Below are 72,089 nucleotides of genomic sequence, written 5' to 3' on the forward strand. Positions count from 1 at the left end.
GCAGTTGAACATCTCTACAAGGTCCCACAATAAATGAAACTTGCCTGGTTGATGCCTATATTTCTTCTAGTCTATAAACTACCTATAGTTTATAAACTAGTTTATAGACTGCTGCTACTGCCAAGTCGCTTCAGTCGTGTCCGACTCTGTGCGACCCCATAGACGGCAGCCCACCAGGCTCCCTCGTCCCTGGGATTCTCCAGGCAAGAACACTGGAGTGGGTTGCCATTTCCTTCTGCAATAGTTTATAGACTAGACAACCATATCTTTTTATCTGCACATCTTCTATACTTACTCCCAAAGTCTAGCGCCCAGTGCTTTTTTTCACTTGTGTTATTTGAGGCTGAGAAAATTCTCAGAAAGCCTGGACAATTACATGGACTCATTTCTTTATTGAAACCAGGTCATATTGCCGTAGTTATGCTGATCTGAGCACGTGCACCGTGAGCGTGCTCAACAATCGGGACACATCTACTGAAAGGTCAAAAATGGAGACTGTCTATTTACTCCAGCAGCAACTATAGCCCACTGATGCTACTACCTTTCACTCTCCTTCACCTCCCTCATGACCTTTGCCCTTCTGTCATTGCTTTCCGTAGTCAATCGTTAGAATCACGCCCTTTCAAACTCCTTCAATTCCACGCCTTCTCTTTGGTTTACTTATTTGCTGCTGCTGCTGCTAAGTCGCTTCAGTCGTGTCTGACTCTGTGCGACCCCAGAGACGGCAGCCCACCAAACTCCCCCGTCCCTGGGATTCTCCAGGCAAGAACACTGGAGTGGGTTGCCATTTCCTTCTCCAATGCCTGAAAGTGAAAAGTGAAAGTGAAGTCTCTCAGTTGTGTCTGACTCCAAGCGACCCCATGGACTGCAGCCTACCAGGCTCCTCCATCCATGGGATTTGCCAGGCAAGAGTACTGGAGTGGGTTGCCATTGCCTTCTCTGTTACTTATTTGATTAAAACACAATCCTGATAAAAATCTATCTCCATGCCATGCCATAGTTAAGTGTAGTTGGAGTAAAACACACCATCAGACAAGTTAATTTATTTTTAAGTTCATAATCACTAAACTCTAGGAGGTCCTTTACACTGTTAGGCCCTCATCTACTTCCTCATGATGTTCGCTTTCCCACTTTCTTGGACAACTATTTCACCTTTTCCTCCCTTTTAAAACTCCAAACAGCTCTGCTTGATCCTCACTCACAGCTGAAATTATCAACTTCCTGAGAAAATCAAAGCATTCAGAGGGAACTTCCACAAGCAGCCATACACCTATTCTAAGCCAGCATTTTCCTCCTATTACCACAGAACCACTGTTCACACTCTGTGCTAAAGCCCAGGCTTTGTGCATTCTTTTCACTTATTCAAGACAGTTACTTCCTCAATTCTCTGTTCTCTTTTTTACTCTCTAGGATCATTCTCATCGACGTGCAAACAAGCTTTTATTTTTCCCATCTTAAAAATAATTCTTTCTTTATTCTAATTTCCCCACCAATTGCTTCCCCATTTTTCTGCTCCATTAAAAAAAAAAACCACCAAGAATAATCAGAACAAAATAAACAAACAGAAACCAAAAGAGTCCTTGACATATTAGTGCAAACTTGATGTCTCCAAATTTAATACATTCCCTACAGGTTTTTGCCTCTGTATTCCTCTGAGAATAATCATGTCAAGGTCACAGGTGTCATACACAGTGCTAACTCCAAAGTAAGTTCTTACTCCTCATTTTCTTTGAGCTTTTAACAGCATTTTTCTTGACATATGTTGCTCATTTGGCTTCCAAGACTTTATACTTTCCTGGTTTTTCTGCTATAACACTGGCTGTTCCTTTCATGTTTCCTTTCCCAGCTCTGCTTCATTTCTCGGCTAGTAACATTATTCATTCTCTTACTGATCGCATCTAACCTCATGGCTTTAAATACTATTTATATGTTGATGACATCTGAATTTATATCTCCAGCCGCTGCCTCAGTTCTCTGACCACCTGACCCCATATTCAATTCCTACTGACCTCTCAATGTGAAGGTCTAACAAATCACCACAAAAATAACATCCGAATAGAATTTATCTTCCTTCTAACCAAACCTGTTTAACCTGTAGTTGTTTGCTTGTCAGTTAATAGAAACTTTTTTTCTAATTCTTAAGCACATGACACTGGAATCATTCCAACTCTTTCTCTTTTCCAACTCAGCTCTTCTCTCTTCTCCTCTCTTTGTCTCTGCTTCCAATTTGTCAGCAGATCCTGTCAATTATACCTTCAAAACTTACCCAGGATGTGACATTTTTAGCCACCTGCCTAATACCACTCTGGTCATCACAGGATATTGCCTGGGTTACTAAAGTGGCCACCTAATGCATCTCTCTGCTCTCATTCTTGCCCTTCTTCAGTTTTCAACACAGCACTCAAAGTGATCTTTCTAAAATGTCATAGCAATTCTCTATTTAAAATCCTTCTAATGACTGTCTATCTCTCATGGCCCTTACAATGGCTCACAAAGCCTTACACCGTCTGTCCCATTTCTTATGTGATAGACCTCAGATACTTGTAGGTTCAGGTCACTGTGGCTAGACCTGCTTGCTCTTCCCGAAACACTATAGAATTCTATCTCAGGAGAGTTCCTCCTTCTAGAGCTCTCTTCTCCGTGAACCTCTGTGTGACTCACTCTGTCATTCCTTCTGGGTCACCTTGTCAGTGAGGTCTTATTCTCCATCTCTCTTCCTTCTACCTTATTTATCACCTTATAACGTACCATAGTGTATTCCAGCTTCCCTGGTGGCTCAGACGGTAAAGAATCTGCCTGTACTGTGGAAGACTTGGGTTTGATCCCTGGCTCAGGAAGATCCCCTGCAGAAGTAAATAGCAACCCACTTGAGTATTCTTCTCTGAGAATCCTATGCACAGAGGAGCCTGGTGGGCTACAGTCCATGGGATCGCAAAGAATTGGACACGACTGAGCAACAACTACTACTGATACTAATATACCATATACTTTTCTTATTTATTTTGTTTTTGTCTCTTTCCATATAAGCTCCATAAGGATAAGTGGTTGAAGTCTGTTTTGTTCCTAGGTACTTTGAACAGTTATTGGCTTGCAGCATGTGCTCAGTGAATATTTATTGACTGAAAAATTAAAGGAAAAGATGGCAGGCAACAGTAACAAAAATGAGTAGAAAAGAGACGAATTCTGTGAACACTTAAAAGTAAAAGAAAAAGATGACTAGGGGAAAACTTATGGGAGAGAATTGATTTGAACCAGCAGGAAGTTTAGATAAGTAAAAATTACTTGATTTGTAATTTTGTACCTAAGTGGAAAAGTTTCAGCAAATGGGGTTAATTATAAGGCCAGAGCTATCCTTAAATAGCAGATTCTTACAACTGACATAAAGAAAACAAAGTGAACCATATCCAACTCATATAGTAGATGTGCAATAAGTGTTTGTAGACTGAGCAAAAATTAATGAATGATCAGTGAAAGAGTTTATTTGGTATCATATCCTGGTCTCAGAAAAATATAACGTGTAACTAGTATACATAATCTTTAATATGTTGGTAAACCTCTAGGTACAAGTCTACTTGCATTTTTGTTTTTAAAATTTCTTTTAAAAACAATCAAGACACAATTACAAACAGCAGATTTGGGATGGGTTTTTCCCTCCATGTTATTACCATAGAACTTGATAAAAAAAAGTCTTCCTTTCTTTCAATCAGACCTCAACTTTTAGAGAGGCATCAAATGATGAGAAAAGCAAAAACATTTTTATTTTAACATCCATTATGAGGCTTATAGGACTTCCCAGGCTGGCTAGTGGTAAAGAACCCGCCTGCCAATGCAGGGACACAGTTTCCATTCCTGTGTTGGGAAGATCCCTGGAGAAGGAAATGGCAACACTCCAGTATTCTTGCCTGGAGAATCCTATGGACAGAGGAGCCTGACAGGCTGCAGTCCATGGGGGCCACACAGAGTCTGACACGATTGAAGCAACTTAGCATGCAGCACATAAGGCTTATAAAAGTAAAATTTCAACAAAACTCAAATATTCATTGGAATTATTTTAATTAGATGAATGGAAATATTATCAACGCCTCAATATCTTCTGATTATGTAAAAGCATAATGACTTCACTGCTTATCTTAGTTCAACAACTAATATGTTTGTATTAGTGGAAGATTTTCCCCTGGGTCTCCTCATTAATGAATTAAAATATGCCTGTTAAGCATGATGTATTCATGGAAGTATTATCGTTTTAACAATTTTCATGAGGCCATTGTACAAGTTTTGGTACATGTGAATAAAAAGTGATGTATTCAATATATTGAATATTTGGGGGATTGGGCAGACTTAACTTTACCTGAATGATAAATTTCATTTATAAATGATGATATAAAAAGTTAGCCTAAGGACGATCATGATGGCAATGAGGTTTCCACTTTTAATTGAATTCTATATAACATTTATCCTCATGAGGTCAAACCTTTTAATTCCAGCACCATACTCTGTATATCTAGCAAGAATAATAGAAGTTTTTAGATGTCTTAGCAATAGAAAATTTATTCCTATCAAAGAACTCCAGCTCAATTCAATGCCAAACATTTTATTTATCTTCATTAAGAAATGATTACATACTGAATATGTTGCCAGCAATCTATGGCATAGTGTCAAAATTTGGACATTTATAATCTTGCCTGACCCATGTTGGCAGGCATAAAGGAAAATCAGGATTCTGCCTCAGACCTTGGTGAAGTAGATGGTACCAGACTTTCCTTCCTGCCACAAGAAACTGTAAAACTGGGCAGATACACGAAACAAGTGTTTTCAGGCATTGAACACAGACCACTCAGTACTGTTATCACTGACAAAAGCAAGTAACACAAGATGAGCATGATATTTGGCTCCTGCCTAGGGTGTTTTCCAGAGCACAGCTCAGGGAGGTGGAGCATACACAGAGGCTAGTAGTCTCATTAAATGCAGAGAGCATATGTAAGAGCTTAAAATACAATAGCTACTGGAAGCTCAAGGACAGAGTATGGGAAAGGGCAGGTCTAGGTATTTCAAATCCTGTAAGATGATGCTGTGAAAGTGCTGCACTCTGTATGCCAGCAAATTTGGAAAACTCAGCAGTGGCCACAGGACTGGAAAAGGTCAGTTTCCATTCTGATCCCAAAGAAAGGCAATGCCAAAGAATGCTCAAACTACAGCACAACTGCACTCATCTCACACGTTAGTAAAGTAATGCTCAAAATTCTCCAAGCCAGGCTTCAGCAATATGTGAACCGTGAACTTCCTGATGTTCAAACTGGTTTTAGAAAAGGCAGAGGAACCAGAGATCAAATTGCCAACATCAGTTGGATCATCGAAAAAGCAAGAGAGTTCCAGAAAAACATCTATTTCTGCTTTATTGACTATGCCAAAGCCTTTGACTGTGTGGATCACAATAAACTGTGGAAAATTCTGAGAGAGATGGGAATACCAGACCACCTGACTTTTCTCTTGAGAAACCTATATGCAGGTCAGGAAGCATCAGTTAGAACTGGACATGGAACAACAGACTGGTTCCAAATAGGAAAAGGAGTACGTCAAGGCTGTATATTGTCACCCTGCTTATTTAACTTATATGCAGAGTACATCATGAGAAATGCTGGGCTGGAAGAAGCACAAGCTGGAATCAAGATTGCCGGGAGAAATATCAATAACCTCAGATATGCAGATGACACCACCCTTATGGCAGAAGGTGAAGAGGAACTCAAAAGCCTCTGGATGAAAGTGAAAGAGGAGAGTGAAAAAGTTGGCTTAAAGCTCAACATTCAGAAAATGAACATCATGGCATCTGGTCCCATCACTTCATGGGAAATAGATGGGAGAACAGTGGAAACAGTGTCAGACTTTATTTTTCTGGGCTCCCAAATCACTGCAGATGGTGACTGCAGCCATGAAATTAAAAGACGCTTACTCCTTGGAAGGAAAGTTATGACCAACCTAGATAGCATATTGAAAAGCAGAGACATTACTTTGCCAACAAAGATCTGTCTAGTCAAGGCTATGGTTTTTCCTGTGGTCATGTATGGATGTGAGAGTTGGACTGTGAAGAAAGCTGAGCACCGAAGAATTGATGCTTTTGAACTGTGGTATTGGAGAAGACTCTTAGAGTTCCTTAGACTGCAAGGAGATCCAACCAGTCCATCCTAAAGGAAATCAGTCCTGGATGTTCTTTGGAAGGAATGATACTAAAGATGAAACTCCAGTACTTTGGCCACCTCATGCAAAGAGTTGACTCATTGGAAAAGACTCTGATGCTGGGAGGGATTGGGGGCAGGAGGAAAAGGGGACTACAGAGGATGAGATGGCTGGATGGCATCACTGACTCGATGGACACGAGTCTGAGTGAACTCCGGGAGTTGGTGATGGACAGGGAGGCCTGGTGTGCTGCAATTCATGGGGTCGCAAAGAGTTGGACACGACTGACCGACTGAATTGTGATCCAATGGACAGTAGCCCACCAGGCTCCTCTGCCCATGGAATTTTTCAGACAACCATACTGGAGTAGGGTGTCATTTCCTACTCCAGGGGATCTTCCCAACCCAGAGGTTGAACCCGAGTCTCTTGCTTCTCTGGCATTGGCAAGCAGATTTTACCACTAGTGCCAGAACCAAAGGGAGAAAAAACCTAAATAGATCAGGCATAATGAAAAACAAAACTAAGTCTGGAGGAAACAAAAGGATTTGTCAATAATTTAACCATCCGACATAACAAAATTTAACACTTTTTCAAAGGCAACATAATGACATAATAATCATACAATGTCCAGTAAGAAATAAAAATAATTACTAGATTTGTAAATCAGCAGGGAAATGTGAAGTCAAGTGAATTGAGGTCAACAGAAACAGATCCTGCAAATGAGCCATATATTGGAATTATCAGACAAGAACTTTAAAAGAGCTATAACAGTGTTCAGACATATTACAGAAAAGATGAATGTAAAAAATAAGTATATGAGAAATGTCAGCAGAGAAATTGAAACTCTAAAAAATTCAATTTCTGGAATTTACAAGCAAAATCTCAAATGAAAAATTTGCTGAATTTGCTTAATAAGAAATTGGAGACTGTAAAGAATAGGTCATTGAACTTGAAGACAGATCAATAAAAATTATCCAATTTGAAAATGAGGAGAAAAAAAGACTTGCAATTAAATTAAGAGTCTTAGGAACTTGCGGGACAAGAACACACAATCTAACAAATGTGTAACTGAAGTCCCAGAAGGAAAGGAAAAAGCTAATAGAGTAGAAACGATATATGAAAAAGACCATAAATTTCCAAAACTTGGTGAAAACATTGACTTAAAGATCCAAAAACTTAGGAAGCCTCATGTAGAGTAAACATAAAGCTAACCATATCCTGGCACATCATAATCAAATTGTTGATAAAGAGAAAATATTAAATGTAGTCAGAAAAAAATACACATTACATACAGGTAAACAAAGGTTAAAATGATGGTTGAGAAATCAGAAAAATGCAGGCCGAAGGAAAGTGGAATAATATCTTTAAAAAGCTAAAAGGAAAAAAAGACATTAAAGTTCTATACAGAGTAAAAATGTCCTTCACAATGAGAGTATAATGAAGACATTTTTAGAGGAGTGAAAACAACAAACTTCATCTCAGTGCACCTGCACTGCAAGAAATGCTAAGGCCAGTGGGAAGAGATGAATCAGTAAGAAGGAATGAAATGCACTAAATGGTAAATATCTGGATTAATGTAGTTGTCTCTCAATTTCTTTAAAAGATTACTAACTGCTCAAAATAAAAATAAGATTGATGTGGTCAAGTTCATAAAGTATGAAGAAGGAAGATCGGTTCAGTTCAGTTCAGTCGCTCAGTCGTGCCCGACTCTTTGAGACTCCATGAATTGCAGCACACCAGGCCTCCCTGTCCATCACCATCTCCCGGAGTTCACTCAGACTCACGTCCATCGAGTCGGTGATGCCATCCAGCCGTCTCATCCTCTGTTGTCCCCTTCTCCTCCTGCCCCCAATCCCTCCCAGCATCAGAGTCTTTTCCAATGAGTCAACTCTTTGCATGAGGTGGCTAAAGTATTGGAGTTTTAGCTTTAGCATCATTCCCTCCAAAGAACAGCCAGGGCTGATCTCCTTTATAATGGACTGGTTGGATCTCCTTGCAGTCCAAGGGACTCTCAAGAGTCTTCTCCAACACCACAGTTCAAAAGCATCAATTCTTCGGTGCTCAGCTTTCTTCACAGTCCAACTCTCGCATCCATACATGGCCACTGGAAAAACCATAGCCTTGACTAGACGGACCTTTGTTGTCAAAGTAATGTCTGGTAACAATTTCATAAAGAATTGTGGAATAAATGGAATTATACTCTGATAGGATTCTCATGTAGGAGATCCCGGTTCGATTCCTGGGTCAAGAAGTTCCCCTGGTGAAAGGATAAGCTACCCCCTCCAGCCAGAAGGGGTGGCTCAGATGGTGAAGAATCTGTCTACAATAAAAGGAGACCTGGGTTCTATCCCTGGGTTGGAAAGATCCCCTGGAGGAGGGCATGGCAACCCACTCAAGTATTCTTTGCCTGGAGACTCCCATGGACAGAGGAGCCTGGTGGGCTGCAGTCCACAGTGTCACAAAGAGTCAGACATGACTGCGCAACTAAGCTCAGCACAGGATTCTCATGCATTACATCAAGTGGGACAATATTAACTGTAAGAAAGCTATATTAAGTTGTGAATGTATAATCTCTAGTGAAATAACTAAAAATCAGTAATAAGAGCTTTGTTAATAGTCACATCTGCCTTGAGATTGTCTTGAAGATACACTCTAGCAGACCAAATCAGAAGGCCTTAATGAAGCAATCAGGTTGAACTAGGTGCTGTCATGGTAGTGCTTTATCATGAAATAGGTGATTTGGAGGAGGAAATGGCAACCCACTCTAGTATTCTTGCCAGGAAAATCCCATGGAGAGAGGAGCCTGGCGGGCTACAGTCCCTGGGGTCACAAAGAGTTGGACACGACTGAAGCTCCTGAGCACAGCCAATATGGCTTCCTGGCCTCAGATCGTGTATGACCTCCCATACAAAATGGGTTGTCACTTGCTTATTTGTTTCTGATAATTGTCATTTGTTTTGCTTCCTGAGAGTGAAAATCATGTCCAAAATATTTAGAATGAGAAAGTGTCTCTTTTTTGAAGAAAAAAAGAATTGACCATATCCTTAATCCTTACCTTATGTTCCATGGGAAGACCAAATGTGACCTGGGATGCTGATTGAATAATAGACCTTGTGGTATGTTCTAGGTGACTACATGGATTTAACACCATTGTTAGGTTAAAAAGAATTAGAGGATACATGGATTTAATACCATTGTTAAGGTAAGAAGAATTAGAGGAATGGTAATCCTTTCTCTTTCCACAGTGATGTTTCTAATACCTCGAAATATTTTATACTCTGGTTGCATAAGGGTATTTTATATTCTTTAGCTATTTTTAATAATAGCAAGGTTCACCTTCTGAAGTGCTTTGCTTAGTGACAGAATTCAAACCTGGGGACTTAAACATCAAAAGAAGTTCTGATATATTCCATTTAACTCTAGCCTTTTATGCACGTTCTTTTATGCTTTCATTTCTAGCCGTTCTTTCATTTTCCCAGCCATAATGAGAGAGATGAGTGGTTAGAATAAGTCTGTTGGTCAAACAAATAAGCTGACCCTTCCCTTTGAGAGCAGTTTTAATCTTTCTTTGTGCTGAGGTAAATCAGATGCCTGTCAGGCCATGGAACATTTTACAAATTCATTCATTTTCTCCCCTCATAAAATATGCATGGTTTAGGCATCAAGACCTCACTGTAGAGGACTATCCTTCTGAAGTTCAAGAAATCCTTCAGTGCATTGTCATTCAAGGCATAGCGCATGGCTGCTTCAGAACGGTATTCTTTCAGACTTTCCCACTGATAAAATGGAAGCTTTTTCTCATTTAAAGGGACAAGTGAAGTTGAAAGATTCATGTTCCCCAAAAAAGAATAAGTAAAGTCACTTTTCCCAGACTATGGCATTTGAGGTTAGTCAATATATTGTATAGACCCACACACCAAGCATAGAGGAGCATGTTTATTCTTGTTCGTCCACATGAAGACCGTGCATATTGCCTGGATTCTGAGCTCAGGATCTTACTTCCATTGTAGGAGACACACAGAAGTACAAGTACTTATAATACAATGTTAAAAGGCAATCATTAGTATAGTCCCCTATGTAGTAAAGTATTTACCCTTACTAAAAGGGAGATCTGGGCTTTGCCGGTGGTTGGGCTGCTGGAGGTATTCTCTAAACTCTTGGAAAGACATGCCAGATAGCAGTGTTTTTATTTGCCTGCTGGCCTCGGGCACATAAAAGCAGGACTTCCCTGGTGGCCCAGATGGTAAAGCGTCTGTGTACAATGTGGGAGACCTGGGTTCGATTCCTGGGTCAGGAAGATTCCCTGGAGAAGGAAATGGCAACCCACTCCAGTACTCTTGCCTAGAAAATCCCATGGACGGAGGAGCCTGGTGCAGGCTACTGCCCATGGGGTCGCAAAGAGTCGGACACAACTGAGCAACTTCACTCTTTTCTTTCACTTTGGCCTCGGGCAAGTCAGATAAATAGGAGTGGGATTTAGGTTGCGGGCTTTGGATCACATCATATTAGCTTGATTTTCTGAGAGGCTGGAGCTGGAGATCAGCCACTGGGTCAGTAAACCAACCTTATGTTTTAGAGTCCCCATAAAAACTCTGGACACCAAGGCTTGGGTAAGTGTCCCTGCCTGGCAATGCTCCATGTTATCATCAGACATCAGTTCTCGGAAAGTGAAGCTGGCCATGACTGAATGGGAGGAAACTAGGAGCTCCGAGTTTGGTACTTTCTTGGACTTTGCCCTAGATACTTCTTTGCTTGTTGTTCAGTCACTAAGTTGTGTCCGACTCTTTGCTACCCATGGACTGCAACATGACAGGCTTCCCTGTCCTTCACTATCTCCTGGAGTTTGCTCAAACTCATGTCCATTGATTTGGTGGTCGTAGTGGTTTAGTTGCTCAATTGTGTCCAACTCTTTTGATCCTATGGATTGTAGCCTGCCAGGCTCCTCTGTCCATGGGATTCTCCAGACAGGAGTATGGGAGTGGGTAGACATTTCCTTTTCAAGAGAATCTGCCCAACCCAGAAATTGAAACTGGGTCTTCTGTATTGCAGGAATATTCTTTACGGACTCAGCTATGAGGGAAGACCTTTGAGTCAATGATGCCATTCAACCACCTCATCCTCTGTTACCACCTTCTCCTTCTGCCCTCAATCTTTCCCAGCATCGGGGTCTTTCCCAATGAGTCAGTTCTTCAAATCAGGTGACCAAAACATTGGAGCTTCAGTTTCAGCATCAATCCTTCCAATAAATATTCAGTGTTTATTTACTTTAGGATTGACTAGTTTGATCTTATTTCCCTAGGTTGATTTTAATCTTATCCTTTCCCTGTAATAAACCATTCCTGGGATAACAGCATTTAATAAGTTCTGTGAGTCTTTTCGGGTGAATTTTCAGAACTGATGGTGGTTGGGGAACTCTCTGAACTTACTGTTAGTCTCAGAAGTGAGGGTGGTCTTGGGGTCTGTGCTCTCTGTAACACCACATTCCCTGTTTCCTCCATGTCTTTCGAGATCTTCACCCTGCTTTGACATAAACCTGGCTTTCTTCCAAGAACACTTCTACTTTGGAACCTTTGCAAATAGTGGCTATTTCTCTCCCACTTTAATCTCTGGACCTAGAAGTGGGATAGGTGCTCTCCATTCTCCTTGCTGCCATTCTGGACCATTCTCCTGGCTGCTTCAAGAAAACCTCCACTTTAAATCTCACACTGTAACTTTCTGCCACCTACCCACTGCCCTTCAGTGTTGCAATCATTTACTTTGGTGCTCTCCTCCATACCACAGTGGAACCTTGAACAAAGCCGGGGTTAAGTGCACCAGCCCTCTGTGTAGTCAAAAATCCAGTATAACTAATAGCCTGCCCGCTGTTTACATGGCACGGCTCCTCCATATCCACAGAGCCTCCAGGTCCCCAGTTCCATATCCAAGGATTCAACCATCTATGGATCCTCTAGTATTGAAAAAAAAATTCCAGTATAAATGGACATGTGCAGTTCAAACCTGTGTTGTTCAAGGGTCAACTCTAATTAATCTACCTGTTTGGTGGATGTATGACCATTGTTAGAGAAGTGCCATCCTGAGCAATATCTAGACTCCAGTCTGCACCAGGCCGACCCTGTCCAGTCCAGGTCCTCCCCACCCGGAGTTGATCCTTCCATAGAGCTAAGGCTTATTTTCTCTAATGTGATTCTTATTGAGTTCTTTGAGGTAGTTTGATCACACAACACACCAAAGTTTTGGTTTTATATGACTCTGGATTCTTTTTGACTCCTTAGTCACTTCACAGATAGAGGTATCTGTGCTGTGCTTAGTTGCTTCAGTCATGTCTGACTCTTTGCTAACCCACAGACCACAGCCCTCCAGGCTCCTTTCTCCATGGGATTCTCCAGGCAAGGATAACAGAGGGGGTTGCCATTTCCTTCTCCAGGGGATCTTCCTGACCCAGGGATCGAACTCTCATCTCCTTCAATGCAGGCGGATTCTTTATCACTGAACCACCAGGGAAGCCCTTCATGAGAAATATCAGTAACCAAAGACCATTCCTAAGAACATCTTTACAATCCATCAATTTTTTTTTTTTTTTTGGTTGCACTTCAAATAGTAATTAAACCCTGTTATGTGGCCAGGAATGTGATTTCTTTTTTACTGAGGATTCAAATAGAAAATCAATTATACTTCTCCTTCATATGATTACTGTCCAATTGAGGCAGGGTAGGAACTGAAATATACATTGTAGCAATACAAAAGCTATTGGACTAAAGCTATTAAAGAGTGGAGAAGGGAGTTCTGATAGAATCTGTGGGTGGGGAGGAAATACACACCCTGCTTAGAGTCACTGTGGGAAATCAAGGGAGGATAAGTCCTTCAGCTTTGAGAGAACCGTTAGTCTTACCAACAGGAGCACAGCCAGAGGAGATGAACCTAAAAGGGGGCAGGGAGTTAAATCAAGTTAGTCAAAGAAAATGGAGCCTTAAGCCTGAGAAAGAGAAGAATTGGTGTGGAAATGACAGTTGAGTTTAAATGTGCAAGTGCTGTTTTTCAGGAAGACAGATGTGGTTTTTAGCAGCGCCAGACTGTAAAATTTGGAAATTATCACAAGTATCAGATAGTGGGCTTCCCCGGTGACTCAGATGGTAAAGAATCTGCCTGGAATGTGCGAGACTTCGCTTGGAAAGATCCCCTGGAGAAGGAAACGGCAACCCACTCCAGCATTCTTATCTGGAGAATCCCATGGACAGGGGAACCTGGCAGCCTACAGTCCATGGGGTCGAAAAGAGTCAATGTGGCGATTAACGCTTTCATTCATTAGATGGTTTTCCCAGCAGCTTCTCTTTCTGAGGTTCTACACTTCTGTGCCTTTCCTGGCTCTCGGTCATCTGGCACAACACGGGAAGTAGATGAGGGTGGGGAATATTACTCTTCCAGAGGTACACAGTTTACACAGCCTTTCCTTTCCTCTGTGGCTTTTCTTCCCTAATCTACACAGAGCATATGCAATCAGCAAATTTAAAATGTAGAGTTATTTTAATACGGTGGAAGAAAATGTCAGCGTAAGTAAGATAGAGTAGGTAGGTTTTAAGTTCATAGTCTAACATTATTTAATTAGCATGGCAGGGATTTAAAGAATTAAACAGCCTCTTGCAGACAATTCCATTGCACTTTTTCTTACACTCTTGGCTCCTCTATCTGTATCACCGGGGTTCTGAGTGCTGAATCCTCTCTTACTAATCTAAGGAGAAAATGGACTTATTAAAAATAAAGAAGGCAAGTATTTTATATAAAATATTTTAAAAACTAAAGAAAGGTTATAAAAACTTACCCTCTTCACATAGATGCAATATGCTTGCAGAATTATTCTTACTTTATTAGTTTCCTGGGGCTGTTGTAACAAGTTACTACAATTTGGTGGTTTACAACACAGAAATTTCTCCTCTTACAGTTCTAGAGGTCAGAAGGCTGGAGGTTAGAAGTCCAAAATCAAGATATTCCAGAGCTGTGCTCCCTCTGAAGTCTTTAGGGGAGAATCCCCCCTCACCTCTTCTAGCTTCTGGCAGTTCCTGGTGTTCCTTGGCTTGTGGCAGCACGACTCCAATCTCTGCCTCTGTGATTCACATGGCAGATTCATGGCAGAATTCACATGGCCATCTTGCCTGTGTATCTCTCTGTGTCCTTGCTTGTCTTAAAAAGCACTAATCATTGGATTTAGGACCCATTCATTGGAAAGACTCCTGCTAAACTGAAGCTCCAATACTTTGGCCACCTGATGTGAAGAGCTGATTCATTGGGAAAGACCCTGATGCTGGGAAGATTGAGGGCAGGAGGAGAAGGGGCAGACAGAGGATGAGATGGTTAGATAGCATCACCAACTCAATGGACATGAATGTGAGCAAACTCCGAGAGATAGTGAAGGACAGGGGAGCCTGGTGTGCTACAGTCCATGGGGTCAAAAACAGTTTGACACAACTTAGTGACTGAACATTACCACCAACTAGGTAAGGATGATTTCATCTCAAGATTCTCAACTGATTACATCTGCAGAGACGAGACCCTATTTCCAAATAAGATCACATGCTGAGGTCTTGGGTGGACCTCAGTTTTGGTTAAACACTGTTTAAGCTACTATTCTTGCCATAACTGAAACTGGGCTCTACATGGAGGACCGTGAATTTCTCTCTGATGAGCTTCTCTTCTTCCAAGTCTCCCACTGCCCCCTCCTCGCTATTATTCCACCATTCCTCCATGTTTGTGTGAAAAACATATCCTCCTTTGAGATGTGTATCCTGGATATTTCTTATTCTCTCTTTCCCTAGCTATAAAAGATAGAAATTTCCAGAGCAGATTTAAAACACCAATGGCAAACTTAGCTATGTATTATTTATGAGAGTGTGGTGGTTTTGGACTGTGTCTATTTAGCTGAGCTAAGACTGTACACACCCCACTGTCCTGGGTAGAAAACTGAGGCTTGAGGGGACAGGGAGGCACCCAGCCAGGGTCTATGCACTCCTCTCTGCCCCACCCAGGTTGGAGATGCCACCTGCCCCCAACCAGGTGCAAGTTCTTCAGCCTGATGGAGACCTCTAAGGATTACACACTCAAAGTGGACGAGGAGAGCTTCAAAGGTGGAGGCTGGACTGGGAAGGAGCAGTAAGGGAAGAGACTGTGCTCTTCTCTTTGTGAGATTCTCACCTGAATGCTAGAGTCCAACATCACAAAAGCTGGGGACAGGAAGAAAGATGGATCTGGGTTCAAATCTTCCCTGGTGGCTCAGATGGTAAAGAATCTGCCTGCAAAGTGGGAGACCTGGGTTAGATCCCTGGGTTGGGAAGATCATGTGAAGAAGGGAATGACTACCTACTCCAGTATTCTTGCCTGGAGATTTCTGTGGACAGAAGAGCCTGGTGGGGTACAGTCCATGGGGTCACAAAGAGTCAGACACAACTGAGTGACTAACACTTTCACTTTCAAACCTGTTGCTATAGGTTGTCAAGGTAAAGTGGGAAGAAATGAAGCAGGAGCCATTAATTACTCTCTGAAGGTCCTGGAGGTCAGACGCAGGGAGGGAAGAGGCAACAGCTGTCCCTCCACTGATGCATGAGTTCTTAAGGTCCTACTCTGACTAGTGGATGGGTCTTGTTTCAGGAGTCCTGCTTAGTAACTTTCTCAACTTCCTCCAACTCTCTCCTTCAGAATGCAGTATTCCCAGCTTCCTCCATCACTGTGTAAGGTATTATAGCTATAATAAACCCCTGTGTGTTGTGCTCAGCTGCTTCAGATTTGACTCTTTGTGACCCCATGGAGTAGCCCACCAGGCTCCTCTGTCCATGGGATTCTTCAGGTAAGGATACTGGAGATGGTAGTCATGCCCTCCTCCTCCAGGGGATCCTCCAGGGATCAAACCCACATCTCCTGCATTGCAGGCAGATTCTTTACCTGCTGAGCCACCAGGGGAACTTATAATAAACCTCTTAATCTGTAATATTTATAGATTCTACTTCCTTGATCAAATCCTAGCAGACACAGATGGAAATACAATGTTTCCCATTAGCATGTAGATTACATAAAGCAGCCATTTGGGTTTTTTTTTTTTTCTTGTTGTTGTTCATTGCTGTGACCCTAGAAAATTACCTGGCATAAACTAACTGATCAATGCATTTTAGTAGAATAAATTTATGATAAGTAGATTTGAAAAGAAGGTGGTAACTGGTACAGGTTTGAAAATGTTGAGTTGGATATGCACTTAAACCATCTACATGAAGGTGTCTGAAGAGAGGTAAGAAAAAATTAGGTAGACATTTGGAAAAACTCAGGAAAGACCCAGGAAAGGATACAGACATGTTTTCATTGTATTTAGCAAAAAAACAGTGATGACCCACCTGATGATAGAAAATGAGTTGTTGATTGAGTTGGTCCTGAATGGAAGGAAGAATTAAACTTGAATAAAAAAGGGTCAATGGAAAATGAAATTAGGGAAAGTCCTTGTGCAGTATTGCAGAATGACCTAAAACCATTATTTAGTGAGATGCTGGGCAAAAAAAATCTTTTTATTCTCAGTTTTCTCATGTGTTAAATGGAGAGATTCGTGTACCCACCTCCTACGGTTGTGAGAATTAAGTAAGATTACTCTTGAACCTGGTAATAAAAGAAATTCATGGATGGAGCAGAATGCAATAAGTAGGCTGCAGTCCATCCAGGGGTCTTGCCTAAGAATTTCATGGATGGAGGAGCCTAGTAGGCTGCAGTCCATGGGGTCGCTAAGAGTCTTTCACTTCCTTTCACTTTTCACTTTCATGCATTGGAGAAGGAAATGGCAACCCCCTCCAGTGTTCTTGCCTGGAGAATCCCAGGGACGGGGGAGCCTGGTGGGCTGCCGTCTGTGGGGTCGCACAGAGTCGGACACGACTGAAGCGACTTAGCAGCCGCAGCAGCAGCAGTGGTCCTTGCTGATGCTAAGGAGGAAAAGTAAAGAGAAAGTCTACCACGTAAAACTGACAGGGGACAGCCTGTAAAGGAATTCCCTGAAGAAGCTGAAGGGAAAGAGAGCCAAAGCAAAGCGGAGGATTTGCTTAAGAAAGGGATCATTAGAAGGACTGACGCGCTCCGCTGAAGCTCCAATACTTTGGGCTCCTGATTCGAAGAGCCCACTGACTGGGAAAGACCCTGATGCTGGGAAAGCTTGAGGGCAGGAGGAGACAGGCCATCGAGGACGAGATGGTTGGATGGCATCACTGACTCAATGGACATGAGTTTGAGCAAGCTCTAACAGATAATGAAGGACAGGGAAGCCTGGTGTGCTGCAGTCCGTGGGGTCACAAAGAGTTAAACATAACTTAGCAACTGAGCAACGACAAATGTTTTCCCCCAAGAGGAGAAGGAAGAGAAAGATGAGTTTGGATGTTAATAAGTTTGGGGAGTAGAGTGAATGAACATGTGAAGTGAAGTTGCTCAGTCATGTCCAACTCTTTACAACCCCATGAACTATAGCCTACCAGGTTCCTCTGTCCATGGGATTTTCCAGGAAAGAATACTGGAGTGGGTTGCCATTTCCTTCTCCAGGAAATCTTCCCGACCCAGGGATCAAACCCACGTCTCCCACATTGTAGGCAGACGCTTTACCATCTGAGCCACCAGGGAAGTCAAATGAACATGAGGGAGTTTCGATCTCATGGAAGAACTCTGTTTTTTCTGTAAAATGAAATCAGAGGTCCAGAAAGTGAGAGTTAAGGAAGGACAGGGTGAAGTGGGGTATTAGAAAGGAGTAGCATGATCTGAAGTAGCAGTTGTGGGGAACAGGAAAGGGGACTGTGTAGAGACTGATCAGAAGCTTGTCAGGGAAGGTCACAGGCCCAATTTGAGGTGAAACGTGATTGTCAGTAGTACCGGTCCAGTGCTGTTGAGGAATTTCTCTAGTTGCCACTCAGAGCTTGGGTTTGGAGACGGAGAATGTGGATAGGATTGCAGAGGGTGGGGATTTGGCTGGGAAGTTGCAGAAGATGCCCAGCAAAATTCTCACCCTGTGCAATCCTATCCACATTCGCCGGGACATGGAGAGGACCAGCGAGAAAGTGTCTGGAGTAAGGCATCCTGGGTCTGGTCAGAATAGGGAAAGCAGTTACGTTAAGAGGGGCTGACGTTTGGGCGTTCTGACCTGAAGAACATGCAGGGTAGGACAAAGACATCGACCACCTGGAAGCTGGTGCTCGTGTTTAGGGCCCAGATTTTTCTAAAGTTGGTGAGAAATCCTTCCTGCTCTTCCCGGTGCTTCTTTCCCTTGAAGGCTGTGATTTCTCACCCAGATCTAAAGTATCTAGAGACCCTTCTGGACCTCAGTTGTTGGTGCCCATCAGTTACAGCTCAGTCATCCAGGGAGCAGCCTTCACAGTCCATCACCTTGCTCCTCCCATGCTTGTTCCAAGCGCACACTCACAGGGGAGACCGGCGGCCCCAGATCCAAACTCAAGCCTCCACTCTGCAGGATCTGGCCAATGTCTCCAAGGTCTTGTTGTATTCATCGAGCTCTGCCAGGAACAAAGCCTCTCTATCCTTGGAACTCACAGACCTCTCCCTTGCCCTGACCCCATCATGGTGCTGGAGAGCTCCTTTCATTCTGGAGAAATATTTCTTCTCAAACCACATTCTCTCAGTTGGCCTAAGCCCTGCAGAATAAAAGCCAGAAAGCCAGCCACATACCACACCAAGGCAAGAACCTGAGAGTGTGTTGTCTACTGAGCTGAGGAAATAAAGGGATAAAACATTAATTCAAATCTCAAAAAAAAAAAAAAAAAACCCAGAAAACCCACTCACATAATATTTTAAAAGATGTGCTTAGTTTGTTTATTATACTGCTTGGGAAAAAATATATATATATTATATATATATGTATTTATTTGTTTTTCACTCAAGAGTATGAAAAAGTTCATTCATTGGCAGAAATGTTTGAGACATTTATATGCAGCAGAAATTCACCTCTGAAAATGGCAGAAAGGGAAATATCTGTATTAGAACTAGCACTAGTGGTCTTTATATCCTGTTTTTCAATTTGAAAAAAAAAAATCTATAAAACCACAGTTGTAAAATGGAGCATTAGGGACATCCTTACATGTTAGTAGGAGTTAATCAAACGTTGGAGAAGACATTACATCTCAACTCATGTTACAGACTTCTTTCTAGAGATGACCTATTTTTAAAAATTAACTGGAAGTTTGATGGCAGCAGGTTATTGCTGCTTGATACAAACAAGTGATTGGATGAGGCACAGTGATGTTGGTTATCCAGATTTCTGCAATAATATCATATCTCTCCAAGTAAAACAAAAATCTCTTATATACATTTGTCTCAAAAATGTGTCTCAAAAATATCCCTTATATACATTTTTCATTTCTTTTTTTATCATTCTCGTAGAGAACTGCAGTGTCAAAGCCTGCCCTGAGAAACCGAATCAAGGCATTATGTATCAGCAGAAACTAGGAATTACTGACCGTGTGCATAGTGGCAGTGGCCGGAAATTATTCTGTCTTCTGATTTCCCCTCTAGAGACAGAAGGGCTCATCCCATCCACAGCCAGCTCCCCTGCCCACACACACTCAGACACCTGTGTATTCTCTGACAAGATGGAGCAATATTTCATCAGTTCTCCCTAGCCACTCAGCTCTGGTTTTAATATAGCTGGAATATCTTGAGTAGCTTTATCAAGATGTAAGTAAATCTTATCGTAGAGGCTTAGTTCAAAATTTAAGTGGTTCCAGCTGTCAACTGAAATACAACTATATCAAACCCAGAAGTTCTCTGTTGAAGTTCTCAGTGTTAAAATCTCCCCCTGGTGGATTTTAAAAGCATGTGTTCTCATGAAGAGAATGGGATAGAATTTTCCAAGAAAATAAATAGATGCTAAAATGTTGCAAATGTGAAAAGCAGATCTATGAATCTCAAGTTTAGAGATGAAAACATAGCAATTAAACTCTTAAACAGAAAAAAAAAATTCCAGTGCTAAAGTAGAATTGTTTTGGTTTACTGTTGTCTCAGGCACAAGTGTGAATATTGAATTTTACTTTTTGTTTCCCCTTCTGTGGCTACCCTGTAGTCAGTTAAGGCATTTTTATGGACTAAAAATTCTGATTTCCCACTTGTTAGTGAAGAGAAGCTTAACGTTTCAGTTAGGAAAGAATGTGCCCATCAGAATGAATCTGGCATCTGTATATTCTCAATTCTATTACAGCTGTCAGTCAAGTCAACCAAAGTCCAAGTGCAAAGCCCCTAGACCACTTGAAATGTGCATGCACTTGCTCTAGGGAAGGAAATTTTATTTATTTTTTAATTGATTTTCTTTCAGCAGCAATCCCACTCCTTGTCCTGGGAATACGTTTTGGCTGTAATTTTGTGGAGTCAGTACAAATTTCAAAGCAGCTCCAAGTCCTTCCCCTCAATCTAGTGACTCTGCTGACCCACTGCTTGGTATACATTTGCCTGAGGCTGGGCAAAAGTAAGGCAGGGCAAGAACACAAGAATAAAGCAGGAAAAACCTGCACAGAAATTCTCAAGCAAAACAAGCGCTAAGCTACCTCTAGTGCTGGCTATGACACATTTAGAACTGAGAAGTGGTGGCCAGCATTTAACAAAAAGTGCATTTTCTTTGGTGCAGACATATCAATGGCTCAATCGTAAATGGCTTGTAATAACGTTTTATTAAGGCTAATTTTTTCAAGACATTATCCTAAATTTCTAATCAAGGGCACATTTGTTATTTTCAAACAATTAGGCAATATAAATAAAGGGGAAAACTGAAGTAATTGTTGGATTCATTGAGGAAAACGGAAGTCACAAAATTACAGGTGTGTTGATTATGTAACTTCTGGATGTCAAAAGCATATTTTCACTGAGTGAGCTCTGTAAGCCCTGTTTTGCTGTTCAGGCACTAAGTAGTTATCTGACTCTGAGACACTATGGACTGTAGCCTGCCAGGCTCCTTTGTCCATGGAATTCTCCAGGCAAGAATACCGGAGTGGGTTGCCATTTCCTTCTCTAGGGGATCTTCCTGACCCAGGAATCCAACCTGTATCTCCTGCTTGAGCAGGTGGATTCTTTACCCCTGACCTACCTGGAAAACCCCTCTGTAAGCCCTAAGACAAGAGAAATGTGGCATGGTGGATAAGAGGATAAGCCCTCGGCTAGATTTCTGAGCAAATCTTAGCTCTGACTATAGCTGTGTGACTTGAGCCTGTTATTCAACCTCTCTGAGCTTTGATTTCATCTGCAAAATGAGGGCAGTGAATAGAAAATTCCTCATAGTGTGGTTGGAAGGGTTAAATACCATAAAACTGGATGGAAAGTCTTAATATGCATGGATCCCATCAATTTTTTATTCACTTTCAGATATCAGCAGTCTCATTTTCAGACATTGTATAAAACAATTCTTTCTAAATTGAAACTTTAATTTCTGGTTCAACTCAAAGCTCCTGTCCCTGTACCAGCTTCAGCCTGTTCCATGGTTGGATTCTATAATAAAGAAGAGGCGAGTGGTTGGATTCTTGATTATTTCTTTCTTAAAGAAATATTTAAATTGCAGTATGCTATGCTATACTATGCTAAGTCACTTCAGTCGTGTCTGACTCTGTTCAACCCCATAGATGGCAGCCTACCAGGTTCCCCCATTCCTGGGATTCTCCAGGCAAGAACACTGGAGTGGGTTGCCATTTCCTTCTCCAATGCATGAAAGTGAAAAGAGAAAGTGAAGTTGCTCAGTCGTGTCCGACTCTTCTCGACCCCATGGACCGCAGCCTACCAGGCTCCTCCATCCATGGGATTTTCCAGGCAAGAGTACTGGAGTGGGGTGCCATTGCCTTCTCCAAAATTGCAGTATAGTTGATGTATAATGTTACTCTATATGTTACAGAGATGCAACATAGTGATTCACAGTTTTAAAAGGTTATACTCCATGTACGATTATTATAAAATATTGGCTATGTTTTCCATGTTGTACAAAATATCCTCACAGCTTCCCAGAGTCTTTATTATTCCTTTACATTACTTTCTCTGACTCCTTTTTTGCCTTTGGTGCCTGTGAAGGAGGGGGAAGAGCCGTAACAGACATGACGGACATGAAAACTCTTCCTTGACTGGCAGTTCTAATCGCCACATGGGTGACCACTGGGAGTGGCTCTTTCTCTTGGGGGATTTCTTGGTGGGTTCTTCAGCATCACCCTCACATCTTTCCGGAGATGTTCCCCATGCCCTTCTCTGGCCTGCCCAGCAATCTTCACCAGCTGGTCATGTGCCCACCCCCGCCAGCCCCTCCTCCTGGTACATACCTTCCTGCTGAGGTCATCTCCCTCCACCAGGTACCCGGAGTCCCTCCTGGTGCTCCCACCTGTCTGTCCATCCCAGGTCACCGGAAACACTGCCTCTACCTCACTTTCAGCTTTCTCCAGTTGTAGTCTTTCCTCGTCACTCTATCATCTGAAGAAGTTCCAGCAGATCTCCTGCTGCTGCTGCTGCTGCTGCTGCTAAGTCACTTCAGTCGTGTCCAACTCTGTGCGACCCCATAGACAGCAGCCCACCAGGCTCCGCCATCCCTGGGATTCTCCAGGCAAGAACACTGGAGTGGGTTGCCAGATCTCCTGCTCACCTCCAAATTTTCCAAATAATAATCAGAAGGAGAAGGGGGTGACAGAGCACGAGATGGTTGGATGGCATCATCAACTCAACCAACATGAGTTTGAGCAAACTCCAGAAGATAGTGAAGGACTGGGAAGCTTGGTGTGCTGCAGTCCGAGGGGTGGCAAAGAGTCACACACAATTGAGTGACTGAACAACAACAACAACAACCAGTCTCTGTGTCTTACCAACCTCAGGGGACACCCGACAAGCTCCCCAAGGGGTTTCTGCCCCTATGCTTTACTGACTGAGGGAGAAGACACTTTCCATCTTGTGTGGGAGGGAAATGCACAACATTCTGACAGAGCTCTCTAAGAGAATAATCTCCCTCGATCTTCCTTTCTACTCTTAGATATAGTCTGGAGGGAGTGATGGTTGAAAGGGCTGGGCCAGCACTTCTCTTCAGAATTTGAAAGCATTTTCTGGGAATTCCCTGATGGTCTAGTGGTTAAGACACCAGCCTTCCACTGCAGGGGTTTGATCCCTGGTTGGGGAACTAGAATCTTACATGCCTTTCAACTCAGCATTTAAAAAAAAAAAAAAGAAAGAAAAGAAAAGAATTTGAAAGCATTTTCCAACTATAGTTATCAGCTTGGGGGCTTGGAGGTCTCTCTGCAAATTGAGACAAAAAGAAAAGTCAAGTCAGACTGTCCCTGCATAATAATTGGGTTGTTTGAAGCAATGAAGGCAGTGGTTAGTTTAAAGCCTTATAATGTGGATGAACTGGCTTCACTGTGGGTATAATGTTGATAGAAGTGACTAACATTTTGGAGTTATTTTAGCTGAATGTGTGACATGCCCTAAAAGCCTGCAAGTGGGACACAGTTCACAGTGCTGAATTATGAGACTGTGTAGGCAGGAGGGAAAAGAAAGAATATGTAACATGCACAGAGTCATTGCTCAGTAAATATTTCAGAATAGGTGCATGCTAGACCTACTGTCGGAGAAGGCAATGGCACCCCACTCCAGTACTCTTGCCTGGAAAATCCCATGGACCGAGGAAAATCCCCCACCGAGGAGCCTGGTGGGCTGCAGTCCATGGGGTCGCTAGAGTTGGACACGACTGAGTGACTTCCCTTTCACTTTTCACTTTCATGCATTGGAGAAGGAAATGGCAACCCACTCCAGTGTTCTTGCCTGGAGAATCCCAGGGACAGGGGAGCCTGGTGGGCTGCTGTCTATGGGGTCGCACAGAGTCAGACATGACTGAAGCGACTTAGCAGCAGCAGCAGCAGAAGCAGACCTACTGTATTAAGTTCTTAGCAAGAGGCAAAAACAAAATTTTTACGTTCTTTTGACTGATTAAAAAATAATGTTGCTTTGTAATTCATACTTAAGACATAATTTTACTAATATACGGGTACCCCCTGCATTTTGAAAGTTTGATTTATGCCACATTACCTTTATGAAAGACCTGTATTTGTACCTATTTTTGTAAGGGAAAGGAATCTGCAAAGGATTTTTTGCTTCTATGAAAAAAGGCAAAAAGCAAAACTATAATTGCTTTCAGTATTTGTTTTGCAACGAATGGTTGTAGAGGCACCATGTACCCAGAGGACTAAGAACAGGGGGAACGACTGTCAAAGTCCTTCCCTGGGAACTACACTCAACATCCCAGCATCAGGCACCCTAGCTTTGAATTGTGTCTGTGAGCACCTGTGTCTTATCTTGATTTATTTTGTGCATCGGTTAGCAAGATGTGTCTTAAGGTAATTGCTTCTTTGCTTTACGCCATTTCGGCTTATGAAAGGTTTCAAAGGAATGCTCTTCTTTCAGATAGCAGGGGAATCCTGTGCTACTAAATACTTAGCTAATGCTTACCACATGCCGGACATGGCTCTAAACATTTTGAACATATTTAGTTCTTTAACAATCATCTCAGGTAGATGCATTATTTTCACTTTACAAAAGAAACTGAGGCACAAACAGGTTAAATAATCTGCACAAGGTTAAATTCATGGAAAATACATGATTTACACTCAGAAGTTTGGCAGTAGACAATTGTACCCTGTTTTCAGAAACATTCTCTTGTGATTTACATGACAATAGCAATTCCAGGAGATGGGTGCAGCAGACTCAGGCACACTTGAGAGACCACGTGGCCATGGGGCTATAGGGGTTTCTGGAAGACAGTATACTACTCCAGTTCCTGTTTCCATTCCTTCTATCACCTTCTACCCGATGCATTTTGTTTGCTATTGAATTTGCATCACAATATGTTAATTTCTAGAGTAAATTTATCAGTGTTTTTCTGAAAGCAAAAATAATTATGGAAGAAATAAATAGGCGAATGCCCCATAAAATAGAGCAGCCACTTTATGGCCTAGAGTCTTTTTTTTTTTAATTAAAAAAAAAAGCTTTTATTACTTTTATCTTATTCAAAAGCAATACACACTCATGGCTGAAAAATTAGAAAATCTCTATGTACAAAAGGGAGATGAGACATCCATAACCAAACTGCTTCATGATAATGACTTTCAATGCCTTAGTAATTGTTCTTTCAGGCCTTTGCAGACATACGCTCAGTTGGGGAGTGTGTGTGTATTTAATGGGCTCATATACTTTTGAAATAGATTTTTTACACAGCAATGTTTTGAATATCTTTCCGTGTCTATAAAAATTCATCAGCAACAATAGCTTTAGTGTTTAATTACTGTTCAATTGTGTTACGTACAGGAAATATATTTAATGCCTCCTTTGCCCCCTCAGGGCTTCAAAGGTGACAGTAGTGGTAAAGAACCTACCTGCCAGTGCAGGAGCCTTAGGGGATGCCGGTTCGATCGCTGGGTTGGGAAGATCTCTTGGAGGAGGGCATGGCAACCCACTGCAGTATTCTTGCCTGGAGAATCCCATGGACAGAGAAGCCTGGCGGGCTACTGTCCACGGGGTTACAAAAGAGTTGGACGTGACTGAAACAACTTAGCATGCATTGCCCCATGAAAGATGTTCACTGTTAAGGCTGTGCCATGCTGTTGATTACTGGCAAACTTGGGGCCCAGATGTCAACCATACTTCCAGGACACCTCACTCCTGATCATTCTTCCAAGGGCCTGAACCTCCTTTTGGGCTGTTACTTCTTTGCGTCAATGGTTATTTATGTAATCTGTTGCTTTTCAACTAGAGTAGGAGCCAAATTCTATTTTGGAATGGGGAAGGGCCACAGGACTGGGCAGAAAAGGATGCGATAGCTGCTGGGGCATCCGCTCTCCATGTTCAGTGGCCTGGGTGGAACATCTGTGTTCAAGGTTTTCCCAGAGACCCAACTGTTTACTGTTTTGTGTGGTTGGCTTATCCTAAGAGTTGTAAGTCCAGCTCAGAATCTATTAATATGTGCTATCATCCTACCTTCCTGATGATCTGGTAAATCAAATGTAGACTCCTGCACACCTCAGGAGCTCTGCCCTGGAACCTGGCCCACCAGCAGCCCAGCCCACTTGAGTTTTCACCCCTGGCTCTGTCTTGTCCAGTGAGTAGACACATCCTGGTCCCCACATCCAAGTTCGTTCCTCATCTGCCTTATCTTCCCTCAGACAATCATCCCTTGGCCTCCCCTCCAGCTTAGAGGTGTGTGTACCTGCCATGCAGTTAGCCACACAGGCCCCAAAAGTGGGCTTGGGACCTCTGGGCAGGGAGTCAGAGGGACTGTGTTCTTTGGAAGTGCAGAGTTGATTAATCATTCATCATCGAATCATTAATTATCAACACCTGAGTCTTTGTTATTTCATGTGTGAATTTTGCACTATCACTGATGAGAGAGACGTGACGACTGAAAACCAGGATTTTGTTTTTACTCTGAATTGTTAGACAGTTGCATATCAAGTGTGATTACAGAGGATAACACCAAGCCCACCTGACCCCCCGTGTTCTAGAAACTGCCCCTCCCCACCCCAGCCTTCTAGCCTGCCTGCCTTCAACCTACCATCTAATATGCTTATCTGCATACACTTCTGGTCTGAAGCAGATCCTCATTCTCATCTGTTTTGAAGTTGCGGGCGTGAGCACACTGGCCCCTTCTCATGGATGAGTGCAGTGGTCGCCATGCTCTTCACCGGCAGATGATCCGGAGCATGCGTGGTTGTGCCTCACCGCTCAGGAAGGAGTTTTTCAAATTCACTGAGAAGAGATGCATCCTTCAAGTTTTCTCACTTCTAGCATTGGCTCTCACACATGTTGAACTCCTGGCCTTTTCCTTCCTTATCTGCTCACAGATGCCCGTGTAATGAGGAGCACAGCTCCAGAGGAGAAAGCTTGCAGGGGCAGTGCTCTACGGAGGCTGTTGTTTCCCTAGCCTACTTTCCTGGAAAATTCAGTGGAAATAGTCACTGGGGTTCACCAGGTTCAAAGAGAAGTCCAGATGAGATCTAAAGGTGTTCTCTAAGTTATTGTCACTTTAGGAAGTCAAAGCAAAACAAAGGAGGGGTGCAGGGGTGTAACTGAAGCGTGCCTGACACGGACGTCAGCCGAACCACTGCCGTTTCACACATGCGGCTGTAACCGAATCGTGTTCCTTCACCTTCTCATCCTCTGGGGCTGTTCTTGTCATCACCTTCCCTGACCTTTTGATCTAACCTAGGTCAAGTACACCCACCTCTCCAGCACTCTCTGGTCCCTCATCCCTACTTATCTTCTTAGAATTTATCACTAAATGCAATTACATCATCCATTTGTCCAGTGTTGACTCTCCTGCCTTGCTAGAAATCCACTGGAAACTAGTTCTGTCTCTGCCACTGTATCTCTAATGCCTAGGACAGTGTCTGCTACTCAGTGCGCACTCAATAAACATTTGTTAAATTAATGAATAAATTACTTAGTTTTGATTAAAAATACAGTATTATTCATACATAATGGAATTCTGATATTAATTTCCAGTTCTTCCTCACTAAGAAATGGGAACCAAGAGTGACCACACACAATGCGTGCATGCTAAGTCACTTCAGTCGTGTCCAACTCTTTGCAACCCCATGAACTGTAGCTCGCCAGACTCCTCTGTCCATGGGATTCTCCAGGCAAGAATACTGGAGCGGGTTGCCATGCCATCCTCCAGGGGATCTTCCCAACCCTGAGACTGAACTGTCTCTTTCGTCTCCTGCCTTGGCAGGCAGATTCTTTACCTCTAGGGTTACCTGGGAAGCCCAGCCCTATACAGTACAATTACATGATTATGTCTGTTTTCTACTATAGTCTAAATATTACTCCTATGATTTAAAAAAAAAAAAAAAGTAAAAAGTATCAGAAACCAGTGCTCTGGCTAGTTGCATGGTGGTGGTGGTTTAGTTGCTAAGTTGTGTCCAACTCTTGTGACCCCATTGACTGTAGCCTGCCAGGCTCCTCTGTCTATGGGATTCTCTAGGCAAGACTACTGGATTGTGTTGCCATTTCCTTCTCCAGAGGATCTTCCCGACCCAGGAATCAAACCTGTGTTTCCTGCATTGTAGGCAGATTCTTTACCAACTATGAGGGAAGCCCATAGCTAATTGCTTAAGTAGTGAAATTTCAGTTCACCCAGACAGCTGTCAAAGAATGGTAACTTCTATTCAGGCCAGGGTTCCTACCTGGACTGTGTATTCTTCTTACCTGTCTCTCCTAGCAGGAAAGGAAGAGTCAGGCAGTCGCACAGACTGCTTCCTCAAGGTCTAGGTAAAGTGCTTTGGCCCCTATCCCCACCCTCACAATTGCCTAGAAAGGGGAGTACAGAGGCAGGGCCTGGTGTGGGGGAGGCTGCAGGTCCTTAGGAGGAGGGAGTGAGCAGGCTTCCCTTCCTGGACCACTCCCACTGGCTCCCACTGGCTCCCACTGGCTCTGAGCTCGCCACTCACGCCTGCTCTTCCTGCCTCCAGCAGAAGGCAAAGATGCATGCACCACGTGTGTGTTTTTGAGAGCACACAAAAAAAGACAAGGCCCTACTGTTTCACAAGAGGCAACAGGAAAATCATCATCCAGCTAAGGCGGGTTTGCTGAGATTGGTGATGATTTGAACCACAGGCCACCGGGGCTGTTGAGAAGTGTTGGGGCTTCGCTGGGAAATTATGCCTGGGATCGCTGCTTAGCCCTCTAGCTACTGTTGCACTCTGGTGACTTTCTTATTAGACTGTCATCATGCTAACTGCTTAATGACAGATGGTCTTTAAGCGACATACACCTCTTCTGTGGGTCATGTTGCTGAGTGGTGCTCACCCCTCATAGCCAGCTTGGGCCCATCTGCCCAGACAGGTGTGTGTAAACACAATTCTGATGATGCCAGTACAGAGTATGCTCCAGGAAGCGTTTGTTCCCTTAATCCTTGGCCCCAGCCAGCCCCTTTACCACTGGCGTGGATTACAGGAGCTCATTTGAGGATCATCGTGGGCTACAATTGAAAAAAAAAAAAAACATATTAGTAACGATTTTGACAGAAGCAGAATTTGAGTTCCTGATAATTACTATTTCACCAAACCAACTGGGACACAGAGCCGCAATTAGAAAGAAACAATCTTCCACATATAATGGCTTTCGCACTGCATGATACTATTAAATAACCATCATTAGCTACTAAAGTACATACTACCCATTTTCCAGAGCCCTTTCTCTGCCAGCAAATTTAAGACCAAGAATGATCAATGAATGAGTCATCAGCATGATCACTGTTGATATAGGACATGCAAATTGAAATTAGAAGATTGAAAAGTATAAGGAATTACTACAGATGGTGATATTATACCGATATTAAAGCTCTTCTTGCAAGAGACCCAAAGTTCATTTCTTTGTGTTTACAGTTCATGGATTAGAAAAAAGAAGGTACTATATCCATGGAATGCTATGGGGAAAAAAAGAACAAGGAGGTACTGGGCAATTTTCCAGGTACTGTGCTGGGTGTTGCAGATATAAAGATAAATAAAACATAGCCACTGTTCTGAACAAGCTTGCAGATTGGGAAGTGGGGACAGACAAGTACATACACACAAAAATCATAGTACAAAGTGATAAACACAGTAATCAAAGTGTACACCTGGTACTTGACAGCACGGTAGAGTGTGCCTTGTAGGTGAGAATTGAGATGGGGGAAGAAAATCAGTCTGCTTAAGAATGTGCAACTTCCTAAATAAGGACTTTCATTCTCCTCTTCTTGAAAGCCATCTTCTTTCTCCTCTCATATGGAGAAACGTTCAGATCACACAGGCATAGGAAAGATAGTAAGCAAATAAGGGAGAAATGAAAGACAGGTGACTCTTTCAGAGAAAACAAGCTTATTCTAAGCTTTTTCAAGCCTTTAGAGATGTAATAAATTAAGGGGGCAGTTTTTAATCAGAACATGAAACATAGGCTGTGTTCTTTACACATTATAGTGATCCAATGACTACAGTAGCATTCTTGTGTCTTTAAGAAACATTTACATTAAATTGAGGTCTGAGAGGAAGGCAGATTCCTAACCAGGCTCCTTCTCTTAATGTAATTTTAAAACAGTTGCAACTCCAAACACATGTTGTTTAGCCCGGAAACATGCTGACTTTTGCTTGGTGTTTTTGTTTGTTCTGGATTAGCTCACAGATACAATGTTAAGAAATAGATGGCTAAAAAGATTTGATAACATGGCATGGCTCCTGTCTATCTCAAACTCTCTTTTTATTTAAGTAAAATTCACATGACATAAAATTCATAATCTTAACCATTTTGAAGTGTACAACTCAATGGTTTTAGTACATCCACAACGTTGTACAAATGCGACCACTATCTAGTTCCAGAAGTTTTCATAACCCCAAAAAGAAACTCAATATCCATGAAGAATTTTGTTTCCCCTCTCTCTCCCCCTTAACCACGGCCAACCTGCAAAACTGCTCTGTCTCTCTGAATTTGCTAGTTCTGGATGTTTCATATAAATGGAATCATGCAGTACGTGACTTGTGCCTGGCTTCTTTTACTCTGCATAATATTTTCAAGGTTTGTCTATGTTGTAGCATGTTTTGAAATTTCAAACCTTTTTAAGCTAAGTGCCTGCTCAATCGTGCCTGCTCTGTGACCCCATGGACTGTATTTCTGCCAGGCTCCTCTGTCCATGGGATTCCCTAGGCAAGAATACTGGAGTGGTTTGCCATTTCCTACTTCACTTTCCTTGTTATGGATGGATCATAAAAGGATATACCACACTTTTTTTTATCCATTCATCAGTTGATGGATATTGGTACTGTTCATCTTTTTGGCTATTATGAATAGTCCTGGTGTGAAGATTCATGTACAAGTTTTTGTTCAAATGTCTATTTTCAATTTGGGGGAGTAAATATCTAGGAGTGGAATTGCTGGGTCATATGATAATTCTAAGTTTAACTTTTTGAGGAAAGGAATCAAGTATTCTAAAGTTGCTGCATCATTCTTTATGCCCACCAGCAACATATAAGGGGTCTAACTTCTCCATATGCTTGTCAACATTTGTTATTTTTCTTTTCCTTAAAAAATTATTATAGCCACCCTAGGGGGCGTAAAGTAACACCTCACTGTCTACCTCTTTTCATGGATTAAAAATTCATCATAGAAACTACTTCACAAAGAAACAAAAAAGCAGGCTCACATCAGGTCTTCTTTTCTTTTGTGTGTGAGGTTACCAGTAAATTGAGAGGAGATTTCCCTAAGATGAACTGCAAAACAAACATATGAGATCCTGAACAGTAGAGCTGTGCTTCACAGGCTCTCATCACCCACTGCCACTGGAGCAGCCATGATCAACACCAAGGGGTCTAGGTGATGATGGTGGAAATGTCAGCCTCCTGAGTAATAGCCAGGTGTCTTTAGTCAGTGATCAGCAAAGAGGCATTTAAATCATTATGAGGTTTGGCTTGTTAAAAGCTCTTCTGGAGAAAAAAATAAAAGCCATTATAAAAAAACAACAAACAACCCAATGAACATTTTTTTTTTTTTATCCATATGTGCTGTATTTTTTAAGGAAAATGAAATAAAAGTAACCACGAATTCCACATGCTACTTAAGATAAAGTAATTTGTTGAGGTAAAGCAATGAGTTAAACAGCTTGGGAAATTTCTTAGGAAATTTTGAATTTCTTCCCAGTACATTTCTCATTAATAATTCAGTGTCCATTGCACACACTCCTGTGAGAGTCTGTCATCTTTTCTTTTATCTCTGATTGCTATAATCAACACACTACAGAAGGTTTTCTTTTCCTTTGAGGAGCACTTAGTTTTGAGAACTAAAACATATATGCAAATGATACCTGTATAAAGCGAGGGGAAAATAGAAATTATACTTTTTTTTTCCCTTTCAATTTCTGCATTCCACATTGGCACAAATATCCTTGATGAGGAGTTTAGTTTCTCTTTACATTTGCCTCTGCTTATTGTAAACGGTACTGATCGAAGGGATGATGAGACTCACAAGACAGTGGGTGCTTCCTGGTTGAGAGGAAGAACTAACAAAAACTGGACACAAAGCTAAATCTTGAAAGAGCCCCCGCAGCACTGGGATGCTGCAGGTCAATTTTCCTAGGAACCCACACGATTCAGACAAGGACTTAAGGGGATCTTGAAAAGAACTGGGGAGTTGGAGTGATACTTTTTTGGACTGAAAGAATTGGAAAGCCCAAGGGAACCCAGATTAGGGATAGTGGGAAGTCCTAACAGATCGTTAAAAGTCATGATAACTGAACTGTTTTTTGTTCGTTTACTAACTGTTCAGTTCCTAAATAAAGTCAGCGAGCTTTAGGCGTGCCTACATCGATTTCTGTCTCTTAAGGGTTTAGGAACGTAAACAGCAGCCGGGGCACACATCCAGGGGGCTCAAAAAAGGCTGAAATTTTAGGTATTTCACGGAAAGTCTTGAACAAGGTCCGTCCTCCTGCTGTTCCTGGAGTTGGTGACAGGTCCGATCACCTGCACGGCCGGACCCCGAATGGCACCCCTGCTCGCCCAGGCCTTCACACTCTCCTCCCCTGGGCCCGCCGACTCTACAGGGTACAAAGTACAGCAGGGACGCGGGCGGAGCCTTTCAGGCGGCGCAGCCGTATCTATCCCCAGCGAACACCTAGATGGATTTTCAATACCGCGCCTGGCACGTTTGGATGGGGGAGGGCGGGAGAGCGGTTAGGCTCCGGCTCCTCCGCTCCCAGCAGCGCGTCCTCCTTTCGGCAGTCGCTGTTGCTCGGCAGACGCAGGGGGCTCTGGGCACTACCAGCTGTATTAAGAGATTCGCAGTGGGTTTTCTCCGGGCCCCGGAACACTCCCGCCCGCCAAGAGCTGCCTGCGGGGTTATAAGGCAGAAGCCCCTAACGCAAGGTTGCGGTCCTTCCTCCTCCTCGTGCTCGCGGCTTAGGGTCAGTTTCCGCGACTCTTCGGAGTCTGAGTGGGCGCCTGTGCTGGGGTCCCGCCCCAAGAAAGGAGAGGGACCGCACGGAGAACGTCACCGCGCTTACCAGACCGAACCGGCACTTTGCACGGGCCAGCTGCGCGTCGGTCTGGAGACAGCGCGCCCTGGGTAAGGAATTCCGCAGCGGGTCTGAGGGGAAGGGCAGGCGGGGGCGGTGCGGGGTGGGAGGCGGTGGCTAGGGCTCCGGACGATTGGATCCGCGTGGAGTTGGGGGTCCCTCAGGGCGGGGCGGCAACTGAGAGAAACTGAGATGAACTCCAGACATCATCTGTGCCTAAGGTCGGCTTCACGCTTTGCTTTGGCTAGGAGCCCGGTGGGATGGGACAGCATCTACAGCTTTGTTCCCCACCCACCCTCCAGGAAAGCGGAGGCACCCCTCAGGTCTCCCTGAAGGATGGGTAAAGGGGAACCCGGAAGGAGCTGCTCTAATCGACTGGAGCTCAAAACTGGGAAGGAAAAATTGGGCGAAGGGTGATAAGACACCTCTATCGCCTACCTTCCTCGCTTTCTCCGCCCCCCGCCCCCCTCCCTTTTCGTAGCTGCTGACGCGCTGGTGGTGGCTATTAATCATTCGCCAGCCCACAGCCGCGGCAGTTAATGGCTGTGCCGCTCCGGGCTCCAGTCTCCCGGCCTCCCCTCTCCACGCTCGCGTGTGCCCAGGCGCCCAGGAGCGGCGAGCGGCTGCGCACCGGCAGTTGCCGGGCGATGCGCTCCGCCGGCCGCGGTGGAGCTGCGCTTCCTGCAGTCGCTGAGCGCTTCCCCCAGGCGCCGGGTGACTGCGAGCTACGGGCGGACCGCCGGGGTGCCGAGTGAGGGCGCCAGCGGCGGGGGTCGCCCGGAGAACGTCCTAGCCCCGGCAGCCCCACCGGCCCCCATCAGCTGAGATGTTCCCCAATGGCACCGCCTCCTCTCCCTCCTCTCCTAGCCCCAGCCCAGGCAGCTGCGGCGAAGGCGGCGGCAGCAGGGGCCCCGGGGCCGGCGCTGCAGACGGGATGGAAGAACCGGGGCGAAACGCGTCCCAGAACGGGACCTTGAGCGAGGGCCAGGGCAGCGCTATCCTCATCTCTTTCATCTACTCCGTGGTGTGCCTGGTGGGGCTCTGTGGGAACTCCATGGTCATCTACGTGATCCTGCGCTACGCCAAGATGAAGACGGCCACCAACATCTACATCCTCAACCTGGCCATCGCCGATGAGCTGCTCATGCTCAGCGTGCCCTTCCTGGTCACCTCCACATTGCTTCGCCACTGGCCCTTCGGCGCGCTACTCTGCCGCCTCGTGCTCAGCGTGGACGCAGTCAACATGTTCACCAGCATCTACTGTCTGACTGTGCTTAGCGTGGACCGCTACGTGGCCGTGGTGCACCCCATCAAGGCCGCACGCTACCGCCGGCCCACCGTGGCCAAGGTGGTGAATCTGGGCGTGTGGGTGCTGTCGCTGCTCGTCATTCTGCCCATCGTGGTCTTCTCGCGCACGGCGGCCAACAGCGACGGCACGGTGGCCTGCAACATGCTCATGCCCGAGCCCGCCCAGCGCTGGCTGGTGGGCTTCGTGTTGTACACTTTCCTCATGGGCTTCCTGCTGCCCGTCGGGGCCATCTGCTTGTGCTACGTGCTCATCATCGCCAAAATGCGCATGGTGGCCCTCAAGGCCGGCTGGCAGCAGCGCAAGCGCTCGGAGCGCAAGATCACCCTGATGGTGATGATGGTGGTGATGGTGTTTGTCATCTGCTGGATGCCTTTCTATGTGGTGCAGCTCGTCAACGTGTTCGCGGAGCAGGACGACGCCACGGTGAGCCAGCTGTCGGTCATCCTCGGTTACGCCAACAGCTGCGCCAACCCCATCCTCTACGGCTTCCTTTCAGACAACTTCAAGCGCTCTTTCCAGCGCATCCTTTGCCTCAGCTGGATGGACAACGCCGCCGAGGAGCCGGTCGACTACTATGCCACGGCCCTCAAGAGCCGCGCTTACAGCGTGGAGGACTTCCAGCCCGAGAACCTGGAGTCCGGCGGCGTCTTCCGTAATGGCACCTGCACGTCCAGGATCACGACCCTCTGAGCCCCGGGTCCGAGCCGGGGGGCCTTGAGCCCAGAGAAGGGGAGGATGAGGAGAATGGGAGGCCAGATGCGAGAGGCGAAAGGACCCCCGGCGTCGGGGTGCGAGAATAAAAGTGGGGCCTTCGGGCCCACTGTGCGCTTCGGGTGGAGACTCGGGAAAGGCGCGAGACAACGTGGACCCGGAGCTTTGTTTATAAGCTGGAAGACTAGCGGGCCCCTCTTCCGCTTCTTCCTCCCCTGCGCTTGCATCTTTGCATCCCTCTATGCTCCCCCCGCCCAAGGCAATTTCGGTCTTTCTTTCCGCCCGGTCCTGCAGGTGCAGGTCGTGAACTTATAAACGTCTCCAACTCGGCCGGACCCTCAGCCCCGTCAGCCGTTGTTTCTGTTTAAGCTGAGCCAAGGTTACCGCCACAGGTTTCCCTCGGGAAAACCCAGCTCGCCCTCAGCCGCGCCCTGAGGCGCCCCTCGCTCGCCAGGTTTCTGCCTGATGCCCCTAGCGGAGCCTGGCGAACCCTCGCTCTCCCTCTCCGCAGCCCTCTTTTCAGGGAACTCGGACTGGAGAAGGATCTAGGCAGCGGGTCTTTCCTCTCACTCTCGAGTGAAGGAAGGTGCGCGCATCCCATCCCCAAACCTACCCCCGACTCCCCATCCACCCAGAGCGGAGCCAGGTGCTTAGTATAATCGGTCCCGCGCCTCGAGCCCCCCAGGCATTCTGCGATCCTATCCAGACCCCCTCTTTGGAGCAAAAAGGAGCTGAGAACAAGTGACTAGGGGTTTTAAAAAAGATTCCGGAGTTTGATAGGGGAGGAAGGCTTTAATGGAAGTCACCCTCCTGGCCTGGTTCACAAAGGGCGCTTTTGGTTTCAAAAACCAAGCGCAGGGGGGCTTCCGGGGCCAGGCGGGACAGGGTGCGCTTGCCCCGGGGGACGCCCGGGAGCGTGGGTGCAGCTCCACTCGGCCTTCTCCCTCACCCTAGCTCCTGGAGGTGCCCATCCAAGAGTCACAGCAGGCACCGGGCGGGGACCTCGGGTGATGCCTTCCCAGTCTCGGCCCATCCCGACCGTGTCACCGCCACCTACAGGCTAGAGGGTGCGGCCTGCCCGACCCCTGAGGGCTGCTGCCTTTCAAGCGGTGCCTAATAAGTTATTCTCTTGCTTAACATTTATTTATTTATTTGTGGTGTTTGAAAAACGTGGTCTCTGCTTTCCTTTTCTCTACTTGCCCTAGCCCAGGGCCTTTTCTTCAGAATATTGGCGGTGGGGCCGGCCCGGAGGTGGCAGGGGACCCCCAAGGTCCCCTCAAAACCTCTCCTTTTTGCTAGGCCCTCTTCTCTGATTCTTTCCTCTAGCCTTTCTGTTTTGGCTTGTCGTCAGTGAAGTTTGCAGAGTTGTTCCTACTTTTCTTATGTAGTCTCTTGTTTTAAATAATGTGGTTTAGCCTCCTCCCATGCAGAGTGGAAAGTCCCAGCTTTCAACATCACCCGACATATGATTTGAATATATATATGTATATATATACATATATTCAAATCAAAATAGACTCACATACTAGATACATTTATCTTGCTCCCTTGTCATAAGTCCATGAAGCAGTTGCCAAACAACAGGTGTGAGACTGGCTAGAATACTTTTAGATATGAGGGTTCAAATAGCCTCCCCTCAAACTTGGAACTCCACAGCCTGATTCAGATAGACTTTAGCAGGCACTGAGGACGTCCTTGCTTGTGTACCTGCTTCTTCTAGGTTTGCAGCATAGGTGATTCTAACATACAATCTAGGTAGTACCGGCACTTCTTTTGAAGACATTGAAAATAAATTAATTTGTGTCTGTGTTTTATCTGACCAATTTCATTGGAAGCCTGAGCAGGGCAAAAACCAATAATTTTACTTCTTTGTATTACCTGGGTTGCTTTAGATTGCTGGCTTATACATAGTAGGCATTAAATACATGTTTGTGACTGTTTCAGTAAACCAGAGTGTATTACAACACTCAGGAGTTCTCAACATCTGGGGTTCTCAGGTTCCTACATCAACATGATACACAATGGTTGAAAATCACTATGGAAAGATGTTTTGTGTATATTTGCTTCGAGAACATTGTGCTTTCCTGAAAGCAGTAACCAGGAGTTACAATGTCCTTTAAAGTTTTATTTAATGAACAAATATGCTTTTGGTCATAAATTTGAAAGTTTAGATCTGTCATTTAAAAATCATGCATATTATTACTCCTTTGGAAAATAGATTTTTAATAGTTAAGGACAGTGAAATTTACAAGTAAAAGTCTTGATCATTATCCTCTTCTGAGGACACAAATCTAGTGCTCTTAACCTGTTTCCATTGTAATATTAACTAAATAAACAAATGTATTATGTTGTTGCAAGTTGTCTGACTTTGCAATTTGAATCTTCCTGTTTCAACAGATTACTTCAAGACACACACATATTGGCTTAGTTGCTCTATGTTTCATTTAGATATTAAAAAGTAAGATTTCTGATTACCTTTGGAATTTTTACCAAGATTGAGGTTATAACTTTACCTATTTTTTTTGAAGTCTGTTAGTTCCGAGAAAGAAAAAAACTGAGTCAGTATGAATAGGAAAAAGTGTACTTCTTCCCCTATGGTTGCACTCTCTGTAGTTTGCTGTGGTTACCAGACGAACTAGATGATATCACAATGTCTCACAGATTAAACTACTGGCTGCCCTCATTTATGACCTCAGACTTTGCTGTGGGAGTAAGTAATTGCTAATTTACATCCCAGGGAAAGGTAGTGGAAAGGGAAAAAGTGATGTCCTAAAGATGTTGCAAAGGGCAATGGATAAAGGAAATACAAAAAATCAGGTCTCAACTTAAAAGAAGAAAGATGTTTTAAAATATTTTTAATTGTGGAAAAGTCACACAATAGAAAACATACTATCTTAACCATATTTAACTGGACCATTCTGATGGCATCATGTTGTTATGCAACTCTCATCATCTCACCTTCCTAAATGGCAATTCTGTCCCCAGGAAACACTAACTCCTCATCCCACCTTCCCACCCACCCCCATCCTCTGGCCCATTGCTTCTACTGATGGACTTCCCGACTCTATGAATTTGACTATTCTAGGTACCTTGTGTAAGTGGAATCAAATAGTATTTGTCTCACCTAATGTATACTGGGGTGCATTTTTAAGGTGACCTCAATACATGTCTTAGAAACAGATTGTACCCCTCCTTCCCCGCCCCCCACCCATGCTATACAGTAGGCCCTCACCAGCCATCTACTTCATTGCAATCCCACTCCTGGGCATATACCTGGAGAAAACCATAATTCCAAAAGATCCATGCACCCCAATGTCCATTGCAGGACTATTTACAATGCCCAGGACATGGAAACAACCTAAATGTCCATCAGCAGAGGAATGGATAAAGAAGATGTGGTACATATACACAATGGACTATTACTCAGCCATAAAAAGGAATGAAATTGTGCCATATGCAGAGATGTGGATGGACCTAGAGATTGTCATACAGAGTGAAGTAAGTAAAAAAGAGAAAACTAGCATATAGTAATGCATCTATGTGGAGTCTAGAAAAATGGTACAGAAAGACATATTTTGTGCTTTTTTCAGTGATGGCCGTTTCCATCCCTGGAAGAATTTAAGAAGGTACTAAAGGAGTGTTTTTTTTTTTTTTTAAACATTTTATTTTCACAGCAAAATAAGGGAAAAGGAGTATTTTCCAAGCAGTGATTCCAGAACCAGGGTGGGGGGATTGTGGGCTTCAAATACCTTCAACTGCCTTGTAACTCTAGGCTTTACAGTTCTACACGTAATCTCAGTATGATTAAAAATAGCTGAACTGTTGCTTTTTCACTATTTTTAAAAGCTATAGCAAGGTAGCAAATTGAATTCATAACTCCGATGTGCAGAGAAAACATTCTGTTCTTTTTGTTTTAATTCATCTGACCATCCAAGCCCTTTCCAGCCGGTTAGCTGGGACGAAAAATTAAATAACTGTTCAAACATCCAGCTGAGCTGATAATTTAGCCATTTTCAGATAATTTCAAAATTTTATTTAAACATGTTTCAATAGTCTCTTCGCTGGGTTCCCGTTCCTCTTTTGTTATCTTAAAAGTGGCTTTAGAGTGAACTGGGAGAGGCTTCGTATCCTAATGGAGGAGGGAATGAGGTGGGGTCCTTGGGAAAGGGGTCCTGTCTGCCCTTTGATCTCTGGGAAGAGGGCATTTGTCCACTGGGATGATCCTGGTTGCAGTTTGTTTCAATCTGCAGCTTCTGGAGCCTGTGATCTGACTTCTCACCTTGGCGAGGGTCATGCTTCAACTCCTTTGGGCTACAGCCCTCTCAGGGTCTTAGGGGTCCTCATATAGCCTCCCAGTCTGGGGTCTCTGCCAAGACTCTGCCTCTGCCAAGCAGTGGCCTGGCCTTGCCACAGCAGGCAGCCTCTTGGTGAGCCTCTTGGCTCAGTGACCAGAGGGAATCCAGTGGCTCTAGACTGGTGACCCTCAGGATCTCCTCGGGCTGGTAAATTTTTCTGTGGCTTTGTCTCAGGTCTTTTGCATTTCTCCTGACAAAGGTCAACCTCACTCATCAAAAACATTCCATACACCCTGCCTCCCTGTTACATTAGACAAAGAGCATAGGACTTGAGTCCTTTAGATTGATTAGCCTTTGACGTGTTGCTAAGACTAAAGGACTCAAGCCCTATGCTTTTCCTCTAGTGTAATAGGGATGCAGTTAGTTTTAGCCTGTGATGGCTTCCCAGGTAAAGAATCTGCCTGCCAATGCAGGAGATGTGGGTTTCATCCCTGGGTTGGGAAAAGCCCCGGAGTAGGAAATGGCAACCCACTTTAGTATTCTTGCCTGGAAAATTCCATGGACAGGGGAGCCTGGCAGCTGCAGTTCATGGGGTCGCAAAGAGTCAGACGTGACTGAGCGACTGAGCATGCACACATTAATATATTGAGGCAGGAGAAAAAGAATTTGGCAAATCTCTGTGCAACCCCCACCCCCACAGCCTCCTTTTATTTCCAAGCCTTTTCGCATGGCCTAGAAGTTGGTGATGAGCCTCACCTCAGGGTGAGACAAGGCAATGAAACATGATTTATGGAGGAACATAAAATGTATCAGTTTAATGTCCACGCTCTCTCTTTCCTGGAGACCTCCGTGTTTTCAGGGTGGAATGTCTGAGGTCATCTTCTCCCACAATACCCCAAGATAGGATCACATTTGAAAATCTTTGATGCCTCATCCAATTTAACAGTGACGATTGAAAAATGCTGAATGTATAGTTTGGGCTTGAGAAATAAAAAAGCAAGGAGTTCTCCTGGAGAACAATATAGAAAATAAATTTTAAAAAATTGTGATATATTCCCAGTTTATTCTAAACAACTAATAGAGATGACATACTCATATCAGTGTTTGAAAAAATGCTTCATTAGAAGGGTTATGTGTTGCCAATCTTATCTTGCTCATCCCTTCTTTATTCCAGTGTGCCACATCAGACAGGTTAGATCCTTAATTGTTATGACTGATAGGCAATCACATAATTGTTACAGTGTTGTGTGCTTTAAAAACAAGGTATCACAAAGCTGCTCTCTCGTTGCACCATACACCTCTGAGCTCATAAGAACCTCTTCCACATATTCAGATGAGTATCTTGCTTTTCACTGAACACTTTTCATTTGTTGGTGTTAAAAGAAGGCAGAGAGGTTCAGGATTGTTACATGGCTTCCAAGAGCGAGGCAAGTGCTGAGATAATGTTGTAAGTGATTATTTACTGCTTTGCTGACTATCTAGAGATGGGGTAAGTGTACTTCTGGAAGCAGAATCCAGCTACTGATTTTACCCATAAGAAAAAGGATAATGTTTCTGCAATGACGATATAGTTGAGAAAGCATGTGAACAGAAGCAACTAGTTCAAACAAAAATATCAAAACACCTGCTTGTCAAACTGTTGGGTGGAGAAAAACATCATTGCAAAGGAAGTTACAGCTTTTAAAAGCCCTTTGGTAAAACATTCACTTTGATGATGAACTTAACTATTGTCAAAACATATATCAAATGCAATCTTCTTGGCCTAAAGCTGGAAATATTATACTTATTTAAGGCTGAGATTACAGGCATGCTTCTAAAATTCTTTGGAATAATAATGAGCTTAAAACTCTAAAAATAAATACCTCTTTAAGCCAGACTGATTCAAGTCTTCTGTTTTGATTGGACAAAAAATATAAAAGAAAATGAGAAATAGGGAATGCCATCAGCTACCACATTATCTCTGCAGTAGAATTTGACTCTATGCCCCTCCTCAGCACCTACCTGCCCAGACCAGACACAGATGATGACCTCCAGTGCTCCCAGCCTTAAAAATTTAAGAAAGACTTACCATGTATCAGAGTCCACTTGGAAGAAGACATACTATGGAGATACTGTAGAATAACATGTACAGAAAAAGTTCTGGCTTTCACAATAATATCTGTATCAAAAGACAACTAATACTTCATTTAAAGAGGGAGAGAAAAAAATTCTAAGACATCATAGGCAAGCAGGAAAATATTTTACAATAACACATGTGACTGGCAAGAGTCTTCTAGGAAAGGTTGTCCAAATATTGATGAACAGTAACTCTCAATAGTGTTCTGTCTCTATAACCCTTGAACAATTCATTAATCTAGCTAATATTATTAGCAGTGGCAAAATGTCTATTCAAAGTCAATAATTAAGTTAAACATCCTCCTTCATGTCCAGTGAGCCACTGTAACTAGCCAATCAAGCAGATGTCTACACATCTTTTGCAATAGACTCTCAGGTCTCCTTCTATATAAACTCTGTGTGGAATCTGAACTTAAACACACACAACCTAATTAATGAAGCCAAAAGAAATTTCTTAGGTAATAATTGGTGAAATAGAGCTTCAAACCTCTGCCCACCACCTCCTTTTCATTTTTAAGTTCCCATTTCTTAATGCTTCTCCCTTCAGCCTACTACTCTTTTTTTAACTTTCCTCACCTCTCCCAATAGAGCTTTTCTCAGAAAAGGATTTCTTTTGATTTGTAGTTTACCTCACTGACAAGGCTTCGGGTGTTATTTTCCAGAAGCAAGGGTTTTTAATAAGGACGTAGTATCAGAAGGTCAGGCAGCCAGCTGTATCCTTGAAATTACATCTGTTTCCAAAGCAAACATTTCTTAACAAGTGGCCCACAGCCCTGCATCAGAATCACCCAAGAACTTATGAAAATGCATATTCTCTAAGCTCTATGTTAGAGACCTTGATTCATTAGGTCTGGGATGAACCTTGGTATTTCTAAAGTACTTAAAAGTGTGAGAACTACCAGTTTAACTGCTAAGAGCATGGAGTTTGCCATCAGCAGCTGTAGCTCTGCTTTCTTCATTGGGTGATGATGGGCAAGGTAATCTCCATACTCAGATTGTGCTCATCTGTAAGATCAGGACGATAATACCTCCTTTACCTGATATCATGAGACAACCCATGTTGAATGCCAAACTGGAATGAAAACCTAACTAGCTCACATAACTGAAAATTCTTAACGAAGAACTCATGGTGTACTTGATCTGTAACTCAGTACAATATATTTTTTTTCAGTTTCCTTTTCTCATCTCTGACTTTCACAATCTTGGCTCTATTCTCAGATTGGCTATTCCTGCGTAATTACAGACAGCTGCAGAAAACTGAAATGATATTTTTCCAGGTTCAAATTTCAGGGGAAAGAGTACAAATGCTTCTCCCTGATTAGACTCAGATCATTTATCTGTTGAGAGGCATGTCTCCATGTGTCCCTCATCCTCCGTGTTCCTTGCTGGGTATGCAAGAATACGAGGCACTGACCAATTTTACCTAGATTATTTCTCAGAGTTTTGTTTTTAGCAAGCGATCTTGAGTAAAGGCAAAGAGAAGGCTCGATTACTGCTTACTACAATTCGATGGTTTCCCCAAGATCAGTGTTCCTCATCTGTGACCCAGGCCCATCACTGCACAGCATCCATTTGGGCTCACACTGCCTCACCCCCATGAGAATCAAGGACAGATGAACTATTGCTAATCATGTTGCTTACCGGCTGTACCCTGAGTTATAATGTTCTCTGTCTCTGACCCAGAAATCTTGTGTCTTCTGCTGGCCTCTATGAAATAGCAACAGAACAACTTACTAACTTGTAAGTAGAATAAACTAAAATTCCAGATCCTGATAGTATCTACCACTGCACCCATTAGCTGGGCCTGAGGATTATGGTTGGCTGGGCCTGGGTGATACACTCTACTTTTGGAGCTGGGAGTGTCCCTCACAGAAGAGGGAGGGACAATGGGACAGATCTCAAGAAGAAAAGTTGTATACAATTACCCCAAGTAGATGATGAAAGATACGTTATGTGGCAAAAATAAAATTAAATAAAAATCGACAGCTGTCTAGCACAGATTTAGGAGCCAGATATGTGTGTGTGCATGTATCAGATAGCATATTAAAAAGCAGAGATAGCACTTTGCCGACAAGCGTCTGTATAGTCAAAGCTATGGTTTTTCCACCTCTGCTTCCCAGGTGGCAGTAGTGGTAAAGAACCCACCTGCCAACGCAGGAGACTGAAGAGATTCGGTCTCAATCCCTGGGTGGGGAAGATCCCCTGGAGGAGAGCATGGCAATCTACTCCAGTATTATTACCTGGAAAATACTATGGAGAGAGGAGCCTGGTGGGCTGCAGTCCATGGGGTGGGCAAGAGTCGGACCCGACTGAAGCTGACTTGGCACACATGCATGGTTTTTCCAGTAGTCATGTACAGACTTGGTGAGAGTTGGACCATAAAGATGGCAGGACACCAAAGAATTGATGCTTTTGAACTGTGGTGCTGGAGAAGACTCTTGAGAGTCCCTTGGATTGCAAGGAGATCCAACCAGTCCATCCTAAAGGAAATTAGTCCTGAATATTTATTGGAAGGACTGGTGCTGAATCTAAAGCTCCAATAGTTTGGCCACCTGATGCAAAGAGTTGACTCATTGAAGGCAGGAGGAGAAGGGGATGACAGAGGATGAGATGGTTGGATGGCATCACTAACTCAATGGACACGAGTTTGAGCAAACTCTGGGAGATGGTGAAGGACAGGTAAGCCTGGTGTGCTGCAGTCTACAGGGTTGCAAAGAGTTGGACACAACTGAGCAACTGAACAACAACATATATATATGGATATCAAATTCTATTATATCTGAAAGAGAAAGTGGAAAATAAGTGATTCAGGTTTTAAAATTCTTCTGTTTGATCTAGTCATATATTTAAGTATTAAATACTTTAAACATACAAAACTTTACTTCATTTCTTTAAATACAAGCACATATGAAAGCTGAGCAAAATTCATTTTTATTTATGTAATGAAATGATAAGGAATACTCATCATATTATTTATTTGGGAAATTCAATGTATTTCACAAGTTATACTCATGGATTCCATATGACCTCAATAAAATTTATCACCCTGTGCATCAGATCCTACATCTTTAGAAGGAGAATAACTGGATAGCAATCCAAATTAGTAACAATTTATTGCCTTCCCATAAGATTAATAACATTATTTAAATATATTTTAAGATCAACTTATAAAGGCATTTCACTGTAATGCAGAGCATACAGTTAAGCATATTGAAGATCGTATTGAGATCAGGAACACATATGAATAACATGGAGTGATATACAAAGGTCTGGAGGCTGGCTCAAGCTATATTCTATAATCAGCAATTGGGAAAATGTTTGCTTTAAATACAGTTTTAGGTAATAGAAATAAGATTGCCCACCACAGCCAGAAATGGGTACCATGATTAGTAAATAATATCCAGATATTTGGATTTCCTTCTGTTTTACTGCAGCTAACAAATATATGTATGCTACATATTTGGGGCCTGAAATACCATCATGACGATAACCAACGCCCATGAATTAAACTGACAGTTTCAGTTCCCCTCAGATTTTATAGCAGTTACATAAAACTGTCAGTGTCCAGAATTTAAAATATAGCAGCAGAGCAGGCAGGAAAGAAAAGAGAAGTAGCATTTTTTTCAGTACCTACTTTGTAAGTGATACATTTTGCCAGATGCTTTGCATGCTATCTCATTTGGTCTTCACCAAGATTCCTATTAACTGGAAGTCTCTATTTCTCTTACAAAACAAATATATATAGAGAGAGAAACACACAAAAAATATCCTTTTAAATGGCAGACAGATTCAATTCCACAAACTACATGGAAATGGGAAAAGTCTGACTATTGCCTCCAGTTTTACAAATCATAGTGTCCAAAATCAAATGTCAAAATGTACCACTCTACTCACAGTCTGTACCTAAGGAGAAAAAGAAATGAAATAAATTATTGGTAAATATTAAAGAACCGAATTCTCCTCACAGAGACCATCAGATTGCATATGAGAAACACCAGTTTCACCTCTAAGTTAAATGCGGCCATGTCAAGAACTGCTCCAAGAGAGAGCTGTGATGAAGTAGGTGGAATTAAAAATCAGAATGTCTACGTTAGAATCCTTGCTTTGAATATTAGTGGTTATGGAACCACGGGCAGGTTATCCACTCATGCCTCATATATCTTAATTTAAAAAATAGGAATAAAAACAATTTCTGTCCCATAATGTTAGCAAAGTGACAGTCTTTTCAGCATTTTTAATACACTTTAATAATCCTCATTTATATAAATATCAGAGATAATGATAGTTCAAGAACAATGAAAACAAGAAACAGTTTTTTTTCACTTATGAAGACACACTAAACATATTCCTATTATTAGGAATTATATAATTAAGTAACATTAAAGCAATTATAAGATGCATGGTAAGTTGCTTCAGCAGTGTATGACTCTTTGCAACCCCACAGACTGTAGCCTGCCAGGCTTCTCTGTCCGTGGGATTCTCCAGTCAAGAATACTGGAGTGGTTTGCCATTTTCTCCTCCAGGGGATCTTCCCCACCCAGGGATTTAACCCAGATCTTTTATGTTTCCTGTGTTGGTAGGTGAGGCCCTACCATTAGCACCACCTGCTAATAGCCCAAATCGCTTTTAGGACATTAGTTAACAGTTGTAATTTTTTCCCTCTCTATTTAAACTGGTAAGCTGCTCCATTGTAACAATAGTGTAAAGTAATTGAAAAGCATTAAACTAAATCTTTTAATCTGGTACTCTGCCAATTTAGAGGTCATGTCATTTATCAGGATACCAATTAAATAAAATACCCTGAATTAGTCAAATGATAGAGTCTAGTTAAGGAAACATGAGAGACTCAGGAAAAAATTCTTCCCAAATATTAAAAAGTGATTTATAAAAAAGAAAACAACTTATTTTCTTATAAATTCTTCTTGTAAATTATCTCATTGAATCCATGAGCAGGAGTAGCATGCAAAACAAAAGAGGCAAATATGCAAAGCACAATTTCAAACAGCTGTGGACACTTTTAAGCTGTGGTCTGCCAAGTTTTTTGTTTTTTTTTTTAAATGAGTGCTCTCTCACCTGCAGCTGCATCTCTCATCTCATTTGCAAACCAAGGCTGGATCTATAAAGAATTAAATTGATGACTGCACCCATTCCAATCCTACTCCTATGGCAATACCTTCTCCAAAATGAGAATCTCTAGAATCATCACAACCAATATCCAGTTACATCCCATTTCAAAAGGAAATAAAACCAACTCCACTTGAATGTATATTCAAGCTTTCCTATCATTTATTTTCTAGCAAAAAGCACCGGGGAAGCCAAGGAGACGCATTTGGTAAGCCAAGTGACGAATTCTTACAAAGATGGTGAGTAGCATGAGGAGAGATAAAGTCAGCCAGGATTTGCTTGGGCAAGACCTAAATCTTGACCTCTCTTCCTAAAGCTCTGATGGCGGGAACCTGATTTCTCAGTTGTATTCCATTAGTCAGTCTGCGGAGAAGGCAATGGCACCCCACTCCAGTACTCTTGCCTGGAAAATCCCGTGGACAGAGGAGCATGGTAGACTGCAGTCCATGGGGTCGAAAAGAGTCGGACATGACTGAGCAACTTCACTTTCACTTTTCACTTCCATGAACTGGAGAAGGAAATGGCAGCCCACTCCATTGTTCTTGCCTGGAGAATCCCAGGGTCGGGGGAGCCTGGTGGGCTGCCGTCTATGGGGTCACACAGAGTCAGACACGACTGAAGTGACTTAGCAGCAGCAGTCTACAGTTCCCTCTGAGCCATTCATCTTGGATTCCTCAGAGCCTAGCCTGCCATCTGAACGGTCACAGGACCCAGCACTAGGAGATGGAGTTGTGAAGCTCATCCACTTAATAGCTCGGGTAAATGACTTCATATCTTCACCTTAGCTGTAGTTTCCTCATCTGTAAAACAGGGGAAATATTAATAAAAGAACATACATCATAGGGTTTTTATGAAGATTAAATAAATGAATATTTGTAGAGTACTCAGAATAAGACTTGGCACATATGAGTTTTCTAAGCGTTCAGCAAAATACCATTACATTAAATTGATGGATATATTAAGACAATGTAAAGTCTTAAAGTCACTGATTTTGGTAATTGGGGCCATTACTTAAATCTTGAGGGTTTCCTTTAGTCTTCTGGACTCTCACTGACCAAACCATCCCCCCCCTTTTTTTTTCCTTTTTAAATCATTTTTTTAATACAAGCTTTTTTTTTTTTTTTTTTTAAGCTGCATCAGGTCTTAGTTGCGGCACATGGAATCTTTGTTGTGTCACGAGGGACCTTTCATTGTGGTACTTGGGGTTAGTTGCCCCACAGCATGTGGGACCTTAGTTCCCTGACCAGGGATTGAATCCACATCCCCTGCATTGCAAGGCAGATTCTTAACCGCTAGACCACCAATGAAATCCCTCAACCATCCTTTCTAAAGTACAAGTTATGACTGGCTTATTATGAATTCCCTAATCCTAAGCATGCTGGCTTCCTAATGGGAGATAATAACAATGGTTCCTGAACCTGGCTGCACAGCGAGCACACTTAAGACTTTGAAAACCATACATTCCTAATGCCCAGTTTAGGAAACTTGAAAATAAAGCCCAAGCATCATTTGGAAACAAGGTTTCTGATACAGGTGGTTTCACTAACTGGTATTGAATCTCAACTACAGATTTAAAAGACTTCATAAAGGAAAGTGTTGTATTTCCAGTGAATAAATTTAAGGTGCAGTGATCAGCCTCTCAGAGAAGGCAATGGCACCCCACTCCAGTACTCTAGCCAGGAAGGTCCCATGGATGGAGGAGCCTGGTAGGCTGCAGTCCACAGGATCGCTAGGAGTTGGACATGACTGAGAGACTTCACTTTCACTTTTCACTTTCATGCATTGGAGAAGGAAATGGCAACCCACTCCAGTGTTCTTGCCTGGAGAATCCCAGGGAAGGGACAGCCGGGTGGGCTGCCGTCTATGGGGTCGCACAGAGTCGGACACGACTGAAGCGACTTAGCAGCAGCAGCAGCAGCAGCAGCAGATCAGCCTTTAAGTGGTGGAGGTATATTTTGTAATATGGGACCTTCTCTAGTCCTTCAAATTGTACCACACCATCATCAGAATTGCCTGGCACTCCGGTGGCTCTTTAGAAGCCTTCTGTAGCTCTTCTAAGTACAAGAGCATTGTTGCCAACCCCTCTTTTACTGGTATCCTTTTCAAATGTGATGGGAAATATTCATTCTGACATTCTTCCTGCAAGACACTTCTCTTCGTGGGAACCCAGTTTTGTAAATGTGTAAATTTCTGTAGCTCCCTTGGGTCTTGGTTTGTGCCTCAGCAGTTATTTAAATCAGGAAAAAAAAAAGAAGAAGAATACATAACACTCTTAATCATAACCTTTTCTACTGCATCTTCCTCTAGTTCTCTCACATGATTAGCATATACAATACAAAATCCCTGAGCAAACGGAGAGTATGTGTCTTCAATACTTTAGTTCATTAACCATTATTAACATGGAGACGGTGCTGGGGCTTGAGGAAGCTGTGCTTGTGACTGGTAGGAATCATGTGGTGGTGAAGACAGTGACTATTGCTCCATTATCCTTATTATGACTTATTAGACTTATTATCCTTATTATGACTTCCTGGCTATAGTAGAAGCTGCTTCAAAGAAGTGGTTTATTAGTGTTCAGATAAAAATCATAGGGTCTCACTGGATATTTAAAGCCATGATAGAAAAAATGAAATGAAGGACTAATGACTTGGAAAAAAATCAAATGACAGATAAGACTATAAAAGGAGGGTGTAGAGGTCTACATTTAATATATCAAAACAATATTTAGCTGAGGTATAAGAGTATAACTCAACACTGAATAAAAATTCAAATAAATGTAGTATTTCATTTGTTTCCCATAAGCTGCATAACACTAGAAAAATAAACATTGACCAAATAGTGTGAAATAGAAGGCATTTTGCAAATAACTCTCTAGAAATAGGAAATCTTTTTTTTTTTTTTTTGGTCAAAAATATTACAGAAAGAAAACAACAACTTAAGAATCTGATTTAATTTATTTCTCAATTCTTTGGTAATATATAATGACTTTTTAGTACTGGAATATATTTTTTCAAAAGTCACACCTATTTACTCCTATTTATGATCATATGAGCACTGAAGAATTGATGCTTTTGAACTGTGGTATTGGAGAAGACTCTTTCGAGTCCCTTGGACTGCAAGGAGATCCAACCATTCCATTCTGAAGGAGATCAGCCCTGGGATTTCTTTGGAAGGAATGATGCTAAAGCTGAAACTGCAGTACTTTGGCCACCTCATGTGAAGAGTTGACTCATTGGAAAAGACTCTGATGCTGGGAGGGATTGGGGGCAGGAGGAGAAGGGGATGACAGAGGATGAGATGGCTGGATGGCATCACTGACTCGATGGACTGAGTCTGAGTGAACTCCGGGAGTTGGTGATGGACAGGGAGGCCTGGCGTGCTTTAATTCATGGGGTCGCAAAGACACAACTGAGCGACTGAACTGAAGTGAACTGATGATCATATTTTGTCACCATTTGAAGGCTACTTCTGAGTTAGAAAACACATATTATGTCAAGTTAAAAGCTCAAATATTATTCTTAGAAATCAAAGATTAGTGATAACATGACTTTGTAAATAGCCTGATTTTGCATCTTTGTTTTAATCGCTTGTTCTCAACCATGCTTCATTTCTTTCAGAAAAATGACAAATTTTGACAGCAAATTTGTAAATGTGTATCCTTAAATTAGTATCTTGTTTGAAAAGATTGTATTCAATTTATTTCCTCACTGGACTAATGCCCTACCTGTGGATTAACAACCCTATTGTAACAATCCTAGACAAGTGATATTGGTTAATAATACTTTTCATCGCTGAGGAGTTATGAGAAAAAAAAATCCTTAAAAGTATATATATTTTTTCACCTTGGTATTTGACTTTTTAATGAAACCAGTGCGAGTCATCATCTATATTGGCCCAAAAAGGCCTTTTTTAGGGTGGAATATTAGTTGTCCTGTGTATAGTGCTCAGATGCAGCAGTTCTTTGGTGTGAAAATGAGACAACGTTGAGAAATACACATTTATTTCACATATTAAGAGAGATATTTGGCATGACCCTGTGTTGTTATCTTTATTAAGCAAATTCTGGTTTCTATAAGGGCTCATGAGTCTTTAGGTTATCATGAAAAATTGCTCTGAATTTCATGAATTGTGTAATTAATGATTGACAGATTATTTTAGTTGATTTAATTTTGGTTGAAGAAAAACTAAATTAAAAATTTACTCAAGTTTTCTAGATTCTCATTTCTAGAATTTATTTTCCATCTCAGTGTCCAGAGTTAGAGAAATGATTAATCAAAGTTATAAATTAAAGAAAGAATTCACATAATTTATGGAATATATATTATTAATATGCTTTGCATTAAACAATGCCACAAAAATAATCTAGAACTGCACTTCAATAAGTATATTTAAGTTTAAATCTTAACATTTAAGCTTTAATTTGGAGTAGACAAAATCATCCTTGTGGTGTATTTGTCTATGATTTACTGAGAAATCTTAGGCTCCAAAATCACTGCAGATGGTGACTGTAGCCATGAAATTAAAAGATGCTTGTTCCTTTTAGAAGAAAAGCTATGACCCACATAGCATATTAAAAAGCAGAGATATCATTTGCTGACAAAAGTCCATATAGTCAAAGCTATGTTTTTTCCAGTAGTAAGGTATGGATGTGAGAGTTTGAGCACTGAAGAATTGATTCTTTTTAATTATGGTGCTGGAGAAGACTCTTAAGAGTCCCTTGGACAGCAAGGAGATCAAACCAGTTAGTCCTAAGGGAAATCAATACAGAATATTCACTGGAAGGACTGATGCTGAAGCTAAAGCTCCAATACTTTGACCACCTGATGTGAAGAGTTGACTCACTGGAAAAAATCCTGATGCTGGGAAAGATTGAAGGCAAAAGGAGAAGGGGACAACAGAGGATGAGATGGTTGGATGGCATCACTGACTCAATGGACGTGAGTTTGAGCAAGCTCCAGGAGATGGTAAAGGACAGGGAAGCCTGGTGTGCTGCAGTCCATGGGGTTGCAGTAATTAACCTCCAATTAAAATAAATAAATTTATATTAAAAAAAAAGAGTCAGACCTGACTTTGCGACTGAACAACAACAATAACACTGTCACTGCTAGCGAAGAGCTTTTCTTTTTTAAGAGTGGGTCTTGACCTATAAAGGATAAGCATTACAGTTCCTAAGTTAGTATTTAAAAACAAAGATTGAAGTAAATGCAGTGATTTCTAAAACTTTATTGAATTCTAGACCCTCTTTGAGTTTAAATGGAAAAGAAAACCAATCTTATTTTGAGGATGAGTGAAAAAATTTCCATTCATATGGCATCAAATGTTTTGACAATAATCGCAATGCAAAGAAGATGTAGTTGTTAATGAAAAAGTATTAGTTTTTACTGTGCAAGCCAATATTAATTTTTTCATTCACACAAGAAATCTTTTTAGTTGCTTAGAACCATGAACAGGATAGACAAATTCCCTACTTTTGTGGAATTTTTAGTGGGATGAGACAATAAACAAATACATTAAGAACTATTAAAATAGACAAGATAGAGTTTCTGGAAAACTAAAATCAAGTTGTCAGAAAATGTCGTTCTGCAGGGCTTCTATTTAAATAAAACTTAAATGACATGTGGGATATTGAAGGAAAGGGAATTCCCAGCTGAGGCCCTTATATGGGAATGCCGTATTCTGGGAACACACTGGAACTGGGCAGAAGAGGATGAGCAGGAGAGGAGAAGTGGCCAGTGAGAAAGGAAAGTCAAGAGAGGAAAATGTCTCTGTAAAGATTTGTCACCTGTGCCAAACGCTTATGAGAAATCTAGTAAGACAAGGATGATCAAGGGACCATTAAATTGGATAGAACGTAGGTTGTTGTTGACCCGACACAGTACAGTTTCAAAGGAATGGGGATAAAGGCCAATTGGAGTGGGCTGAGGAAAGACAGGAATGGAGAGGAAATGGAGACAACTTCAGTCAACCCTTCTGGAAAGTTTTCTTCTGAAAAGGAGCTGAAAAACATAGCAGGAGCTGGAGGAAGGAATCGAGAACTTGTTTATGCTAGTGGGAGTAATTAAGTCCAGAAGGATAAAGCGATGAAAAGCAGGAATATTCCAGGAAGAGGGTCCTGGAATAGCAAAGCACGGACTGGAGAGCTTGTGCCCAAGTGGTGACTTTGGTGGAAGCTGGCACGATCCTCTCTTACAAAGGAAGGCACGAGAATTCAGGTGCGCCGAGGGTGCGCTGCACCCTGGGGTGGAGACTGGTGGTTTGAGGAGACAGGAAAATCATGACACGGGCTCATCTCGAAGAGTGGGAAGTGAGCATCTATTAAAGTATTAAGGTAACCAAGCAGTACTGAAGACCCAGTAAGGATACATGATCATGAATTTAAACTGGAATCGGTAGACAGAAAGCACATGCTTTTCTGCAGACTTGTTCTGCGGCCAGTGTGGAGTAAGAGCTAGTGGGACAACCAGGGTTAGAGTTCTCTGGGGGAAAGTGAACTGGAAGAAAAAGAGGGCAAGAGAGTTAACTTTTGAAAAGTGAATGGACCTAGAGACTGTCATACAGAGTGAAGTAAGTCAGCAAGAAAAAAAAACCAAGTACCATATATTAAGTCACATATGTGAAATCTAGAAAAATGGTACAGATGGACATATTTGCAGGGCAGGAATAGAGATGCAGATATAGAAAACAGATGTGTGGACCCAGGAGGTGGCAGGGTGGTGGGATGAATTGGGAGATTGGGATTGGCATATATACAGCTAATGGGAAGCTGCTGGTGCTCTGTGATGGGTGGGATGGGGTGGTAGGTGCAAGGGAGGTCCAAGAGGGAAGAGATATAGGTATTATACATATAACTAATTCACTTTGTTGTACAGCAGCAACTAACACAACACTGTGAAGCAACAATACCCCAATAAAAAAGCACATAGATATAGGATGATATAGTTGAATAAGGAATAAAGAAAAGTGAGAGAGATCATGAAGAATGAACAAGAGTAAAGACTGATGATTTAGAGAACTTGGTGTGATCAAAGCACAGCCGGAGTAGGGATGAGAGAATGTGGAGTCAGGTTTAACAATTGGATATAAAACTCAGGGACAGTACAGTAGTCAGTGATACCAAGGTCCAGGGTCTACCTGTGGGGGTGGGTGGTGTTAGAAGATAGGGGGAAAGGACACTGAAGGTGAGGAGGGGCAAGGCCATGTGAGCAATGAGTTTTTCTCAAGGATCTTGAAGACATCAATAAAGATAATAGCTTGAGGAGCAGAAAAGATGACAGATTCACATACTGACATCTTCTGTGAACAAAGGAAGGTACCAAGAGGTCCGCAGATGGCAGCCACAAGACAGGTGAGATAGTCTGACGTGAACTGCAAAGATGACTGAAGGCTTCCGGAGGGACAAGTACAGAGAGGACAGGGACACCCACCTCACTACCGAAGCCCAAGGGTTATCTGTGCGTGCAGACCTGCTAAGTTGCTTCAGTCGTGTCTGACTCTTTGCGACCCTAAGGACAGTAGCCTGCCAGGCTCCTCTGTCCACGGGGACTCTCCAGGCAAGAATTTACTGGAGTGGGTTGCCATGCCCTCCTCCAGAGGATCTTCCCGACCCAGGGACTGAACCGTCATCTCTCTTGTCTCCTGCTTTGGCAGGTGAGTTCTTTACCACTACCTCCACCTGGGAAGCCCCAGGGTTATCAGTATTAATGACTAAGTTATTCTCTTTGTATCTAAATAAGTGATATCATGTGGACACTATAATATCTGTTCCCCCAACAGCTATAGCTAGAAAGGGATAGGATTGATTAGAGTTTAACACTCATGTTTCATTTTCATTATATTACATAAAGACATTTAACTTCACCCATTCTCAGAGGTACTCTAGAGAATAACTAGCTGTTCAACACACAAGTGTTTGAAATTATAGTATATTCAACTCCATTATTCATTTTAAGATTTGCTTGTATGAAACTTTGACATTGTAGGGAGGTATGAAGAATTGTGAAGCAATTACTAGAAAATACTAGACTAGGAAGAAGTTACATTCCCATAGATTACATTGCATATTTATAATTTCCTTTTCCCTCTCAAATTGTGAACATAATAATTTAACACTAAAGAATGAACATTCTCTTTGGCTGTGTGAAGCTAATAATGCAAAATTATCATTATATCTGGGGTAAAATTTATAGGAACAACTTAAAATACACACTTCTCTTAAGCCAAATGTATTGGCTCTGTTGATACCCTATGATATATCCATTTCTATCTGTCCTTTTGAAATAATGTATCTCACAAGGAGGATAAGCAGAAAACATATTATACAACACAACTGTTTGTTTCTTCCTTTCGCGTTCGTGATTACCTGAGGCACAGATGACATATGATCCAAACCAGTGACATATGTCTGGGCCTGACAGAGGACATTTTTCATCTTCTGAGTCCAGGGTACATCTTCAGCAGCAGGTGTTATGAATCTAAGTGAGGTGAAACAAGCTTCTAAATTCACTTCTCAGGTTCAGCATACTTCCAGAGTGTTTCAAGGGACCAGAAATAAAAGGAAGATTTTTGTCTTTCTATTCTAAACCATGGAAGTCTAGCTTACTGCCAGACTTGATAAGCTTGGATAATTCATTTTATTTTTGTAAAAATTATTTATATTATTATATTTATGGGTCTTCGTTGCTGTGTGTAGGCTTTCTCTAGTTGGGGCGAGCGTGGGCTGCTCATTGTTGCAGTGTGCTGGCTGCTCACTGCTGAGGCTTTTCTCATCATGGATCACAGGCTCTAAGCGTACAGGCTTAGCTGCTCATGGCATGTGGGATCTTCCAGGACCAGGCATCGAACCTGTGTCCCCTGCACTGGCCGGTGGATTTTCAACCACTGATCCGGCAGGGAAGTCCCTCATTTTATTTTATGTGGTGCTTCTTCTTTTGGTCAGAGGCCAGTTACCTGGCTCACCTTTCCTGTCCTTTGCCCCAACCCTTTCCTCTGCACATCTTTGATCCTGTTGGATCACAGAGGTGTGGGAGCAATTCCTCCACCCCAAATGATTGTTCATACCTCCTCACCTTTCCTGGTGCTTGGACTTGCTTAGCATCTAGAGCCTCTGGAGCATTTCAACACATTCTTCAATGTGCAGGGAAAGCACTGCCCTCCTTATGAAGCCTTTCCAATCCACTGCTGCCCCCTCTCTCCCAGTCAGTCATCCCTTTGTCCTTCTTTCATGCACATTTGAAGATACATCAGTTACTGTTAGAGTGGCCACAAAACACATTGTCCAAACCAGGGCATTTTTGAGACAAAGGCAGTCCATTGTTAATAATTATGCTGGGACACCAGGCGTAAACTATGACTGCCTTGGCTAGCCAAGATGTGTGATCAGCGTAATTACCTTATGTATGGCATTGCGTGGTGGAATCATGCTTTTCCTGCATTGTTTGTGAGGGCAAGCTTGTTTTGTACCTCGTGTCACTGAAGTTTAAATACTTTGTGGATATCTATTGCCTTGCTATCATCTTTCTTCTAACAAAGGTGTCTTTAGGGAATCACCAAGCCACATTCTTTGCAGTCTTCTAATTTGGGCCATGCTGTTTGGATGGTGATGAACCTCCCCGCTTTGCCCCATGTGGATAAGGACATGACTTAAGTTCGATGCGTCAAAGTGACACAGGTCACTGGCCAGCCCCCTTCTGTCAGTGATTCGTTCAGATCTGCACATGGTGGTCTAATTCGAGGCAATCTTAGGGGTTTTGTTCCTACTGTGAAGGGGAAAGTCAGCTTTCACTTTAGTTGTTATACTGTGAGCCAGCCTGGGGACCATCAGCTCTAAGGAGAGCTACTCATGAGAATGCAGGGAACATGGAAGAAAACAGAACCAAGAATGGATCCCCCCCCGCCCCCGCTCAAACCATTGGAGCGTTAGTCTCCAGTATTGACTGAAGCTGGCTTTGTTTACTCTGCACTTTTGAGTTACATGAACCCATAAACTCCCTTTTCTCTAAAGTTAGTTAAGCTGTGTTTCTTTGCAGGAAAAAAAACCAAAACATTTTTTCTTGACTGATGCCTGGATCATTGGAGGCACTCTAAGTATTCAGTGAATGAGTTGAATAAACGGAGTCGGGGTTCCTTGTAGGCGGTCTCAGGACTGGGAACGACCAGAGGTAACCTCCCACCTGTAGCTTCCAGGAGCCTAGAGTCCGGTGACCTGTCTTGCAGGAGTGCTGTCCTAGCAGTGCTTCCTTTAAGGAGGAGCTCAAGGTAGTAAACAAAGGCTCTCACTTTTGTTTATTTCTTTATTTTTCTACTTTATAGGCACTTTTTTTTTTTTTTGCCATTGGTGACTCAATAGTACTTTGGGGACAGCCAGTGGTTAAGAACTTGTTGGCCAATGCAGGAGATGTGAGAGACGTGGGTTCGATCTCTGGGATGTGCAGATCCTTTGGTGGAGAGCATGGCAACCCACTCCAGTATTCTTGCTGGAGAATCCCCATGGACAGAGGAGCCTGGTGGGCTACATGGGGTCACAAAGAGCCAGACATGACTAAAGTGACTTAACACTCATGCACAGTGAGGTAAAATGAGGTGTTACCTCTAGCTATTGCTTATAAAGGTAACTAACTCAAGGTCTGAAGTACAACCTCAAGATAAAAACCATCTTCTCCCAGATACATTAGGAGTTGGGGATTAAAACATGTACACCACTCTATATAAAATAGGTAAACAAGGACCTACTGTGTAGCACAGGGAACTGTAATCAATTTCTTATAATAACCTATAAAGGAAAAGAGTCTAAAAAAGTGTATATATATATAAAACTGAATCAGTTTGCTGTACACTCGAAACTAACACAAGATTGTAAATTAACTATACTTCAATTAAAAAAATCTTCTCCCCAATAATTCTTCTATCCCTTCTTTTACCAAGACAAAGGAACTTTATCCAGGCACATACACTTTAGACAGCCAGTTTGGTCTCAGTGGTTCCTGCATTGCAGGTGGATTCTTTACCACTGAGTCACTGGGGAGAATATCTATTAGGAACTTTATTTGGGGGACCCTTGGATAAAAATTCACCTTTACTCCTTTGAATGAAGCACTAAAGAGTGTTAACATTAGTATATAAAATGATAGGTTAATATCATCTCACCAACCATCAGTTATTAACCAACTTGGCTCTAATGACCCACGTAGGTGGCAAGAGCTCTTACCAGTGATGACTGTGACACGAGAGCTCTGGGGCTACACTCCAGAGGCCCAAAGGACACCCTGTCCCTTCTCCTCTGTGACTTTGCCAGGTGGCTTATATTACTTCATTGGGGTGCTGCTGCTGCTAAGTCGCTTCAGTCGTGTCCGACTCTGTGCGACCCCATAGGCAGCAGCCCACCAGGGTCCCCCATCCCTGGGATTCTCCAGGCAAGAACACTGGAGTGGGTTGCTATTTGTTTCTCCAATGCATGAAAGTGAAAAGTGAAAGTGAAGTCACTCAGTTGTGTCTGACTCTTAGCGACCCCATGGACTGCAGCCTACTAGGCTCCTCCGTCCATGGGATTTTCCAGGCAAGAGTACTGGAGTGGGGTGCCATTGCCTTTGATGACTTCATGGGGGTATTGATCTTAAATGCTTCCAAATCTATTCTTCACAGAGTTTAGTCATTTTTAGCGTCATAATTTAGAGCATATTTTCCCCTAACTTAAATTTCTTCACTAGATTTTCATTCTCTCAGAATAAAATCCAAGCTCCTTGGCATATTCTATAATGTCCTGCCTGCCTGGTACTACCATATGCAAATTGTGTCAGTCAGATTCTTCCTCAATGAACTCTTGGCCAGTCTTCATCTAACATCTCAAAAGTGCTGTATCCATCCCAGTCTCAGGGCCTTTTGCACCTGCTATTCCTTCTGCCTGGAAGTTTGTTTCTTGTCTTCCCTCCAACTACCACCCTCCACTTTTTCTTGCTTTAAAGCTCTTGTTGATTTGGTAATTGTACTTTCATGGGCTTGCTTATTTAATATCTCTCCTCCCTAGAGTGTAGGCTTCCCAGGCGGCGCTAGTGGTAAAGAATCTGTCTGCCAGTGCAGGAGATGCCAGAGATGTGAGTTCAATCCCTGGGTCAGAAAGATCCCCTGGAGTAAGAAATAGCAACTCAATTCAGTATTCTTGCCTGGGAAATTCCATGGACAGAAGAGCCTGGTGGGCTACCGTCCATGGGGTCACAAAGAGTTGGACACAACTATTCGTGCACCCATACATCAAACACACTAGAGTGTAAGCTCTGGGAAGACAGGTGGGGATCTGATCTGTTTTTTTTAATTACTCTGTTCACTGGCACATAGAAGGTACTCAATAGATATTTGTTGAAATATAATAAAGCCATATGATGGCATACATTTCATATACTTAGGTCAGGAACACCTTTCCCATTCTAAGTGACCCACAAGAGTGCTGTCCTTCGTACTCTAGTCCTAGGTACATACATGCCTCTCAAAGACTTTTTAAAATCATAAATATTAGAGTGAAAAGATACACTGGAGATATTAGTTCAAAAATGGAAAACAGGTTTATACAGCTGAGGGACTCACCTTGGGAGGGGTCTCTTCTTCATGCCTCCGCGTTCTTTGAAAAGGGAATTTTTCCTAAGCACTCCTGCCTTCTTACTTCCCCTTGGAGTCGAGCGAGTTGATTGGAGTGAGTTGGAGAGGAGCTAGGTGTGTGGGTTCAGCCGTCAGCCCCTCTTGAGCTGGGGCTCTGTCAAAGGGCGTGTGCCTTCTGCTCATCCTCCCCTCAAGCTTGCGGGATTAGGCTTTGCTGTGGGAGGCCCGCAGCTGGCTAGTTGGGCTTCTGACTGGGTATCGTGAGGCAGGGTTGTCTAATTCAGGTTCCATATTTTCAGGGCCATGGTGCCTACACATGTCTATATTTTCTTAGTTTTTTGGCTGTGCGGGGTCTTCGTTGCTGTGCGGGCTTGTCTCTACTTGTGGAGAGTGGGGGCTACCCTCTGGTTGCGGTTCACAGGCTTCTCATTTTGGTGGCATCTCTCCTGGCAGATCACGGGCTCTAGGACACGTGGGTTGAGTAGTTGTGGCTTGTGGGCTCTAGAGCACAGGCTCAGTGGTTGTGGATGAGCTCAGTTGCCCCTCAGCATGTGAGATCTTCCTGGACCAGGGATGGAACCCGTGACTCCCACATTGGCAGGCAGATTCTTTACCACTGAGCCACCAGGGCAGCCCTGTCTTTCATTAGTTTAAAAGGAAATAGTTTTCTGATTCTTCTTCCTGTTTGACTTGGCTTGTAAGTGGGTGAGCTTCGGCCCCTTGTATCTCAACACCAAAACTCCACAGTTGGTCGGGGTTAGGGACTAGAATTCCAGCCTCCCCAAGATCCAGCTCTGATTTCCAGGGTCAAGTGCACACCTCAGTCAGCATCACCCCAACTACCTTCCCAGATACCCTGGAACTGCCTCTCCTACGGTCAGCACCCCAACCCGGGGCTGCAAGGGGCAAGACTGTCCTCGGATCCATGCTTTGCCTCCACCGATTTTGGTTAAAGTCATATTTATAATAATTTCATCATGAGGCTAGTGAAATAAATGTTTATAGAACCAACATTATAGAAAAATTGGGTAATGATCAGATTAAAATAAATATAAATATCTCATTATGAGTTACTCTGGTTATAAATACGTTGTTTATTATCGTGTTCATTTTTACTTTTCCCCCAATTATTTTGTCAGTTCTCTAATTCTGCATTTTATTTTAGATTGTTTCGTGCAGCCTCTTGAAAGCTATCATTTCACTGACATTTATCTGGATATGAGGTCAGGATATTAACCCTCTTGTGGCTGATGCATATTTCAGTTAATCTTGACTAAGAAGACACTATAGTCTGTTTTATTATTACTATAACATTAATATTTTTAATATAATATTTCTAATGAACCAACAGGTGAAACTTTTGCATGTTTAAATGGAGTATAAAAAAATTGTTGGGTGTAATTATGACCTTACTTGTCGAAACAAATACCTTCCCTAATCATACCATTAAAAAGGGGAAGAGAAAATCACTTATGAAGAAAAATCAAAAGAAACACGTCTTCATTGAGAATCCTTAACCACTCTCTATTGTTGCAACTTAAAAAGCAAAAGAAATAATAATGATATAAATAAAATAAAACTTGGCAAACAAAAAATGCTTTCTCCTATGTAGTCATGCTCTTTTTCTCTAGTGGCTCAAAGGGTTAAAGCCATTTCACATTGTACCTTTGGAGAAGCAATAGAGCAATGGATGGTTTTCACTGAAGTGTTCTTTCCTTTTCAGTTAGAAGACTGTCTAAACCTCTTTCTGTGTCAAGGTGGTATATGTCCTTCTCAGTTTGGAGGCTGTGTGCTATGTTTTGGAGACTCAACTGCCTTCAGTATAGTTAGATCTAGAGCTTTGATTTCTCGTATTTTTGTTTCTTCCTACTATCAATCAGCCAATAATTATCCACAAAAAATACCCTCTGAATGTAGAAATATGCTAGATCTTAAAGAAACCAGAAAAAAGTTTTCTGTTTTTAGTTCATACTAGCTCAAAGCTTTTCATTGGGTTGGAACAGACAGATGTGTCTTGCTGTTCCTTTTTTAAAAAATTAATTCTTTAATTGGAGGATAATTACAATATTATAATGGTTTTTGCCATACATTTATATGACTCAGCCACAATCCCAAACCCCCCTCCCACCTCCCTCTCCACTCTATCCCTCTGGTTTTGTTCCAGAGCCCTGGCTTTGGGTGCCCTGCTACATGCATTGGACTTTCCCTGGTCATTCTTTTTGTTTATTTTAAAGCAACAATACTACTCCCTTACTTACACTAACTCCAGTTAATGCCATTGCCTGTATTGGTTGGGAGTTTCGGCTAAGCTGCTGAGAGAGACTTCAAGACACAGGGGCTTGAACCTGATAGAAGTTTATTTCTCTCTCCCACAGTTGTCAGGAAGTGGATGATCCAGGTTGGTATAGTGATTCTGTCCCATGAAACCATTCATCAACTTGAATTTCTTTCATCCTGTGTTTCCACCATCCTCAAGGGCAGTTTCCTCATTTTCATGGTCAAAGACTGGTCAATGCATACATGTGTCTCAGCCTTCAGAAACTAGACATTAATTGATGACATGCACCTTCATTTTGTGTAAGTATAATATACATTACAGTATTTACTAGTATCCAATTCTTTTCTGTTGATAGGCACATGGAAGATTACAATTCTTCATTCGTGTGATTAGGCACAGTCATGTGACTAGTGTTGACCAGAGGGACAGGAGCTAGTGTAGCATGAGTTACCTACCTGCCAAGATTTCCATTGATGGGCTTGATTCTCCAGCCCCTGCTCCCCTTGCCAGGATGACCAAAACACATGTTGATGGGCAGATGTGACAGGACCCTGTGGGGTACCTTTCTCAAGTTTACGATTAACTTTTTTATTTGAACCTGTATTCCTTTTCTTGTTCAAAATCTGTTTTCCTAGAGATTGAGGAGAATCAAAGAATCAAAGATTGAGCAGAGAAGGCTTCCCTGGTGGCTCAGAGGGTAAAGCATCTGCCTGCAATGCGGGAGACCTGGGTTTGATCCCTGGGTTGGGAATGTCCATTGGAGGGACATCCCTTGGAGGAGGGCATGGCAACCCACTCCAGTATTCTTTCCTGGAAAATCCCATGGACAGAGGAGCCGGGCAGGCTACAGTCCATGGGGTCACAAAGAGTCAGACAAGACTGAGCTACTAAGTACAGAGTAGGACCTTATGGGGCCTTCCTGAGACAGGCCTTCCCCCATCTCCTCTGCTTTAGCTCCTCTCAAAGTACCTAGATACTAGTATTTGATGCAAATTTCTTGAACTGTTTTGCAGATATGAAAACCCCCCACCAAATAGAAGAAGTTCTTGAAGACTATAAGCACATACCCCAGGTCTCCTGGAGCCTAAGGACTGATGATGTAAACCCCTGGGACACCACCCTGCTGCCTCACCATCGGTCAGTCAGAGAACTGTGCACAGCCGACCACGTAGCCTGCAACCTATGCCCTTCAACTGCCCTTTAAAAATGCTTTGCTGAAACTCTTTGGGGAGCTCTAGACTTTTCAAGGCATGAGCCACCATGTCTCCTTGCATGGCCTTGTGATAAACCTTTCTCTGCCCCAAATTCTGACGTTCAATTTGGCCTCACTGTTAACAATCTGATATGGAAACCTGCAGGAATCCTGAGTGAATGTGAAAAAGCCCCTGGGCTTGCAACAGACTTTTGTGAGCAAGAAATAACCTTGTGCTGTTTATTCCACAGCATAAAGTATCCCCCTCTGATTTTAAAGCAGATGCTGTGGACGCTGTATCCATGATTTCTGCTCACATGTTATGGATGAGAACATTGTTGCACGGATAGTCCTAGTTCAAGGGCCCGCAGGGCTGTGTATACTCCATCACTATGGAAACAGAGAGGGCAGGTAGTTGGGGCAGTCGGCACCTCACTTGCTTGGAATGTTCTCCCACGCCTTGCTCTGTCCATAGCCTGCATCCTTCAAAGCACAGCCTTCTGCAGACTCCTCAACATTCTGCTTTCTCTCTCCTCTGAATTCAGATTGCTCTGTTTATAACCTTTTATTATGTGTCATTCATTTTAAAAGGTATAGAGGGACTTCCCTGGTGGTCCAGTGGTTAGGACTCTGCATTTCCAATGCAGGGGGCACAGATTGATCCCTGGTCAGGGCACTAGCCTTGGGGCATGGACAAAAAGTATATATACATATATACATATATGCTGCAGCTGCTGCTGCTAAGTGGCTTCAGTCGTGTCCGACTGTGTGTGACCCCACAGATGGCAGCCCACCAGACTCCCCCGTCCCTGGGATTCTCCAGGCAAGAACACTGGAGTGGGTTGCCATTTCCTTCTCCAATGCATGAAAGTGAAAGGTGAAAGTGAAGTTGCTCAGTCGTGTCTGACTCTTTGCGACCCCATGGACTGCAGCCTACCAGGCTCCTCTGTCCATGGGATTTTCCATATTTTGACTTTTATATATATAAAAGTCAAAGGTTTTGGACTACTTACCCACATCCAGGCATTGTGCTGGGTGTGTCCTGAAGATGTAATCTCTAACTTCCAGACTTGAAGTTTCCCTTGCCTAGCATGGTGCCCTCCCCAAATGACAAGGCTAACAAATACCCTTTGGTTTTTTTTTAATAATTTAAAAAAATTTTTGGCTGTGCCACGTCTTCATTGCTGTGCAGGCTTTTCTCTAGTTGCGGCAAGTGGAGCCTCTCTCTTGTTGTGGAGCCTGGACTCTAGGGTGCCCAGCCTTCAGTAGTTGTGGTTCCTGGGCCCTAGAGCACAGCCTCAATAGTTGTGGGGCATGGGCTTAGTTGCTTCGAGGAATGTGGGATCCTCCTGGATCAGATAGAATCCATGTCTCCTGCTTTGGCAGGTGATTCTCTACCACTGAGCCACCAGGGAAGCTCTTCTTTGGCTGAGTATATGAAGAGTCAGCAGTATGATGGCAAAGGAGTGTATGTTCAGTAGCAGTGCCCTACTGGCAGACCTGGAGAAGGAAGGAAAATCCCGAGGTAGACTTCAGGGTTCGTGAAGACAGGGATCAAGTCTGTCTTGGATCCTACCTTATCTCCCTCCAGTGCCAATCACTGGGCCTGGCACAAAGCATGTGCTTAATACGTCTTTGTTGTTTCCCTGGGGAATATGAGGTAAGCCTGATGGGTGTCTACAAGAATCTTGGGACACAAGATTGGACCAGTACATAGCGTGGGACCACACTTTGAGTAGTTGGTCATGGATTTTTGGGTCTTCATGTGCTAGAAAATAAGAAGCATAAGCTGTTTTGCTTTTTTTTTTTTAAAGGGAGCCGCAGAAAGATTAAACTGGTTTGCTAAGTGAGTTTAGATATAAATATTAAATTTTAAAAAATGAGTAAATTGGGATTACAGTGATAAAAATCTAGGCTGGGATGGCAATGGTAGACCTCAATACAAAAGGGCAGATCTGATGCATATTTCAAAGGGAGGATCAACAGGAATTGGTGATGGAGAATTTAAAGGTTAAAGAAAGAAAGGAAGGGATGTCCCTGGCTGGCCAGTTCAAGACTTTGCCTTCCAATCAATGCAGGGGGTGCAGGTTCGATCTCTGACTGGGAGGCTAGAATCCCACTTGTCTTGTGGCAAAAAAACAAAACATAAAACAGAAATATTATTGTAACAAATTAAATAAAGACTTTGAAAATGGTCCATATAAAAGAAATCTTTAAAAAAAAGAAAAAATTGATTGAAAAGGGCATTTGAGGTTTCCAGCCTAGAATTCCGAAATAAGCACTGTATCTTTAGAGGTAAATGTTACAAAAGACACCTGTGATGAGTTTAATTTGAGGCCCTGTTGAATCTGCCCTGGGGGAGGAACTCTACAGGAGAATGTGGAGCAGGCAGCTGAGGCCTGGAGAGCAGGTGTTGTCGGTAATGAAGATGTAGCCTGGGGAGCCACATTCTGTGAAAGACCCAAACAGACCTCTGCTCAGCTTTGATCTTTTCCAGCATATGTTATGGTAAGCAGGACAAGTCCTCAATACACTGTCAAGTGGGCCTTGCCCTCCCATGCACTCTTCTGCTAATGAATCTCCTGGACTGTCTGTAAGGACTAATGTATAATAAGGGACAGGAAGATGCCAGAGTATCCAAAGGAAGGGCAGGGCAGAGGATAACTGGAGGGCTAAAGAGGGCTTCCCTGGTGGCTCAGTGGTAAAGAATCTTCCTGCCAATGCAGGAGACCCTAGAGACAAGAGTTCGATCCCTGGGTTGGGAAGATTCTTTGGATTATGAAATGGCAACCCACTCCACTGTTCTTGCCTGGAAAAATTCCATGGATAGAAGAGCCTGGAGGGCTACAGTCCCTGCGGTCACAAAGAGTCAGACACGACGGAGCTATGGAGCACAGACAGAGAGTGTCAGAAGGAATGCATCCCTGAAAGAATGGCATGGTTGCCACTGCAGAGGTCTAGAGAAGAGGCACATAGGCAACTTCTAAAGAGCTATAGAGATAAAAGATGTGTGCATGTACCTGTGTATATATAGTCAAATGCAGATGTATTCAGAAGAGATCAGCAAAAGTATCTCCGCCCACCCGCCCTGCCCTTCAGCTGTGTTTCAAACCATCTACCTATTCCTCCATTTATTCAATAAGGACTTAGTACCATTTACATGCCTGACACTGTGGATGTGGAAAAAAACAGGCAGATGTGGTCTCTGCCCTTACAGACCTATATATTAAAAGTGATACAGATGACAAATACATACAAATTAATTAATTCACTAAAATCGTGGTAAGTGAAAAGGAGAGAGCTATGTGCTCTTAATTCTAACAACCTTGCCTGAGAGTAAGAGGGAAGATAAAGCCCTGCAGAAGCAGGAGGCACTCTGAGTCAGATCACAGGGAAGACTGGTGGTCTGGGGCCCTGACCATGGATGCACAGAGCCATAGCCACCCCCCACACCACCTGTGGTCCTGGCACTGAGACCAAAAGGCAGTCTCGACGAGAGCAGAGGTCTGCCTTCAGCTTCGAAGGCTTGGAAATATTCACCAGCATTCTCCTCACTTGCTTCCAGTTTTAATCTGTAAGTCTGTCTTTGGGTTCAAGAAATGAAACAGAGGGACATGAGGGTGGTGAAAAAGTGGGCGATCAAGAAGAGACAGTAACAGGGGAGGCTTTGGGTGAGAGCAAAAGGAGTACAGATGTGTAAATTGTTTTAAGTTTAATTTCTGTTTTCTCCTTTTCTAACCTTTGGATCATAAATTTGTTGGGTTATTGAGTCTGGACTGGTATTGCTGGCTGGGAGCACTAAAGATCCTAGCTCCACAGACTCTGAAGTGTCTGAAGCCAGTGTGCCCAGAGACCCTGTTCTCCCCAAGTTACAGCTGTGGGACTATTTTGTTGGCTAAGTCCTTCTGCCAGGGGATCTTATCCCCAGGGACCAAGCCCATTGCCATGTATCCGTTAGGTTAGGGGTCACTGTCTGCCTTGGATTTGCTCCCACCTTTACTCCCCCAAACAATGGCAAAACTGCTGTTGGAGCTATCAGGACATCTGACACTGATCTTCAGAGGGGAGGATGTTGGGCGTGAAGCAGGCAGGTGTTGGAGGATTTTAGGAGAAACAGATGTCCTCTGGATGTCTCATCTTTTAGGCATGTCTTTGTAAGAAAAGAGATGGTCTGGGGAGGAAGAGTGTTTCCGTTCTTAGCGATGTTGGAGGGTATGTGTGGATATGAGAAAGTCAGACTTTTTGGAATACATATCAGAGAACCTGATCTCAAACTTGTCTGAGTTAATACATATATATCATGAAGTGAAAACTTTTATAAGGAATCTGGGAGAGCTTTGAGTAAATCTAATACATAATATAGTTACTACAGTGACAGAGGATGAGATGGTTGGATGGCATCACTGACTCAAAGGACATGAGTTTGAGCAAACTCCAGGAGGTAGTGAAGAACAGGGAAGCTTGGAGTTCTGCAGTCCGCAGGGTCAAAAAGAGTCCGATGCAACTGAGTGACTGAACAACAACAATAATAGTTACTAAATTATTGTTAAGGATTTAAAAAGAGTAGAATCTTGATCATTCAATATAAAAATTGATATTCATTTAAACAAATTTATTATCATTTCTGCCTATTTATAATTTATTTAGAAAACCTCTATTTATAGCTTGCAATGTAAAGGCAATTTTTTTTTTTACAAAATTTGTAAGGTGTAGTTTTTCAGTTCAACAGCGTACAATGTAGTGGAGGTGATGAAAAATATGTATACTGGTAGCTAAAATAAGAATGATTTAAATGAAGTGATGAGAGATTTCAGAGAATTGGTTTGAGCCTCAGGTGACTGGAGAAAATATCTTGCTGGAGGCAGCATTTAAACTAGGATTTGTACTATGGACACATTTCAGCACAGGCCAGCTGGCGTTCCAGGTAGAAGGAATTTGTGTTAAAATTACAGAGCTGCAATAAACCAACACTAAGCAACTCAGTTTGGCAAAAAAAAAAAAAAACAGAATAAAACAGGAAGCAACCCGATAAGGTCTCGGGGCCCTGGGTGAGGCTCAGGAGTGTGGACGTCAGGGAGAAAGCCTGGCATCCTTTCGAGCCACAGAGCTGAATGATGCAGTGGTGTGTTATGAAGGTCACTCTGATAACAGGCTGGGGTAACTCTCCAGGAGGAGAGAAATGAAGAGGAAAAGGGGAAAGCAAGGAAATAAGGTTTCTGTTTGTGGCAGTGATTTAGGATAGGGCAGACTTAATGGCTTCCCTGGTGGCTCAGTGGTAAAGAATCTGCCTGCAATGCAGGAGACATGGGTTTTATCCCTGGGTTGAGAAGATCGCCTGAAGAAGGAAATGGCAACCTACTCCAGTGTTCTTACCTGGAGAATTCCATGGACAGAGGAGCCTGTTGGGCTATAGTCCATGGGGTCGCAAAGAGTTGGATACCACTGAGTGACTAAACCACGATGACAGACTTAATGGAGGGGCTTCCCTGGTGGCTCAGACAGTTAATAACCTGCCTGCAATGCAGGAAACCCGGATTTGATCCCTGGGTGGGGAAGATCCCCTGGAAAAGGAAAGGCTACTTACTCCAGGATTCTTGCCTGGAGAATTTCATAGATAGAGGAGTCTGGAGGGCTACAGTCCATGGGTTTGCAGAGTTGGACACAACTGAGCAAGTAACACTTTTACGAGACTTAACAAGTAATCCAAAGGGAAGGGCAGTTCAGAGAGGAAATTTAAAGATAACAATGAGATGAAGTCTCAAATCATTGAAAGAAATGTCAAGACCATAAATAAAAGGGTTAATCATCCCACTCCTGCCTACCCTGTGACCTCAAATAGGGAAAAAGTGGTGTGAGGGGGTACAGATAAGGGTCCTAACAGCTGAGAGCAAGGAGAGCAAGGATTTCCTAGCATTGGTCCATGACTTTTGAGTCACCTGCCAAATACAGGAGAGGCATGAATAAGAAGGTGTAATCCTGACCTAGCTTCCACATAAACCCGAGGAGCTCAGTCAGATGTGACTCAGCTTTAGGAACAAAGAGATTACAATCCATAAAAAAAACTCCTTAGCTTCTTACCCTCTCAAGGAAGAGGACCTCCCATTAAAAGGAAAAACCTGGCAAATGTGCTATATAATGGTCTCAGTAATTTAGCAAGTCTCAGTTTAAGAAAAACTGTCACAGACACTACAGATTTCTACCCATCTATCCTTCCCCATTTCCACAGGGATGTTGTAAGGATATAGAAAACAATATACTACATGTAAAAAAGTTACTTTTCTATAAAAAATTGCTATGTAGGATATTATAGATCTATAAAAAGTACTACATGGATATTATATCAGAAATTTGGAATTATTTTGTTTTGTTCTTCTCAATTTACATTTAAGTTTCTTGCAAAAAGAATGTAAAGGAGTTTGCTTATGGTTTATCATTTTTAAGAGTTTTCTGTACATGTTGTTGAGGGGAGTAATAGGAAAGAAAATACTTTAAACCAAGCTCAGCGTTCTGGTAATAGTAGTGTCGGCCAAACAGACACTCTGGACACTGTTGAGGGACCCACGATCACAGCACTAGACAGTCAGGCCACATGGGGCTTGTCCAGGGGCTAAATTACAGTCCCTGCCTCCTGAGACACTACTATGCCTGGAAAATTTACCTACTGAAGTGGTTCATATTAAGGACATGTTCCTGCTCAAGGCTTTGAGAAAGAGGCTTCTGGTTACTTTAAGTATTCACTCATCTAGTAGCCACGGGCTGATACTGCATGCTCCCAGTTCTGCCATTTGAAGAAAAATATGAGAATTGGAAATAGATCATTTTAAAAATAATGAGTATTGCTACTAGCTCCATCACATCCTCATATAACAAGTTAGCATACTTGGGAAAAAGAACAAAAGTATGTTTATCTTAGGGGCAGCATTTGCTCTCTTTGGACATATTTAAATGCTTTTGTTGTTGTTCAGGGTTACAGACCAGTAGACTTGTTTTCTTTTTTCTTGACTTGGTAACATTTATTCAATATTCTTTGAAATTAGAAAGAATCAGAAGAAGCACGTATCAATCAAATACAGCCACAAAAATGTCCTGGATATAAATAAAGATGCACTATGAGATATGCTCACAACTGAAGGAATTGGTACGCTCTTAACAGTTACTACCTCTTAGCAAGGAACAACTCCAACATAAATTTAATTTACTCACAATTCAAAAACCTTGACTGGTAGAGGAAAATACAGATTCAATTCGATCACAATTTGCCTCACTAGACCCTGTCATCATGTATGTTTTCAAGGCCTAGCTTGATGACTGTTACACAAACAGGAAAACAAACTCAAGAGAATGTTTGACTTGTTTTCTGATTGTCAGCACTCTTGAGTTACATTCACTAGTTTCTAATGACATTAATAAGACTTCCTAAAGCTCTTGTCTGAATAGTGGTGGCTTAGTCACTAAGTCATGTCTGACCCTGTGACCCCATAGACTGTAGCCCGCCAGGCTTCTCTGTCCATGGGATTTGCCAGGTAAGAATACACAAGCGGGTTGCGATTTCCTTTTCCAGGGGATCTTCATGACCCAGGGCTCAAACTCAGGTCCCCCACATTGCAGGCAGAATCTTCTGTATTGCAGATGGATTCTTTACCAACTGAGCCACCAGGGAAGCCTTTATTAATATCATGATGAGGGCACTTCATAGCTTCCCTCCTCAATCTGCCACTAGGGCATTTGAGTGCTTATTCTACTTCCTTTGTGGCTTAGAATCTGCCACAATGGAGGAGATGTGGGTTCGATCCCTGGGTCAGGAAGATCCCCTGGAGGAGGGATGGCAACCCACTTCAGTATTCTTGCTTGGAGAATTCCATATACACAGGAGCCTGGTGGGCTACAGTCCATGGGTTCACAAAGAATTGGACATGCCTGAGTGACTAACACTTTTGACTTTTCTCTACCCTACTCCAGGTTACTGTAATAAGTCTCTATATTCATTTTCTCATAACAATTTTATGAGGCAGTTAACAGTACCTCTAAGTTACAAAGTTAAAAACATGTATACTTCTTTGTAAGATAAAAGCTAATGAAACATACCTACAAATAGAAATTTATTTATTTCTCAGTAACAGAACTCAGTTCTTAAGCGTCATTTCTGTTGATGACAGAAAACTTAATCTTGCCACACAGAAGCAAGTTCATGTATTTCTGATTTTACTTAGTGCTTCCTGGTTAACTGGTCACTCTATGATTCTCTTTCTTTCATTTCTGCAAGTATCCATGGGGAAAAGATGAGTTCTAGGAAGTATGTATATTACCCTTGCATTGGAGGATAGATGATTAGTCCTATGGTCACTAGGTCTGTCCAGCCTGGTTTATAGTGGGACATAGAGTCTTCAGTGGTTTTCAGCTGTCTACATCTGCAGCAGTAAGGTACCAGTTCCCCTTTCAGTTAATTTTTGTGTGTTGGGTCTATTCAGGTTATTTGGTGTCATGATTGCTCCAACCCTAAGGTTTCACAAGGTCCATAGGACAGCTCATAGACAAAAGAACTTTAGCTTCTCTCTCACACCATTCTGTGATGCTTCCCTCTGGTCGGTCCATCTACATACCCCTCTTAGACACTGCTATTCTACAACATCAGCACCAAGTTTGACTGCGGTTTCTCTAAGAGGTTTTTAGTTCCCCTGGGAAGTAAGTTATCATTTCCCTTTATGCTCATTACCCTTCAGTCTGTCCAGTTTCTATCACCACATGCCCCACCACACCCAAAGCATATGCCCAATGAGAAAGTGAGCAAGTGCCCACTTAGGCAAACTTATCTGAATACTTCTGTCATCGTGTATGTTTTCAAGGCTTAAAATATATATATATATATTTTTTCTTTCTCTTGATGGTAGAATTCTATCTTATTTCAGGAATTACAACACTTTCCAGATCTTTCTTCTGAAAAGGCCTAGAAACAATGACCAATTCTATAGCAGTGAAATTCTTATAGAGTCCAGATTGTAGTCTTGAAATATCATCTTTCATTAAGAGACACCAAGACTTCCTGGAGAAAGGGCTAATTCCAGATCTGGGGCAGGAAATATACATAATGAGCCTGGAAAGTCTTGTTACACCAGATGGCAAGGAAATCATCAAAGGACACTAGAATCATGTCAAAAGGACTCAGGAGTTAACTTAGGAAGCTCTCACTGGCCAAAGATAGGATAATTTGAGTTTCAATAAAAATATGAATGGCAATTGATTGGAACCCATCAAATATGTTCAGT

The 72,089-nt window shown here is 42.7% G+C and overlaps 1 protein-coding gene across 2 annotated transcripts; it reads left to right on the plus strand.

The window, feature by feature from the left end:
- Nucleotides 1–32,833: 32,833 nt before the first annotated feature.
- On the plus strand, nt 32,834–37,586 carry SSTR1 (somatostatin receptor 1). Of its 2 annotated transcripts, XM_070358766.1 has the most exons (2): nt 32,834–33,267; nt 34,085–37,586. In XM_070358766.1, exons 1-2 carry the CDS (start codon nt 32,855–32,857, stop codon nt 35,214–35,216), a joined length of 1,545 nt encoding a protein of 514 aa, XP_070214867.1. In that variant the 5' UTR covers nt 32,834–32,854; the 3' UTR covers nt 35,217–37,586. The 2 variants fall into 2 exon arrangements, with proteins under 2 accessions (XP_070214867.1, XP_014335777.1); XM_014480291.2 differs by lacking the exon at nt 32,834–33,267 and having other exon boundaries at nt 33,367–37,586.
- The last annotated feature ends 34,503 nt before the right edge of the window (nt 37,587–72,089 follow it).

Source organism: Bos mutus, chromosome 21, assembly GCF_027580195.1.
Source record: "Bos mutus isolate GX-2022 chromosome 21, NWIPB_WYAK_1.1, whole genome shotgun sequence".
Classification (NCBI taxonomy): Eukaryota; Metazoa; Chordata; class Mammalia; order Artiodactyla; family Bovidae; genus Bos; species Bos mutus.

What these genes read in the sequence shown, in the direction of transcription:
- SSTR1 (XM_070358766.1), top strand. Translation starts at nt 32,855, where the DNA reads ATGGGGGAGGGCGGGAGAGCGGTTAGGCTCCGGCTCCTCCGCTCCCAG. An exon ending in CTGGAGACAGCGCGCCCTGG is followed by an intron (nt 33,268 to 34,084) that starts GTAAGGAATTCC and finishes CTCCTCTCCTAG; the next exon opens with CCCCAGCCCAGGCAGCTGCG.